General features: G+C 39.4%; 1 non-coding gene across 1 annotated transcript; it reads right to left on the bottom strand.

The window, feature by feature from the left end:
- Window positions 1-43,081: 43,081 nt before the first annotated feature.
- TRNAW-CCA (transfer RNA tryptophan (anticodon CCA)) lies at window positions 43,082-43,153 on the bottom strand. The gene has a single exon. It is a non-coding gene; the product is annotated as a tRNA-Trp (tRNA).
- Window positions 43,154-72,089: the final 28,936 nt, after the last annotated feature.

Below are 72,089 nucleotides of genomic sequence, written 5' to 3'. Positions count from 1 at the left end.
AGGAAGATGGAGGAAAGAGAAGAAAGAAACACATGGAAATACATGTGATGTTTTATGTGTGACTGGGTTATATTTATAAATTGTATTTGTGAATTCTACTAATGCAAAAACTGGACGAAAGTTGCATGTACATATATGTATATGCACATACATATACATACAGTTTGATACATATGAAACAGAAGGGGAGGGGCAGGGCACAACCTTTGAAAGAAAGATGTATCCTGAGGACACAACATAAATTGATTAGAATCAAATAGGTCCAAGATGCCAGACAAGTCAACTTCAATTAGGCCTTGATCCTCAGTATACACTCATTGCAACACATCAGCAAGATAAATGAGACAACCAGAGATGCCAGGACGGTTCCAAGGCTGACTATCAAAGACCAAAATGTGGGTGGTGGCTCAGTTCCTAGAAATCTCTACCCCATCCCCCAAAATAGTTGGAATAATCCTCCTAGTCATTAACCTATGAAATTACCCAGCCCATAAAAGCTAATCACACCATATTTTGAGGCCACACTCACCCTCTGCAATAACCCACACTCTCTATGGAGTTCGTTTCTCCCAAGGCCACCCTCACCTTCTGAGATGGCCCATGCTCTGTCTGCAGAATGTATTTCTCTTTAAATAAATCCACTTCTTACCTATCACTTTGTCTCTCACTGAATGCTTCCTGCAATGAGACATTAAGAACCTGAGCTTCATTAGGTCCTGAAACCAGGTGTGCAATATAAGTTGGCAGACCATGAGTTTTGGCCAGGTTCAAGTCCCAATCTGAGATGAACCGTTTCACACACACACACACACACACACACACTTATACATACACAGTTTATTCTTGCTATTTGCTGTAATTATATTTTATAATATTTCCAGAAATACTGAATTAGCAAATACTAGACCATGGGCAGAGGAGGCTGGTAGGCTGTGGTCCATGGGGTCACAAAGAGTCGGACACGACTGAGCGACTTCACTTTCATTTTTCACTTTCATGCACTGGAGAAGGAAATGGCAACCCACTCCAGTGTTCTTGCCTGGAGAATCCCAGGAATGGGGGAGCCTGGTGGGCTGCCGTCTATGGGGTCGCACAGAGTTGGACACAACTGAAGCAACTTAGCAGCAGCAGCAGCAGCAGACCATTGCTCTTAAGGTAAACAAAAGTTAGGTTCCTGTGAGACTCCTGACACAACATTTCCATCAACTGATTAATACATACCTTGTTGGACATGCATTTCTGTTTTAAAGACAACTTGTTTAATATATGTTGTTGGTTTCTTAACACTGAACACACAACCAAAAGCTCTATAACTCAAGCCTGAATAAAGCCTATCTAACAAGTATATTTTCTCTGAAAGGAACAACCCAAACTTCTTGCCTTTAGGAACACGAGACAGCACTTCAGCACTAAGGCTGGGCCAATCTTAAGTGGTGCCATCAACAACAAAAGGCATAAAATTGTGCAAAATGTAGCACTAAGTAGACCATAGAAAGGACTTGTTTACAGTATGAGAGCTGAAACAAGAAGGCAGAGCTGCTGCCTGGATCCCACCTTAGTGGGGAATGTGCACACTGCGTGACTCAGAGTTGTTTTGCTGCTTGGAGCCTGTGTATGTCCACAAGGGACAAATGAAGCACCTCAAGTGTTGATTTGGGGGTAACAAATATATTTTAACGAGTAGGTACATTCACAAATATAAAATTGTGAATAATGAGAGTCGACAGGAGGCAGGAGGCAGACGCCTCCCCCTACCCTGGGTAAAGTAATTTGAGATTTGTTCCCTGTGGACCAATATTCCAAGATGAAAATAGCAGCACAATTGAGAGGGAAAGCTGGATCCTGCCCAGATAGAAGGTCTGAGACCACATATTTCTCATTCTCAAAGTCAGGAGACCTCCTCTACCACACAGGTGCAGAAAGCCTCCTTAGACATCAAAAGGGGAGTGATGCTAAGTGATGCTAACTACCTGTAGACCTATAGAGATGCGTGTGCATGCATGGGAGGATCCTGAAACATACCAAATGTGGACTCTGAACCAGGCAAATCAAAACGACTGGCCAAAGGAAACGCTCCATGTAAGTGATTTAAACTACCTCAAGGGCACAGCTCTCCCTCTGAATCTGCCCATGTGTCTATACACACGTACTTATACTTTTTCCTCCTAATAAGACACTGTACTTCTTTCACTACATTCCATCTTTGTGGGAATTCCTTTCTGCAAAACCAAAGGGCTAGGGTCTTGTCACTGACCTCTGATCTAAGTGGCTAGGATTTAGTGAATCTCAATGCTATGACCCAATCTCAATCTCTGGCCAGGAACCACAGCCCTGCTTTAAGGCACTGCAGGCTGAGGCCACTTGAAATCAGACGTATTTATATATGCTAATATATAGATCTTCTACATAAATGAAATCTATAGTGTCAATATTCATCTTGAATACTATTTGCTGCACATATAAGGAGCTACTATGTATTAAAATGAAAAATAGAAACAAACATATCTTTCCCAGGTAATCTGTTTAATCATGGTCCTTGAAATGGTAGCTAGAGGCTTTTTTTCAGAAATTAGGTTTTCATTACTCTTGTTTTTAAAATTTGTAATACCGTTGCTTTTTTTAAAGATAAAGATATATAATATCATCAGTAAAATGTGGAAAAATTAAGAAATAAAAAGTACAAATCACCAGTCTTCCTAAGAGATAAAGCTCATTAAAAATTTGATTCACTTCTTCCCAGTGTTTTTTTTTTTAATGCAATGCACATATAGATGTGCAAACATCTTTAAAAATAAAATTGAAAGTATACTGCTTTCTAGCTTGCTTTTATTTTATTAATGCTATATCAGCATCCCCCTCATCACTGTATTTCAGCCTTAGGTTCCTCCCAATCTCTCTTTTCAGAAGGACATACCCATCTGAGATTGCACTAAGCTCAGCAAGCTGCTGTCTTTGCTGAATAAATGCTGATAACGGCCTCTACTGGGGAGACTTAGAAGAAAAAGTATAAAGACTGAACTGCTTGATTTTCCCCTTTAATTTTTGTATTCCTTGAGAGATTCTCACTTAGCTAAAAAAAGGAATCATTTCCAAAGGTGCGAGGAAGCTTACCCTAAAATAGATTGCCTATATCATAATTGACCTTTGCATAAATGAATGCATTTCATAGCACTTCAGCGCAATCAAATTTCCCAGGCAGGCAGAGGTAGTCACACAATTTAAACACCAGAATTAGTTTTAAAATGTACATTTTAGTAACTCTCAAAAGTCAAAAAGTTCAGTCTCTACATTCAATCTCTCATGACATTATTGTTTTCCGATACAATGAGAGTTAATGATGGACTTCTCTGTTGTTGTGCATTACAAAAGGTATTCGGTCCTGGAAGAAAGGAGCGATTCCCTCCCTTTTGTTCTGTTAGATGTTGCATGATTATCTTACAACAGGCAATTACTAAGCAAACTTAATCAACTGTAAAAATATATCAAACTATCATAGCAAAATTCTCAGATAGGTTCAACTGATACTTAAAATTCCCAGTTTTTTCTTTTCTAACATTTTGTTCTTTCCCTTAATGAGAAAAACCTATATAGTCACAAAACCAAAGAAAACTGAGATCATTATGAACAATTAAATGAATCGAGTCCATTACTTAAGATGCCATAATACATACGTAATTTGTTTATTATGTGAAAGGAATTAATTAACTCATAAGAAAGTGTTACAGATGGAAAAATTAATGTGTCATACACTGACATGTTCTAGATTCTTTGAATGCTTTTTAAATAGCCATGTTGTCATTAGGTAATTATTGAAATTAAGCTAATTTTAGGCTGTTATTCCCAAAATAGAGCCAAAAAATTCATTAAAAGTTATTTATATACTAAATAATTAAACTAACATGGGAGTAATTTTTATTAACTGTAAATTAAATTGAATGTTTCTTCTGGTCCCCCCTAAAAGTGAAGGGTGCTAGGGAAAGAGGCCTGCCAGGTGCAGACACGTGCTATAGACTATGTCACTCAAGAGACGCTGGGGCTAGAGGATCTGCCATTCAGTACACATGTGACTTTGTGACTGTTAACTCATCTGTAAAATGGGAATATCAATAGCCTTGAACACACCAGCTGGCTCAGTGGTAAAGAATCTGCCGGCTGATGTAGGAAACACAGGAGATACGGTTGGATCCCTAGGTCTGGATAATGCCCTGGAGGAGGAAATGGCAACCCACTCAAGTATTCTTGCCTGGAGAATCCCATGGACGGAGGAGCTTGGTGGGCTACAATCTATGGGGTCGCAAAGAGTCTGACATGACTAAGGACATATGTTAAAAGTGAAAAACAATACCACTAATGCATTTAACAGCTTCCCTGGTGACTCAATGGTAAAGAACCCACCTGGCAACGCAGGAGACATGGGTTCAGTCCTTCGGTGGGGAAAATCCCTTGGAGAAGGAAATGCAGCCCACTCCAGTATTCTTGCCTGGGAAATCTCATGGACAGAGGACCCTTGCAGCCTACAGTTCATGAGTTGCAAAAGAGTCAGACATGATAAACAACAAAAATGCATTTTAAAGTATTTAAAATCTTCTTGTAAGTGGCATAGCCCTAGGCTTTTTTTTTAACTTTTTAATTGTGTATTGGGGTGTAGCTGATTAACAATGTTGTGACCGTTTCAGGTGAACAGCGAAGGGACTCAGCCATACATATACAAACCTACACTACAGCTCAACAGAACTGGGGTCAAAACCAAACTGGAAACTCCCAGTTCAACAAACACTGATTTTCTTTGTTTCTAGAAGTCTTCTTGATCCTCTCAAGATACTCTTTCATCTTCACTGGCTCTTATAAAGGTTTTTTTACCCACTCAGTGCAAGTATTCGCTCCTTATCATGGGACATCCCTACATAAAGAATGGTTTTGATCCACAATCTTTCCCAAAAAATCAACAAATCAAACTGACACCCCCATGGATGCTAAGTCATTGTCAATGTGCTCCCCCAACTGTTTCTTTACTCCCAGAAGAAGAGGCAGTAGCTGAAGTTGCTCAGTCGTGTCCAGCTCTTTGCAATGCCATAGGCTGTAGCCTACTAGGCTCCTCCATCCACGGAATTTTCAAGGCAAGAGTACTGGAATGGGTTGCCATTTCCTTCTCCAAAGAGGCAAAAAGTGAACCACAAATCATAATATTCAACATTTACTGGGTCCTTATCAAATTTGGAACCTCTCCTAAGCAGTTCTTGGAGAAGGCAATGGCACCCCACTCCAGTACTCTTGCCTGGAAAATCCCATGGACGGAGGAGCCTGGTGGGCTATAGTCCGTGGGGTCGCTAAGAGTCGGACATGACTGAGCAACTTCACTTTCACTTTCATACATTGGAGAAGGAAATGGCATCCCACTCCAGTGTTCTTGCCTGGAGAATCCCAGGGACCAGGGAGCCTGGTGGGCTGCAGTCTATGGGGTCGCACAGAGTCGGACACAACTGAAGCGACTTAGCAGCAGCAGCTAAGCAGTTCTTACACGTTGCCTCACTCCATGCTCACAAAATCCATACAAGATAATTAACAATAGTGCCTCTTTGGGACAGTAACCTAAAATTTATAAACCTTAGTTTTTTCATATGTAAAATGGGAGCTAACTAGTAGCTAGCTGATTAGGTAGTACTAAGTGACAGAGACAGGATTCAAATCCAGGTTTGTAGGTCCTACTCCCGTGCTTGAACTCAATGTCTTTAACACTTTCAAATCATTGGGTTTGGGCAAGGACATAACCAGTCAGTTTTCAAATCTACCAAGAGTTAATGTCACTCACTTTACAGAGATATTGAGAGGATTGAAATCCATACAGTGTGTGGATCACAAACCAGTTCATGCGGTACATCTTTGGAGCTTCACAAATGTTAATTTCCTTACAAGAAGACTTAGGCTCTCAGTATTAAGACCGTTAGCAAACTACCTAGGATACATGCCATAATAAGGATGTATGCCTGGCATGGTAAAAACACAGCCAGATATCTAAGTTCAACAACACCTCTGCACACTAGATTATATGTTCAACACAGTTACTGGCTAAGTGTAAAAGGGTTGAAGTGACGGGAAATGGCTGTATGTCACAGAGGATCCTGTTGACGATAGGCAAGAATTGCACCACAGGCAAGGAAGACTTTAAGGCTATTATAATAAGGGAGAGAAGCCAGAGCTCAAGTGGAGCTCAACTCCACTAAAACAAAGAGCAGGAAGATTTTTAAGTGTTAGGTAAGAGGGAGAACCTAGATCATGTGCATTTGATAACCCAGTTCAGTTCAGTCGCTCAGTCGTGTCCAAATCTTTGTGACCCCATGGACTGCAGCACACCAGGCCTCCCTGTCCATCACCAACTCCCAGAGTTTACTCAAACTCATGTCCATGAAGTCCATGATGCCATCCAACCAGCTCATCCTCTGTCCTCCCTTCTCCTCCTGCCTTCGTTATTTTCCAGCATCAGGGTCTTTTCCAATAAGTCAGTTCTTCACATCAGGTAGCCAAAGTATTGGAGTTTCAGCTTTAGCATCAGTTCTTCCAATGAATATTCAGGACTGATTTCCTTTAGGATTGACTGATTTGATCTCCTTGCAGTCCAAGGGACTCTCAAGAGTCTTCTCCAACACCACAGTTCAAAAGCATCAATTCTTTGGCACTCAGCTTTCTTAATGGTCCAATTCTCACATCCATACATGACTGCTGAAAAACAATAGCTTTAACCAGATGGACCTTTGTCGGCAAAGTAATATCTCTGCTTTTTAATACGCTGTCTAGGTTGATGATAGCCTTTCTTCCAAAGAACAAGCATCTTTTCATTTCATGGCTGCAGTCACCATCTGCAGTGATATTGGAGCCCAAGAAAATAAAGTCTGTCACTGTTTCCATTGTTTCCCCATCTATTTTCCACGAAGTGATGGAACCAGATGCCATGATCTTAGTTTTTTGAATGTTGAGTTTCAAGTCAGCTTTTTCACTCTCCTCTTTCAGTTTCATCAAGATTTGATATAACTAGCTTTCCCCAAAAGAAAAGAATATTCTTCTCTTTGTGACAGAGAGTAGTTTTACAACGTGGAGTAAGGCCTCCACTGAAAGGCTCCTCCTCTCCTGCAGAACCTGGAAGATAGGGATATTATCCTGATGCTTTCAAAGAGATGGCTCACTGGTCCTTGAGAAAGACATTCCCAGGTTGTAAAACCTGGCAAGAGGCTTTTTAAAAGACTTATATGTAGCTCAAAGAAGCAGAGAAAGAACTTAGAAGTTTTCCAAAGTAAATCTTCTAAGAAAAGAGAAGTAGGGCCCAGGGTTAGGAAGAAGACTGTCTAAAATTTAGTCAAGCTCAGTTTTCTGGCCATCTTGGTCAGGATAACACCAGGGAAGGTGGGTGGGGGATGGGCAGCAGTGGCACCTTCTCCCCACATCCTGCAACTTCATGGCACTGCATTTTATGTACCATCTTTTCTACTCATGTTTCCATAGCAAATACTTCTAACAAACAGGCAGAGAGAGACGCTCACAAGCAATTTCAGATGAGGAGAAAAATAAACAATCTGAAGAGCTTGATTTACTTACACAGTCACTGAGGTCCTTAAATCAGTTAATTACACAGCAAATTGGCATCAAATTTAGGTTTAGAATATGCACTTTGGTACTTGTTATTCAATACCACAACGACATCCATGAAAATATTCCAAAAAGGCATCAAGAGATAAATGGAGCATGTATTAAACAAGCAATCGAAATAGATAAGCAGAAGTTTTTATGTTTTCCTTTAAAAAGTCTATATTAAAGGCCTCTCCCACCAGCATGTTAATTTATGGCAATATTTAGTTCGGTGAGTAAGCTTTATCTTATTATATTCCAGTTAAGGAAGAATCTCCTAATTTTCTGAATTGTGTTGACTAGAAGTCTCCTGTGGAGTCAGTCTTGTCAGTTGGTTTATTAGTTAATTAAGTGTCATTTTATACCTTATATTCCAAATTCGAGGCACCCAAAAGAGCTCACTCTAAGATTCTCTTCTCCATCGGGTATCTACATAATTAGTCTCATTTCAAACACCTATTATTCAAGGCACAATAGAACAGAACAATTAATTTGGACCACATGCAATTATGCTGAAAGGTCAGGTGCTACCCATAATAAAACTCTGTTCAAAAGTGTGTTTGGGGAGAACATTATCATGGTTATCCACGAGACTTTAAGAGGCAGAGAATCTCCAAATGCAATTACATGGGCTGTAAAGTAATCACCTGCAATTTTTCATTTTTAAACCAGGAGAATTTTAGAATGTTATGCAAAATGAATACTTCCAAGACCAGTCAAACTTGGGAAAAAGTACATCAAGAGGTGACAAATTCATACCCTAAAGGAGAAAGCACATTAGGCCTGCAACTTCCTGTGTGAGTTTCCTGTTCTAAAGAGCTTTCATGGAGCAGTTGCTACAAACCCCTCAAATACAGTTAATAATGAAAGTGATGGCTTTCTCCATCTTGGGTAATTTGAACTACGCAGCTATAAAACCCACAGTCAGAGTATGGATGTGCAGATTATAAAGTATCCCCAGTACCCAAATGTCCATGAATTTATAATTCTGTGTTCTTCAACAATATTACGTTTGTCTGTTAAATGCAAATTTCTGAAGTAAATCTCACTCTAGAGGAAGTGCCAAAGATACTTCTGTCACTATTAAAGGTATGTGTATGTTTTACAGCCCAAGGTAGGTTTGTAAAATTCTCATTGTTTCCTCCAAGTAGAGGAGACTTTGCTGATCAAAGAGAAAAATGGTGAGGGACAAAAAGGCAGAAAAGCACAGTAAGAGTTGACTACAAAATGCTTTTCTCTTAACCCACCAATTATAGCATACATAATATTTTGGTTTATGAATCAATATGAAGAAATATTTACAACATGAGTGATAGGAATATCGTTATTTATTTCTTAGCCACAAAAATACAGCACATCTGGAACTTTTATAGCTTACACTTCAAGAATTGCACATACATTAAATATGTACATATTATGGAATGTGTTAGTGGCTGTGTAAGATAAAAGCACAATTAAGGCATAGCCATTATCTCCATGATTTTCCTTTAGAATGGAAATACTGAGATGTATTTGCATACCTGGTCAAGATTTATACTCTGAAGTTAGATCTTAATTTCAATGTTGGTACAATTTTTCACTAGCTCTATGACCTTGGGCAAGTTCCTTAAACTCTGTGTGCCTTGATTTTCATATCTGTAAAATGGTAATTTAAATATTACTACCAGGTACTTTCCATTGCCAGGGACAGGATAATTAGCTCAAACTTGCTGAAGCAAAAAGAACATTCACTTGGCTATATAAAGAAAATGCAGAGGGATGAGTAAAATTGTCCTTGAGAAAGACTGGAACCTAGAACTCAAATTCCTGTAATTTTAGAATTCAAAAGTGAGAGTGAAAGTTGCCCAGTCATGTCCGACTCTTTGCAACCCCATGGACTATACAGTCCATGGAATTATCTAGGCCAGAATACTGGAGTGGGTAGCCTTTCCCTTCTCCAGGGAATCTTCCCAATCCAGGGATCCAACCCAGGTCTCCTGCACTGCAGGCGGACTCTTTACCAGCTGAGCCACAGGGAAGCCCAAGAATACTAGAGTGGGTAGCCTATCCCTTCTCCAGGGGATCTTCCCGACCCAGGACTTGAACAGGGGTCTCCTGCATTGCAGGCAGATTCTTTACCAACTGAGCTGTCAGGGAGCCCTTCCCTTTATTTTCATCAGGACAATGTGTTTCTTTCTGTTTCTTAACTCTAGTGGTATTTTTAGAGCTCTTGTTCCACCAAATCAAAGATACTGTTTTAAGAAACAGAATTAGATTTCAGTGTGAATATTATTTAGAAGAGGTCCATGTTTCTTTTTAACCTGTGTAACCAATTTTTTATTTTCTGTGTGTTAGAAGCTCAATCATGTCTGACTTTTTGCGACCCCATGGACTGTAGCCCACCAGGGTCCTCTGCCCATAGAATTCTCCAGGCAAGAACACTGGAGTGAGTCACCATTTCCTTCTCCAGGGGATCTTCCTGACCCAGGGATTGAACCTGGGTCTCCCATGCCACCAAGGAAGCCAGGTTGCTTTTTAACCCATATAAACAACTTTTTATTTTCTAAGCCAGGCCTAAATTAATGCCCTGCATTGTGAGTGAATGTGTGTACGAGTATGTGCACATGCCCACGAGAGAAAGAGAGAAAAGCATTCGGACCATATCAGTCCCCAGAAGAAAACCTCCTGGTCTTTCTATTCCACAGGTTACAAAATCTAATCTCATTAGCACAGCATTCAAGGTCCTTTTCAACCTGCCCTAAAGTCTTCCTTCTCACCCCTACACCTGCTTCACTTACGGTTTACTTCGACTGCATCATATTAACTGACATTTTCAAGAAAGATGGACATGTCTCCATTTCCACGCTTATTCTGAGCAGCTCTTTCTCCTTGCTGTGATTTTTCCCATTTCTGCATTTCAAAAGTCATCCCCATCCACTGGGGCCCAGCTCAGATATAATCTCTATCATCAAGTGTTCTTTGTGATCTGCCTATTCATAAGTTATTTGAACAGACATATTTAGTACCTACATTATCTCAAGTGTTTGAGATAAAATGATGAATAAGATACACGTGTTCCTTTGAGGAACTCACAGTTTAATGGGACAAATTTTTCTATTACAATATGATAGGATCAGATGGAGCTATGTATAAAACACAAAGGAGTCAACCCAATCAGGATTAGGAAAAGCAAGCCCTGGAAAGGCTTCCTGGGGACGTGCTGTCCAGTGTCCAGCCATGGCTTTCCTTTCACTATGTTCGACTTACCTTCCATAAGAGGAAACCAGTGAGGCTCTACAGTCTTGCTAGATGTCCACGTTTGGCTTTTTTATTTAAACCTCAGGAATAACTAAGCAGAACAATAAGAACGAACTTGCTGGTTTTGCCAGCAGCTGTACCAATTGCCTTCTGTAGACTAGCTCATTTCATCTTCGTGGGCGGCATCTCTATGAAGAAACACTAAGGGCCATCACAGCAATTTTACCTGACATGTTGGGATGTAGGCTGGTCTTGGTGAAACCAGTCAAGAAGAGATGGTGATCGGCTCAGGGAAGGTCACATGAACTGATTTGGACCATCAGATTTAATCCCTGCTGTTGCTATGGGCTTCACAACCCCCCAAGACTTTTCTTATGCTGTTTAATCTCCCTGGAAAGCCATCTATCTCTGCTTTATCCACCTGGCAAATTCCTGTTCATTTTTCAAAATGTTGCTCAAGTTTCTTCCCCTGTGATTTATCCTCAGACCTTCCACATACAGTTCATCTCTTCCCTTTTTTGACCGCTATTGTTTCTTAAATCCACCTCCACTATGGCACTTCCCATAATATGTTAGTTGCACAAACACGGTACACTAAAACATGATCTACTTGAAAGTAGGTCCATGGCTTATTTATCTTTTTATGGCCGGTGTTAATTCCAGTGCCGAGCATATATGTATTAAATGAACAAATGAATGGATAGATGAATCAATGAATGAAGTTTATAAGACTGGGTTAGATACATGTTAAAGGACATTTATCTGCAATAACTAGGTTCCCAGCTAAATGCTGTCTCCTATTAATTTCTGAGGATGCCTTGAGTCACTTTTCTCATTCATACCCCACATGCTGATTTCTGTTCACTACCCAACATTCCCACTATTTTTCTGTTTGTCTATGTTACTTATAGGTGGAAGTAGTGACAGATTTCCTTTTCCTGGCCTCCAAAATCACTATGGACAGTGACTGCACCCATGAAATCAGAAGACGATTGCTTCTTGGCAGGAAAGCAATGACAAACCTAGACAATGTGTTGAAAAGCAGAAACAATACTCTGCGGACAAGGGTCCATATAGTCAAGGCTATGGTCTTCCCAGTGGTCATGTACAGTTGTGAGAGCTGGACCGTAAAGAAGGCAGAATGCTAAAGAATTGATGCCTTCGAACTGTGGTGCAAGAGAAGACTCCTGAAAGTCCCTTGGACAGCAAGGGGATCAACCTTGAATATTCACTGGAAGGACTAACGCTGAAGCTGAAGCTGAAGCTCCACTATTTTGGTCATCTGATGCCAACAGATGACTTGTTGGAAAAGCCTCTGACGCTGGGAAAGACTGGGGGCAGAAGGAGCAAAGGGCATCAGAGGACAAGATGGCTGGACAGCATCACCAGTGCAATGAACATGAACTTGGGCAAACTCTGGGAGATGGTGACAGACAGGGAGGCCTAGTGTGCTGCAGTCCATGGGATCGCAGAGTCAGACATTTCTGGGTGACTGAAGAACAGCAACAATGTTACCTTTTACTATATCACAACAGTTACACACAACTACATATAAAATAAAAAACAAGGACCTACTGTATAGTACATGGAATTATATTTATTTTGTACTAATCTATAATGGAAAAGAATATGAACAAGAATGTGAATCACTTTGCTGTACACCTGAAACTAACACAATGTTGCAAATTAACTATACTTCAAATTTTAAAAGGCTAAGACAGAGAGATACCGAAATTTGTGATACCAAAAAAAATCACAATTTTTGGAATATTCTTGCTGAAGTTTGTCATGAATTCTATCCAGTTTGTAAAATAGCTGCATTGAGAGAAGAATAGTGGTCTCATCCTGAGTCCCTCTGCTAAAGTGAAAGTGAAAGTCATTCAGTCATGTCCGACTCTTTGCAACCCCATGGACTATACAGTTCATGGAGTCTCTAGGCCAGAATACTGGAGTGGGTAGCCTTTCTCTTCCCTTGTGGCTCAGCCGGTAAAGAATCTTCCTGCAATGCGGGAGACCTGGGTTCAATCCCTTGATTAGGAAGAATCCCTCTGCTAACTTCCTCAGAAAAATATTAGAGACTGTAGCCAAGTGTCTCATCTAACAGCTAACTTAGGGGATAAGATGTCAGAATCATGGCTGTGCATCATTGTTAGTCTTGCTGAGTGTGGAAGAGAATATTTGGATTATTCTGAATGAAAGACAGTGAAGTAGATGTCTCTGACTTTGAATTCACCATAGCTGAGTTTCTTAGCAATGATAATCCTGTCACAGCTGTTAGAATTTATTCCTTTATCCAAGTGACATTTTAACAGGAGAAAAATCCAAGTTTTTATAAACAGATATAGACCATTCAGTCCAAAATGGCTCATTTAGCAACTTCATCTAGCTGACAAGCCTTGTTTTTGAACATTTGTAAACATTATTCTTGTGCATTTGATTTTTTTTTTCCCTCTACAAAGCTAAACTGGCTTCTGGCTTTTGTCCTATGAAATTTAAAACCAGCAGCTTAAAACGTTTATTTAATTACATCCTAGGATGTGAGAGGTGGAAATGCATAGCCATTTAACTAGCTAAGTGATGGAGAAAAGGTTGGGTGACTGCGATTTTCTTGATTTTAGTGCTCTCTCAGTACCAGTGGCCTTAGTATCAAACAGGAGTGGGAGCTGTGGAAATTGAGGAATAAATTGAAAGGATATTTGGAAAAGGCATTTTAGTGGGAGGAGAGTAAGAGCTTTCAAGTAAATTACTAGTTTGTATGTGTTCCCCAGATGACTCTGAATTCTTCATTTGAACTGACATGGGTTGGATAAATATATCACGATCCTCCTTGTCTGGTACAAAGAAGAAACAGACAGAAAATGTGTGAAATTTAAACAGTATATGAAGAATGGTTGGGCTTCCCTGGTGGCTCAGATGGTAAAGAAGCTGCCTGCAGTGTGGGAGACCTGGGTTCGATCCCTGGGTTGGGAAGATCCCCTGGAGAAGGAAACAGCAACCCACTCCAGTATTCTTGCTGGGAAAATCCCTTGGACAGAGGAGCCTGGTGGGCTATAGTCCATGGGGTCACAAAGAGTCGGACATGACCGAGCGACTTTCACTTCACTTCATATGAGGAATAAACACGTGCTAAAGGACAGCTTGCAGCTCCTAGGTCTCTACTGCTGAAGCTTTCTGCAGATACATATTCCCAACCCTATATTACACCTCCATTATATTCTTAGTTCTCCTCCCCTGGTGGGTAAGTGCTCAGCCAATGGAGCAAAGATGCTTGCTGAATGAATTACAAGGAAGAATTTTTCTCCCCTTCAAATAAGCAGATCTCTTTTTAAACCAAAAGCAGAGGAATAAAAGCTATTGTAAATATAGTACAATAAAATGATGTGTGCTGTACATCACTAAAATGAAGAAATGCCCAGTTTGTTTGGGGAGTTGTCCACAGTAGGCATTTATTTCTGGGTATCACTTAGGCTTCCCAGGCAGGATCTGCTTACACTGAAATACAGTCACTAGAGATTTTCTGACTACATTGAGCAGAAGGATGAGTTGGAGTTAAGGCCAGTGAGAAAGGTGGTACCAGGTCAGTCGGTCAGCAATCTGCTCCCTTCCAGGTCATCCTTTGGAAACAATGGTGCCCACCCTTCCCTGGCTTAGGACTTCAAACATATTGTGTTTTATGCCAGATCATGGACAGAAAGCAGCCAACCATCCATCTTCCCAAGGAAGCGTGTAGTGCCCCTGGGGTCCCAGAGGCCCTGCAAAGCCAGCTTGGTTCAAAGAGAGTGGTGTCCAGATGAGTTGAGTCACCATTTGATTAAACATGATTTTAAAGGTAAACTGAATACATAAAACATATCAGTTGAAGACATGGGTCTGGTTGATTTTGAGAGAAAGAGACCAACAACTCACACTTTTACCCTTTCCTTCCTACCTGAGGAAAGCCATGCAAACCATCAGGTATATTTAAACTCCTTAAATTGTATTGGCTCTTAAAATTTTACTGTGCAACGGGTCCACAATTATAATGAAGACTGAGAGAATGAGAGGACAATTGGACTGATGTGAAAGACTAGGATGTAAGTTCTAGCTCTAACAGGAACCTGACAGCACAAAGGATCCACTATAAGAATCCTAGATAAATACATATAAGGCAGCCGTGCTCACCTTTATTTTCCATTTTTCTCTTTCCCACCATAAAATGTACTTTCTCAAATGTTGAATGACTTAGCCAAAATCACAAACTAGCAAAGTGATCCAAACAAGACAACACTCTGATCTTGCCCATGGAAGCCAGGTGCTTATCACAGAATATCCACCTGTATCATAAAATTCACAAACACTTGTTCAACACTTATCTTGGAAGAGAAGAGGACTTACTTTGATTTGGAAGCTTTATTTCATCAAGGAAAGAAGGGAGGGAGAGAGGGAGAAGGGAGTAAGGAGAAGGAAAGAAAGGAAGGAAGGAGGGAGGGAGTTAAAACAAAAGGCAGCCATCATGGGCTGGAGCAGCTTGTCCCATGCCCAGGTTGACGTGTGCACATATATTGGAAACTGCAGAGGGCCTAACCTACTCACACCCCTGGCTGATGGAACCTGGCTGCACACACAAAGGAGATGCACTAGAAAGCCCAGTAGAAACTTAAGTGAGGCCAGACTTAAAAACCTAATGTCTGAATGTACTCCTGAGCCCACTCACAAACCCAACACCAGAGAATAAAAGTTTGCTCATTCAAATGTTTGAGCACAACCTCTAGCCACCTTCTGATGGCTCACTAAGCTCTGCAGACATAGAGGCAACCCCTAGGAATCAAGCGAAAATAAAAGCAAGAAAAATAAAAACTGAGCAGAGGCATCGGTGGCCACACATTACAGGAAAGATTTCACAGGTTTCGTTCAGGCATGTTACTAAAGAAACAGCAACAATTCTCCAAGGGAAAAAAGAACCCAGAGTTGTTATCTAAAATTTTCAGTATACAGCAAAAGATTATGAAACATGGAAATAAATAAGTCTGATTTATACATAGAAAAAAACAAAGCAGTCAACAGAAGTTGTCACTAAGTATTTTCAGATGCTGGGTTCAGCAAAGACTTCAAAGAAGTTATTAAATATATTCAAACTACAAGATAAGCCATGTTTAAATAATTAAAAGTATGACAGTAACTCAGTACATAAAGAATCTCAAACAAAGAGTTAAAATCAGTTAAAAATAGAAATTCTGGAGTTTAAAACTCAGTAACATTAATCTACAGATCCAAGAAGTTCAAAGTAAGATAAATTTTAAAAGATCTCTATCCAGACATATAATAAGCACACAGAGAAAATCTTGAATAACATTAAAGGAAAAAGACTCATCATGAGTCATATTTATAGATCTAAATACATATGTAAAAAGAGAATCAAGTTATCAAATCTTTTAAGAAACTATAAAAACAAACTCAAATTAAATCTAAAGCAAGTATAAGAAAGAAAATAAGAGATCACAGTGGAAATCAATACTATAAAATGCATAAAAACAATAGAGAAAATGGATGAAAACAAAAACTATATATTTTTTTTTTTTTTCAAAAACTATATTTTAAAAGATCACTTGACTTACACGAATTGACCAAGACAGTAAGGGAGAAGATTCAAATTACCAAATTTGGAATGAATAAAGGAACACCATTAATGAGTCTACAGAAATTAAAAGGTTATAAGGAAATATTATGAACAACTTAGCCCAGACAAAATAAGCAGATTCTTAGAAAGACTCAAATTACCACAACTGACCCAAGAAGAAATAGACAATTTAAATAAGACAAGAACATGTAAAACAACTGATTTAATCGTTTAAAAATCTTCCCACAAAGAAAAGCACAGAAAGCTTCATTGGCAAATGCTATCAAATATTTAAAGAAGAAAATAATTCTTCAAAAATTCTTTTATACAAATAGAAAAGAAGAAAGCACATCTAATTTATTCTATAGAACTAGTGCTATTAATTGGAGAAGGCGATGGCACCCCACTCCCGTACTCTTGCCTGGAGAATCCCAGGGACGGGGGAGCCTGGTAGGCTGCAGTCCATGGGGTCGTGAAGAGTCGGACACAACTGAGCGACTTCACTTTCACTTTTTACTTCCATGCATTGGAGAAGGAAATGGCAACCCACTCCAGTGTTCTTGCCTGGAGAATCCCAGGGATGGGGGAGCCTGGTGGGCTGCCGTCTATGGGGTTGCACAGAGTCAGACACGACTGAAGCAACTGCAGCAACAGTGTTATTAATAGCTTTCGTTAAAGCCAAACAAGTCAAAAGAAAATCTATATTCCTTATGAATATATATATATATAAACACAAAAATCCTTAATAATCCCAAACTGAATTCAGTAACATATAAAAATGATGATATACTATGATGGAGAATTACTCCCAGAAATATGAGGTTGATTTGATATTAAAATTTCAATTAATGTGTTATACCATAGCTCAGTTGCTCAGTTGTGTCTGACTCTTTGTGACCCTTTGGACTGTAGCCCACGAGGCCCCTCTGTCCATGAGATTTCCCAGGCAAGAATATTGGAGTGGGTCGCTACTTCCTCCTCTAGGATCTTCCCCACCCAGGGTTGAACACATGTATCCTGCATTGCAGGCAAATTCTTTGCTGCTGAGCCACTGGGAGAGCCCCATGTTATACCATATTAATAGCATAATGGACAAAAAAGTCTCATGATCATCTCAATAGATACAAGAAAAACATTTGACAAGGTTTCTGGGGAACAATTACCTGTGAGTTTCTGAGATGATACTGGGGATAGAGGATATCATGTTGATTGGCAGATTGACAGATTGGATCTAAAAGGGGTGAAGTGAAAAATGTCCTTACATATGGTGACAATGTGCAGTTTTGAAAAACAGAGGTGAGGTCTACCTCAGAATGTGTGACAGCTGGCGGGGTTGCTCCCATTCCTGGTGTCACAGTGATGGGAGACAGAGTTCCATTAAGCCTAGTCATGGAAGTACTTCCTCATTTCACAAGCCTTCACAGCTCTCTAGACACAAATCCATCCCAGAACTGGTCTCAGATGAAGCTAAACCAGAATCCCAGACATTCGACTAATTATTCTTTCCCCCTATTTCTGTGACTGCTACATTTTTATTTTTGTCCAGTTTTACTGAGGTATATCCCTGGGGAAGGAGATGGCAACCCACTCCAGTATTCTTACTGGAGACTCCTATGGACAGAGGAGCCTGGCAGGCTATGGTCCATAGGGTCACAAAGAGTCAGACACCACTGAGATAACTTACGTGCACGCATGCACGCACTGAGGTATAACTGACAAATAAAAGTTGTACACATTCAGGGTTACTACACATATGTATTATGAAATGATTACCACAATCAAGTTAACACATCCACCACCCCACATAGTTATTTTTCCTTTTTGTGTTGTTTTGTAACTGCCACCACTAATATTAGACTGCAAATGAGTTCTTCTGATTCCATTTCTCCAGTAAGCATATACTAAAGAATGTCTTACTACCAATTCAAATTTTATCATTGACAAAGTATTTAAAGTAGACTGGGACCTTTTATGTAGTATGAGATGACCTGTCAAGTTGTGTTGTATGATCTTGCCTTCTTGGGTATTTCACAGATCTAGACTTGGGGAGATCAAATAATTATGTCATTGTGAATTATGTGTTTTAGAAAAAAAAGATCTCTGGAAAAAGTAATTCTATAGTTTTCATTTCTCCTTGTTAACATGTTAAGTAGAACATAAAGAGACTCACAAAAAGATTTTTGATTCTTTGATGAAAATAAAAGAACTTCAAATTTAAAAATAAATAAATAAAAATTAAAAAAATAAATTAGATACTGAGGTCTGACAATATGAATTTGACTTATTTACCTGGGTGTGATCTTAAACACTTTAAGCTTCAGTCTCTATATATATGAGATGATGTTTATAATAACAGCACCTGTCTGGAAGATCTGTTGGGAAGATTAACTACAATAATGTATATAAATGCAAAACATGTAACATTACATGTTATATGACACTAGTACCAGTTACATTAATTTTAGTTATCTTGTTATTGCTGCTGCTGCTGCTAAGTCGCTTCAGTCGTGTCCGACTCTGTGGGACCCCATAGACGGCAGCCCACCAGGCTCCCACGTCCCTGGGATTCTCCAGGCAAGAACACTGGAGTGGGTTGCTATTTCCTTCTCCAATGCATGAAAGTGAAAAATGAAAGTGAAGTCGCTCAGTTGTGTCTGACTCTTAGCGACCTCATGGACTGCAGCCTACCAGGCTCCTCTGTCCACGGGATTTTCCAGGCAAGAGTACTGGAGTGGGGTGCCATATCTTGTTATTAGGTACCGTATTAGTCCCTGAATGTTAAAACTTTATACATGGTCTTTTTGTTGTTGCTGTTTTTGTTCAGTTGTGTTTAAGCACCTTTATATTCTGGTCTGAACTTTTATTTTCATATCCATCTCTTACTATCTATCTCCATACACCCTGAACTCCAACCTCACTGAACTACTCAGTCTTGCTTAGAGAGTGTGTAACAGAACAGTATGGAAAATACTAGGGCAACAATAAAGTTAAACAAATGGTTTCTTACCTATTACTGTGCATGGAGCAAAATGTAATTATTAAAGTGATTTAAAGATACCGTGGATTTTTGACAGTTGTCTCTTCAGGGGGTTAGCTTGATGCAATATTAAAATATGTTTCATTATATCTAGTGGAAATTCAAGAGGAATGCTCTTTGCAATTCAAAAGGGACAAAAATCTCAGAATAAAAATTCATTTTCAATCCCTGCAGAGTTCATTAGGAACAACAGAGTGCTAGAAATTAAAACATTTAAATATATTTAATAAGGCTCTATAATGGAATGACATTTATGTTTAGATAGATTCTCTAGTCTCTCTCCCTCTTTCTCTTTTATCTTTCCAAACTCTATGCTTAGGGGAAAAGTGAACTGCTGATGTGATTTAATTGGTTAATTATGACTAGATTCCCCAGCAAAGTGGAGAGTTGAAGCAATTATCTAGATTATTAAAGTTTAGAAACCTTTCCCCTCCAATATCTTGATATTCCAGCCAAAGTGGGTTGTGATTTTACATTAATTGAGACCAAACTGTTTGTAGTTGTGGGAATGTGCATGCCTGGAGAATAAAATGGCAGTATTTAGGCCAGAATTAATTGAATAGGAAGAGGAAATTAAGGCAACTTAGAAAGTTGCTTAAGTTTTCAGTATTTTTTCATCCCTTCTCATATATTTTACTTTAACTATTACTGAAAGAAAATACTTTTGTCTACTCATCCACAGAATTAGTTTACGGTCATGACAGCATATTAAAAAGCAGAGACATCACTTTGCTGAAAAAGGTCCACATAGTCAAAGATACAGTTTTTCCAGTAGTCATGTATGGATGTGAGAGTTGGACCATAAAGAAGACTGAGTGCCAAAGAACTGATGTTTTGAATTGTGGTGCTGGAGAAGACTCTTGAGTTCTATGAACTCTCTCAAGGAGATCAAACCACTCAATCTTAAAGAAAACCAACCCTGAATATTCACTGGAAGGACTGAGGCTGAAGTTGAAGCTCCAATACTTTGGCCACGTGATACAAAGAGCCAACTCACTGGAAAAGACCCTGATGCTCGGAAAGATTGAGGGCAGGAGGAGAAGGGGGTAACAGAGGATGAAATGGCTAGATAGCATCACCAACTCAATGGACATGAATTTGAGCAAATTCTAGGAGATAGTGGAGGCCAGAGGAGCCTGGTCTCTGTCCCTGGGGTTGCAGTCAACCATGACTTAGCAACTGAACAACACGCACCAATATGGTTTATGTTATTTGTTTTGAAATGTTAAAAAATGAGGTTTTGAAAATATTTAATATCTCATTATATATTTAATATAACTATTAACAGCAAACATTTACTAGCAAAAAAAAAAAAAAATCCTCAACATTGATCACCGCTCATCCTCAGTGTCTTGGCATAAAGGTACATTGGTCAACTTTGGACACAAAAATCTCTCTATGCTATATTCCACTTCTAAATTATTTACCTTCATGCAACTGGAAAAGTTTAAGCAGAAACGAATCCAATGAATAAAATGTATGTATTTTCATTTCCCTGTCCTACTTTTATTGTATGTTATCTGTAGTAAACTATTTTTAAGCAGAAAAAATAAACTTCAGTAATCAGATTGATTATGATCACCAGAATTTGAAATAATTTACACATTCTATCCTGTTTAGTTATTTTTAGGTCTCCCAAGTTATGGTTTAATTAAAGCTGAACCTAAGAAGGGGCTTTCCTGATAGCTCAGCTGGTAAAGAATCCACCTGCAATGCAAGAGACCCTGGTTCAATTCCTGGGTCGGGAAGACCGCCTTTAGAAGGGATAGGCTACACACTCAAGTATTCTTGGGCTTCCCTGGTGGCTCAGATGGTAAAGAATCTGCCTTCAATGTGGGGGACCTGGGTACGATCCCTGGGTTGGGAAGATCCCCTGGAGAAGGGAAACGCTACCTACTCCAGTATTGTGGCCTGAAGAATTCCATGGGCTGTATAGTCCATGGGGTCACAAAGAGTTTAAAGAAAAAGAGATTATACACATGCCTGGTAGTTATGATTTGACGGTTTGCACCTCTTGTAACCAAACTTTATTACACACACACACACACACACACACACACACACACACACACATTGTACTACTGGTCAGTATTCTTAACTGCTGTGAAAAGTTCAGAGACAGATTTTAGGTCAGACTTTTGAATCATAGTCTTACCCAGAATTATCTTTTTCACTTACCACCTCTTGATTCTACATTCTACTGTGTTAACTGCACATTCAGATAGGCTCCTCCTTCATTGCAGGGTCTGGAAATTCTACATATACAAAATGTTGTTTCCATAATCCCTGAGTAAAAACAGGTGCCTAATCTGAATAGCACCAAAAGGAATTCCAATATTAAATCCCGCTGACCTAACTTAGCTCCCAAATTCTATTACCTAACCAGTCATTTGTGTCCAGAAAGATGAGAGACATGTATGACTTGGATTAGGTTATATGTTCACTCCTAGACCTGGCAGTGCAGTGAATTTCACTCAAAACCCACTGTGTTAGTCAGATTTGGCTTGATTATCCTGCAAAAACAGAGACTCTAAAACCATGCCTTGAGTCAGAGAGGTAAAACATCTTCCTCTACTCTTCTAGGTTCTTCTTGCTGGTCCAAGTATTAAATTGACATGAGACAGATTTATAGGAGAAATCAAACAAAAGCTTAATAACATACATACATGGGAGAGACCATGGAAAACAGAGTAACTCACCCAAATAGCCAAAGACCCCACCTTAAATACCATCTTAAGCTAAAGAAAAAAAAAAAAGGATGCTGGGGTTAGTGGTTTGGGACATCATATCATCATATGGAGTTATTTAGTCTCTGAGTTGTGCCTGACTCTTTGTGACCCCATGGACTGTCCCCTGCCAAGCTCCTCTGTCCATGGGATTTCCCAGGCAAGAATACTAGAGTGGGCTGCCATTTCTTTCTCCAGGACATCTTCCCAACCCAGGCACCAAATCCACATCTCTTGCACTGATAGGCAAATTCTTTACCACTGAGCCAACATTTGAAGATGGAAAAAACAAATGTTGCATAAATACATGTTTGCTGGGCCCTACAGAGACAATGGGACACAGAGTGGATCCTGAGCACTAGGCCCTTCTTAAGAGTCTCCACCACCACCCCTACCCCATGCTCTTTCAGATAGCTCTGGTGATAACAATATTCCAGAAATGCTCTGTCTAAATTCTTTTAGGAAGTTAGGAGGAAGGGCCAAGTTTCTTTCTGAGTCTTTCAGAACTTGAGGGTTTTCAGCTTGAAACAATCCACATGCCAAAGAGACATTTAAGCTATCAAGTTGTGGTACCCTCCACTTGCAGCAACACAGATTTCTTTCTCATTCACACTGGTTAGCAGTCATGGGTAGACTGTGGCTATTTCCACACACATGTCTTTTCCGTTTCAGGATGTACGCTGAAGGAGCGATGACAATTTAGGACATCTCAAGATGACACAGAATATAGAGGGAAAGGCATTTCTTGCTTGTAAATGAGTCTTTAAGCTTCCGCTTGGCACCAGCATGTGTTACTTCTCCTCACATTTAATTGGCCAAAGCAAATTGCAAACAGAGCCTAAGAATGGAACCGTTCTCCCACAGAAAGAAACTACCACAATCTACCACAAGCTTAGTTCAACAGTAGGCAAAGCTTCATTCCCCAGGGAGATTTCTAGCAGGAATATGACAGATTTCCACTACAAACATTCGCTCTCACAGTTTCAAGATCCAACTGAATTTTCTATGCAGAGTTACCTCCCTACCCCAAGAGATCTTACATTAAGGTCACCTATGTGAAAGATTAGTCAGAAGGTTGGGCAGAACTTCCAGACTGGATAGAGTGGTGTGCGGCAGCTTTAAAACATGAGGGGGAAAAATGCACTTTTGTTTTTTTTTTTTTTTTTGACAAAATATATCTTTTATTGATACAGCAGTTTTAACAGATCCTCATATAATCTTAGGAAATTCCAGGGTTTTGCTTGCTTTTTTGTTTTCCATTTGGCCTCTTATTAAGCATTTACCAACACATCACTGACCATAACACAAATATTTCAAGATTTTTTTTCTGCATAACTCAGAAAATTAAACCTGCCTAAAACCTGCCATTAATTCCCTCTACTCGGAAAAATTTTAAGAGAAATGTGGGCAGCTCACAAATATTGTAAGTGACATATTTTGACATAAAATTTTCTAGTGCTTCCTTTTTAAAATTTCTGGATTAGAGTATCTTGAAATAGAAAACCATGCCTCCCCAAAAACCAGTTTTTAAAAAATACTGGCATGATTTTCTGTAAATAGTATACAAAAAAATGCACTTTTGAAATTATTTTCAAGTAATATGGGGAAACCTAGAGTGGAAAATTGGATAGTGAAACTTAAAAGATGGGCAGAGACAGGGCAAAGAGATGGACCTGCATGGCTTGATTTAGCAATGAGGGAATAATAAGTGAAAAACGCTAGATGAGAACAGGAAGAATGACAAATCTAGGACTAAACTCCAACATTTTGTTACGTATTGAAGAATTTTGGCCCACGTTAGCCCTTCTTTAAGGTAAACATTACAAAGCACCATGTCTTCCAGATTCTCTAAAATACTTTCCTTGAATCCAGTGACTACTTTTCCATGTGTTTGATCTCTAACTAATTGATCTTAATCGATTGGTATCCAAGATCTAAATGGTCTATTAGATCTATGTATGGAACTGATTCGGCTCCATTCATCACATGCAGTAGAACCTTTTTTATAAATCAACTGCAACATATATAAATAAGCCTGCTTCAAGACTCTCTAATCTTTTCTGTTTTACTATTTTTTTTAATCCTTGCCACTCTGTCCTGTTTATTACAGCTAGAAAATTTTTATCAAAAATGGCACACTCAGATTAATTTAAGCGTTGGTCCAATTAGTTATTCCCGCAAAGGGAAAATGCTTATAATTAAAGAACCAAACAGTAGCAGGCACACCATCCATGTATCGCCAAACAAGACACTGATACCTAACAGCAAAGCTTTTAGGAAGGCAGGAATTTGACTGTGACGGCTCTCCATTTAGAAGTCATAACAACATGACCACCAAGATCTAGGATTACCATGCTAATTTGGTGATGAAAGAAAGCACTCTTAAGGAGAAAAACAGTCTTTTTGTTCTTGCAACTTGATTGCTGATGGTATGTACATCAGAAAATAAATAAGGCTGGCTAACTTGAAAAGGAAAATTAAAAACAAATTCTTTTCTCAATAGGACCAATAATTACAGAAAACACAATTGGCTCTGCTACTTACATTCTCCATATTTCATGGTCAAAAACTTTGAGGGCTGTTGGCACTTTCAACTGTTTTCCCATTGATCTGATACTTCTAAGGAGTTATATATTCCTGAGATGAATTTTTAATTTGTTTCTGACTGCAAAAAACAATACATTAAAACACCTGAGTTAATTGGAATAGTTTTTTCAGAGCTTCTCAGACTTTAAAGTGCACGTGATTCACCTGAGGACTGTGTCACAATCAGATTCCATGGGACCTATGACTGCATTTCCTGCAAGCTGATTTGATGTCAACGACATCTTTTTCTCTAACTCAAAATAAGGACTCTCTGAATTTTTTTTAACTGAGAGAATGAAATTAAATTTAAAATTAAATTCCTTTAAGATATATAATGTATTTTTACAAGGAGGAGTTGGGATATAGAGATAATTCAAGTCTTTCTTTTCTTCATAAACTACAATTTAGAAGAAACTTGAAAGGTCGTTCTATTTAGACAGCAGAAAGTAAACAAGAATGCATCTAATTGTAGCTAATTAATGCATTAATTGTAGCTAATTGTGATGTTTGCTTAACTGTGTGTTGTTTTGATCATTTGGGCAGATCACTCACGGCAGCTGAGCATATAAGGGACATCTCAATGTGTGATGGTATGCTTATGAAGACCGGAAGCCCTCTGACGTTTTGGGCAGTCTTTGAAAAGGTCCAGCTGGTACAGTCAAGAGCTTCAGCAGCTTGCTATGGCTCTTCATCCTTCTTGCAGGATGGAGATAAAGCCTGGTCTGATAGTCCCACAACAGATGGTCTGCCTCCTGCATCATACTTCCAAGTTGCTGATGCTAGAAAGAACTGGGTTGATTTCTGTAGTCACAGTTAAAAACTATGGACCAGTTCCTCAATCCCAGGGTTTTCTGTTGTTTAAGTAGGTTATAGAGAGAGAGACTGTGAAAAGAGACTGGTAAGCTCAAACCCTGACTCTGCTGCTCTGTGTGAGTAAGCCCACAGGCAAAAAATTTGCTCTTTCTGTGTCTCAGTTTCCATATTTGTAAAATTATGATAATAATAATAACAAATAATTTTTTGAGATGATGTAGATTGAAAGAAGTCATGTATGTCACGTTGGAATATTGTACCTTGCATAAAGGGAAGGGCAGTTATTGGGCTCATTCACAATTAATCGAAGCTGACATACATCGACTGATGGCAGTTTAATACTCTTGTAGATAGCATGGGTTTTTCTCCATGCTGTTTCTTCCACCACCATATCACAGTCTTCCTAACCCACTTCTAACTAACTGCTATTTTCATGGCATGATCTGGTTCAGGTAGGCCTCCTGCAGGAAGCTTTCCTTAAAACCCCTTTTTGCTACTGGCCTGATAGTCAGATGGTCTTGTGCATGATAATACAACCATGCTGCCTAAATCCCTAACTTTAAGCGCCTTAAGGACAGAAACTGATTTATCAGCTAATTTTAATGTCTAAGGAAATGTGTAATGTCATCATACAACAAATGTATAGTTAATGAATGACACTGTCCCATACACAGGGGTAATTTGAAGTCATAAAAAAGAATAATGCTAAAGATATTAACAATAGCAAGTAACATCAACTTGCATATGGCAGACATTGTGCTCATAGCTTCACATTTAATTCCCATAAACTATCCCATGGAATGCCACTATTATCATCCCATTTTTTCAGATGAAGAAAATGAGGTACTGAAATGGTAAGTGATTTTTCCACATTCCCCTAGCTAGAATGATGAAGACTTAACATTAGAATTGCAAAATTCAGAATTAAATTGAAGAAAGTAAGGAAAACCGCTAGACCATTCAGGTATGACATAAATCAAATTCCTTACAATTATACTGTAGAAGTGACAAATAGACTCAGGGGATTAGATTTGATAGAGTACCTGAAGAACTATGGACGGAGGTTTGTGACATTGTACAAGAGGCAGTGATCAAGACCCCCCCAAGAAAAAGAAATGCAAAAAAGCAAAATGGCTGTCTGGGGAGGCCTTACAAATAGCTGTGAAAAGAAGAGAAGCTAAAGTTAAAGGAGAAAAGGCAAGATATACCCATCTGAAAGCAGAGTTCCAAAGAATAGCAACGAGAGATACGAAAGCCTTCCTCAGTGATCAGTGCAAATAGAGGAAAACAATAGAATGGGAAAGACTAGAGATCTCTTCAAGAAAATTAGAGACACCAAGGGAACATAACATGCAAAGATGGGCACAATAAAGGACAGAAATGGTATGGACCTAACATATGCAGAAGATATTAAGAAGAGGTGGAAAGAATACATAAGAGAACTGTACAAAAAAAGATCTTCATGACCCAGATAACCACGATGGTGTGGTCACTCACCTAGAGCCAGACATCCTGGAATGCAAAGTTAAGTGGGCCTTAAGAAGCATCACTACGAACAAAGCTAGTGGAGGTGATGAAATTCCAGTTGAGCTATTTCAAATCCTAAGTGATGATGCTGTGAAAGTGCTGCACTCAATATATCAGCAAATTTGGAAAACTCAGCAGTGGCCAGGGGACTGGAAAGGATCAGTTTTCATTCCAATCCGAAGAAAGGCAGTGTCAAAGAATGTTCAAACTACTCAAAACTGCACTCATCTCACATGCTAGCAAAGTAATGCTCAAAATTCTCCAAGCCAGGCTTCAACAGTATGTGAACTGAGAAATTCCAGATGTTCAAGCCAGATTTAGAAAAGGCAGAGAAACCAGAGATCAAATTGCCAACATCTGCTGAATCATAGAAAAAACAAGAGAGTTCCAAAAAAACATCTACTTCTGCTTTATTGACGATGTCAAAGCCTTTGACTCTGTGGATCACAACAAACTGGAAAATTCTTCAAGAGATAGGAATACCAGACTACCTTACCTGCCTCCTGAGAAATCTGTATGCAGGTCAAGAAGCAACAGTTAGAACTGACACAGAACAATTGACTGGTTCCAAATAGGAAAAGGAGTACATCAAGGCTGTATATTGTCACCCTGCTTATTTAACTTATATGCAGAGTACATCATGTGAAATGCCAGGCTGGATGAAGCACATGCTGGAATCAAGATTGCTAGGAGAAATATTAATAACCTCAGATATGCAGATGACACCACCCTTATGGCAGAAAGCGAAGAAGAACTAAAGAGCATCTTGATGAAAGTGAAAGAAGAGAGTGAAAACACTGGGCTAAAAGTGAACATTCCAAAAACTAAGATCATGGCATCCGGTTCCGTTACTTTATGGCAAATAGATGGGGAAACAATGGAAACAGTGACAGACTTTATTTTCTTGGGGTCCAAAATCACTGCAGATGGTGATTGCAGCCATGAAATTAAAAGACACTTGCTCCTTGGAAGAAAAGCTATGACCAACCTAGAAAGCAAATTAAAGAGCTGAAACATTACTTTGCCGACAAAGGTCCATCTAGTCAAAGCTATGGTTTTTCCAGTAGTCAGATATGGATGTGAGAATTGGACCATAAAGAAAGCTCAGCTCCAAAGAATTGAAGTTTTTGAACTGTGGTGTTGGAGAAGACTCTTGAGAGTCCCTTGGACTGCAAGGAGACCAAAGTAATCAATACTAAAGGAAATCAGTATTGAATATTCATTGGAAGGACTGATGCTGAAGCTAAAGCTCCAATACTTTGGCCACCTGATGTGAAGACCTGACTCTGGGACTCTGGAACAGACCCTGATTCTGGGAAAGATTGAAGGCAGGAGGAGAAGGTAACAATAGAGGATGAGCTGGTTGGATGGCATCAGCGACTCGATGGACATGAGTTTGAGAAAACTCCAGGAATTGGTGATGGACATGGAAGCCTGGCATGCTGCAATCCACAAGGTCAGAAAGAATCGGACACAACTGAGCGACTGAACTGAACTGGGTATTAGCATTAACTGGAAAGATATTACATGTAGGCCTCAAGTGAATAAATTTCCATTTATTGTAATCTCAGCTCTAATAAGCTAGGGAAAGACCAAAACGAAACCTGGTTGGAAAAGACACTGGAATCTAAACAAACAGAACAAGTCTTTCTTGCTAGAGGTGGAGAATGCCACCAATGACTGTACTGACAGTCCCTGGATTTCAGGTTTGGGGAACTGTAACATTTGGCCTTTCATTTGGCTTCATATAATCAGGAACTAAGGAAGGATGGGTTTGCTTAGTCCTGCTATCTTCTTATTCTCCTTCAAACACTGACATGTGATTTTTTATTTCATCTCTGAGCACCTTAGGGCTTCTCTATGTATCAATCAATTTGCAAAAGAAACACTTCCTCATAAGTAATGCTTATCTATTTAAAAAGATACGCTTTCTTCTTTCACCTTGATTCTTACTTTTGTTTCTTTCAAACTCCTTGTGAAATTCAAACCTCTAAGAAGAAACCAATATTCCATCTCACAGCCTCACCAGTGCTGTATTATAGGTAAATTGATCTGTGCCCACAGGTAGCCTCTCTACTTTTGCTTGCAACTGACAACATTTTACAGAAATTAAATCCCAGTCCTTCCTACAGTTTTTCCAAATTATTGGCAAAGTGAACTGCAGCCCACTTGAATGAGACTACAATACTACTACATCATCTCAAAGACCCATGTGTAACTTTCAAGAGACTGATGGCACCTTGAGGCCACCTGAGGCTGGTGTCATAACTGATGCCAAAATAAACCACTGTTTCTTTTGTAAGCGGGAGATGGAGACCAGCAACTTGGTCCTAAGTTCTCTTTCAGACAAAGCAGGTAGGCTGACTATCTTACTTGCTTCCCTGTGTCCTGCACACATGATCACTCATCTCCAACTCTTTGGGACCCCATGGACTGTAGCCAGCCAGGCTCCTCTGTCCATGAGATTTCTCAGGCAAGAATACTGGAGTGGGTTGCCATTTCCTCCTCCAGGGGACCTCCCTTACTCAAGGATCAAACTCATGTCTCTTGAATCTCTTGCATTGGCAAGTGAATTCTTTACCGCTAGCACCACTTGGGAAGCCCTCTTATTTGCTTTTTATGTATTCAATGCTGCAGCCTTAATTTCAAGTCAGATGACTAAAACATAATAATAATAGAATGAGCCTTTCAAAGCCAAAGAAAGAAAACTCCCATGGGACCAACTGGAAAGAGTTTTGTGTGTTTATTTTCTTTACGTTTTTTGTTTGTTTGGCTGGTTTGGTATTTGCTTGCTTACTTTTAAAAAGTGTACACACCTCACCACCTCTCTAGATTTCCTAAACTGCTTAAGTTATGAGACTACATCAGAGGCAAAAAGTCAGCATTTCCCATCCACTCTAGTCCTGGTTCTCTCGTCACCTCAACCTGTTCAGCTCCATAGATGACGGGATTCAGAATGGTACAAACCTCCAGTTATATGATAAATAAGTCAGACAAATGCTTACTAGATTTATCCTTGGGATCATTTTTAACATATTTTAACTAACATAATGTACATCTACTATATTTTAATAAAAAGCATGAAAAGTAAAAATAATAATAAAGAAAGATCCATACATGCACTCAGGAGAACACACACACACATACTTCCTCTCTCTTAATCCCCCATCACAGCTTCCTGGTAAGAATCATGGCATCTCAAGATGTCTCATGTTATAAACATATCTGTGCTAGATGCTAACATGTTCCATGGCATGAATTCTAGCGCCTGACTTTCTTACAGGAAAAGTACAGCTTAGCTATACAATATTGTAGATCTTTTTCTTAAACCAACTGCTGAATCCCCCAATTCCGTAGGGGAAAAGACCTATTTAACAGTCAACAAGAAGAAAAGGTGATTCAACATTTTTACCTTTCCATATTTGCCAGAACATTTTCTCATCTCTTTTTTCTTTTCGTGTGTGTGTGTGTTTTGTCACCAACTTTGGTTTATAAATAAACACCATATATTCATTGCTGCTAACTTTATATTATTACAGTGAATACAGTATTCATAATTTAAGCTTGCATGGTTTTGAATGTTTCTCATTCTCCACAGTATTATTGTTTTTTCCTTAAGACATGCTTCTGCTTGCTCTCATCTGGTGCTGAAACAACCCAATACCAGAGTTGGGAAAGCAGGCAGTGTTTCAATACATTCGAGCTAGAGCAGGGCTTCTCAGTCTCGGCACTGTTGACATTTGTACTGGATAATTATTTGTTGTGGGAACTGTCCTATGCATGTAGGCTGTTTAGCAGTATCCTTGGCCTCTATCCAAGGTGTGTTATTTATACACCAACTTGACAGACATGAGTTTGAGCAAGCTCCAGGAGTCGATGATGGACAGGGAAGCCTAGCGTGCTGCAGTCCATGGGGTTGCAGAGTCGGACACGATTTGAGCGACTGAACTGAACTGGCCTCTATCCACTAAATACCAACAGCATTTCCCCAAGTTGTAATAACCAAAAATGTCTCCTGATGTTACCAGATGCCCCTGGGAGGAGCAAAAATCGCACCTGGTTGAGAATCACTGCTGTGGAGGGCAAAAATAGGGAACCAATGTCTGATGAGGACTAGCATGTTCCAAGTATTGTACTTATCTCTATTTTCTAGTTCTACTCTTTCCAACAACACTCTAAGGCAGGATAATGTCCCTGCTTTACAGGTAGAGAAACTGATATTCCAACTAATGCAATAATATGCCTATGGGCTCACCATTCAAAACCAGTAGAGACAACTGAGTCTGACTCTGAATACTCAACTCTCTCCTCTACTTTCTGCTACCTGAAAAATCTGCCTACCATCTCAGTGATTCTAAAATCATTTCTCCTGCCAAGATGTACTTGGCAAAAAATACTCCCATCATCACCAGTAAATTTTGCTGTAATTATACACCTTTCTCTTTAAGTCAAAAGGATATCTCAGACATGTAATGTCAGAGCAAATTTTTTAAAATATGACTATAATAACAAAGTTTCAAATACAAAATGTAAATTAATCTTAAACTAAATTTTAATAAACTTTTAGTTCAAAGAGGGTGTGCGCCCCATCTTAATCTTCTTTTCCAGAATTCTTGTTGATGAAGGATTCATATTTGATACTAAACCAAATGGAAATCAATGAAGAAATTTCATCAATGAAAGTTTTCCTAGAAAACTCTATTGAAGGGTGTTTTGAAAATCTGAGGCAGTGGCTTCCTACCATCTATACACCTCAGACAGAGACTTTCTCAGTCTAAGCACCTCACAAAGTGCCTTTGACAGAACTCTAGATTGATCCATGGGATATCAATCAGTGCGACTTCAAAAAAAATCTTAGATGAGTGTTTTGGATGATGAGTAAAAACAGCCGTAGTAAACATAGTTCATCTTTTTGTGTTATATATACATTTAAGAGGAGTATTCTTCCCAGGTGGCTCAATGGTAAAGAGTGCGCCTGCCAATGAAGAAGATGCAAGAAATGCAGGTTTGATCCCAGGGTTAGGAGATCCCCTGGAGGAGAAAATGGCAACCCACTCCGGTATTCTTGCCTGGAAAATCCCATGGACACAGGAGCTTGGCAGGCTACAGTTTATGGGGTCACAAAGAGTCGGACACGACTGAACAACTGAGCACAAGAGGAGTATTCACTGCACTGAGTATTTACAGCACTATGTGTCCCAAACTGGTTTCATAATGGATTTCCCTTCATCCATACTCTGAAGAAGTAGTGCTTTGAAGAATACATTTTGGGAAAGATTGCATTGTATTTTCTCTTCTAAAGAGTTTATATTTTGTTCTGAATGCAATCCTCTAGAGTTCTCTTTCCCTAATTTTTCTAGCTAATTTTATGACAACTTTCTGCACTTTGTTTTATCAAGTATTTTAAATAATAGAATATAAGTCTCTTTTGGCATATCCATAATCTGTGGAATCTTTGAAAAACCAAATATAAAGCACAGTTTATCCTTTACAGACAAACAGGGTACATAATGTTCAAATTCCAGTGCCAAGCAGGAAAGCTTACTGTCATTTATCCCATTTTTAAATGACAGTTTTTCCAGCAGAAACCCCACCTCCATATACCTACAAGATGTAGGGAGATAAAGTATCAGTCAAAACTCATCTTAGCCAGAGCAGATAAGCTATCAAATATACACATATTGCCTAGTGAAAAGATACAGAGATTAATTTTGTAAAAATATTCAAATTGTTTAATACCCATCACCGTTTACATTTCACCTTCACTGATACCAATGATAAGAGCATGTGAAAGCATGAACATAGAATTTACACCTCAACACAGGCATTTCTACTTAAAAAAGGGTGCTAGGAGAATAAGTATGTTTTAGCTGCCCAAGCAGGTGTATTAACCAGCATGAACAATAGCCACATCAGATCAGCAAATCTTAAGTCTCCGTGAACACAGAGCTTCATGTTTAGAGAGGCATGAACATTGTGGTGAGCCCTGAGTCACTGACCTAGGCCTATGGATTCCTCTGCCCTGGTTGAGGCAAGGTACAGAAGGTGACAAATATCATTGCCCAATTTCAGAGAAAGACTTTTCTAACATAATAATAATAGAAATGCAGTTTTGTTTACCTAGATCTCCATGTCTTTCCCACTGCATCTTACAGCTATGGTTAGCTGGATGTTCACTGTTTGAAAGGGGTTGTCTGCTTAGAATACGAACTATGTGGTTATCAAGGGATTATTTATTTAATAAGATTGAATATTTACTTGAGTAAAATCACTTGAATTACTACTCTAGTCAATAGTAGCACTATGACTAGTACACTTTCAATGTTACCACAAAGGAAAGCACTAATGAATATCAGATGATTTTTCCTTTAGTCAAGTGTGTTATAATACTGTGTTCATCCCATACATTTAGTGTTTGTTATGATTTCATATGCTGATCCTACTATTCAGATGATGAAACTGAGATCCTACTATTCAGATGATGAAACTAAGTATTGCCCAAAGTTATATAATCATTAAGTGTCTGAAACAGGATTTCAGCCCATACAGCATGACTTTAGAGCCTGTTCTCTGAACCATGACTTGATCCCAATAATAAGTAGTTAGACATTGTTCATGTATTTAGTGGTCATGTATTTAGTCATGTGGTTCATGTATTTAGTAGAATGGCTTCATATTTCTAATGAGCAATTTGTAAAAGGAAATAAAAGAGAACTTAGAAACTTCCCTGGTGGTTCAGTGGTTAAGAATCTACCTTCCAATGCAGGTGAGTTCCATCCCTGGTCAGGGAACTAAGATTTCACATGCCATGGGGCAACAAAGCCCAGGCACCACAACTCCTGAGACCGCACACCCTGGAGCCCACGAGCCACAACTCCTGAACCCAGCGTTCTGCAACAAAGATCCCATGTGCTGCAACTAAGACCCGACGCAGCCAAAAAAATAAATGTTTTTTTAAAGAAATAAAATTTAAAAGCCTGTTTACAAGAAGAGTAAAATACTAATGCTAGAAAGAGGGAGAGAAATGATTTGACTAGTAAAACCTAAGCTGATTTTGAAATAAAGGTTAAGGACTGGAAGGATTGTGGTGAGCACATTTAGAAATGGTAGTGGTCAGTTCTAGACCTTGCCTGCCTCTAACTGTCTACGCTATCCCGGACGAGTTACTTCCATACTCTGGCCGCCTACCAGCAATAATAATAATAATAATAATAATAATAAATTGCTTTTTCTAGAAATATGTCTCATTGCTTTCCACAATGTTTTTGGACTTATACTCCTAGAGAAAGAATAGGAGAAAAAAATCTCATTATTCAGGAATGATATATATGGCAATCCCCAAATTCAATTTACAAAAAAAAAACATAGAAATCTCAATTGCCATTTCAATTTTAAATTATGCATAACTTTGATAAGTCAATCCTTAATTAAGTTCTTCATCTAGTAGATGCTTTCCAGTGTTGTTCCTCTTCATCAGTGATAAACAGTTCTCCTTCCCTAATCTGTCGATCTTTTCCTTGATTTTGAATCTTCCTTTACCAACACATATTTTCTCTCCTCTCCCACTTATCCAAACTTCCCATTAGAGTTGTCTACACTCACTGTCTGTATGTCCTAAGCCCTCTTGCATCCCTCAAACCTCCATTATTATGTATTTCCCTGTTTCAATGAAGTGCTTTTTCCAAAGACCATCAATGGCTTTCTATTATTAATAACTGATATACCCTACAGGATTTTTACCATTCTCACCCTTCTCATCCTCCTAGTATAGGGAGACCATTTTTCCTTTCTGTTTCTCAAGGTCCTCTTATACTCCACCATCTCCACATGGCTGAAGAGCCTAGGAATGTGCACCGTGAACAGAGCCCCTAGTGAGGGCCTCTGAAAAATATATCCCAACTCAAATCTCTACCAATGTGCCAGCCTTGTTCTACTTGAGTATTTGCTACAGATATGCAAATAGACATTGGTAAAACCTCCCATTTTTTCTCTAAATTTTCATATAATTTTTGTGAGCTCCATCCATCTTGCGAATAAAACCATACATCCAGTAGTTACCTCCAGTTGCCTGCGTATTACTTTCCCATACTTCAGCTAATAAGTCCTGATGATTTTATTTCCATCATATTTCTCAAAACTTTATCTTCCTCACCATCTTAATTTCCATTGCCTTAGTTCAGGGAGTCATCATTTTTCTCCTAAACCACAAATTGTTCTGCTTGCCTCCAGGCAAGCTCCTCTTTCTCCTCATCAGGGCTGCTAGAACCATCTGTAAGTCTGGACAAGCAAAGGGAGGTAGAAGCAACGAGGTTTCCATGACACATTACAAGTGTTTTTGAGAAGGTGATGAAATCCATGGAAAGGTTTCAAGCATTAAGAGTCATATAATCACAGTTATCTTTTATTCTCACCATACTGTGCCTCACACTTCATATTCCAGCAACAGAAAATGGACAGTGTTGTTTTCCATCTTCATTACTATGCTGGTTATTTTATTTTTGCATCTCCAGTTTCATTCTCCACTTTTCTCTTGCTTCAGAAGAATTGGGTTCCAATATCCTTTGGATTTTGCTACACTTTTTCCCATTGAAAACTTCAGAGAGCTGGAGGAGAGGGAAGTCAGGGTATTTATTTCCTTGGCTTTTTCCCAATCAGGATATGGTTTGGCAATGACTGTGCTTCTCTGAAGAAGGGCAATATTCCTCTTTGGAGGCATAGCTATATATCTTGCTCATTTTTAGATAATGGCACTTTCCTTTTTTCCTTTCAAACATAACAGTGGTAAGAGCTTCCAGTTTTACTTGACCTGAGAATTCATCATCATTCCTTATTGATTTTCCTTAACCTAGTATTTAGATTAATAAATAATTCCTTCATTAAAGTGTTTCTGATCATCGTTTCTGAGTGTGCTGCCTGCTGAGACCCTGACCTATACACTGTCTTTATATGGCTATCTCAGATCCATCCTCTGACACTCATCTTAACTCAAGAAACCACAAAGGTCATCTGGAAAGAAAAATCTTTGAAATATATGTCAAGTGCCTTCTGGTATCTCTACAGCTGTAGTTATCACTCATTAATTTAAGACCTATTTCCTCTATTGGAAGGTGAAATTCTTTAAACTAAAATTACAAATAGGTGATTTTTTTTGTATACTTTCTTTCTAACTCACTGTCTCATGCATAGCAAATTCTGGTTTATAAATAAATGAGTTATTGACAAACGTTTGGATCAGATTCTCAGGTGTTAATGACCTCAATTGATATTGTCCTCCTGCCATATAATACTTCGTGTTGCTTTATCTCAAGTCTCCTTAATCGTATCTCTGGGAAATCCTCTGTGATAACGGGCATTCATCTTTAAGACTGAAACTATTGCTGGACCATTAAGAAGATATTAATCATTTATATATTAGCATGAATTAATTTAATAAAAATCGCTCTCTTAAATATTAACCTATATCTGCTCTAATGTTAGGATAAAAAATTCAGTTGGGGATAGGAAATAATTATGTGGTGCCATTGAACACTTGGAAGTCTAGGTAAAGCACAGTAGAGTATTTTAGTGATGGTTCAACAGTCAGTAATGAGTCCATATTTTTGAGCACTGGAATTGAAGATCACAGGAAATTGAGCAAGGGGACTAAACTTTGGGAGCTCTGACGGATAATTTAATTTTCATCTATTATGAAATATTGCATATTTGATTTAGGAGAAAGGAGACCACGTACCTTTTCCTCCTCCTCAACTTGAACTCTTTTTTTTTTTTTTTTTTGCCTTTATGGCTTTTTGCTTTATTTGTTAGTAGTTAATAAAGTGTGAAGTCTTTTTCTTTCTATTATACAGACAGCTTTAAAAAAAACCTAATCTACTTATAAATTGAACTGCTTGCAGTTTTACTTGTTAGAGGAGGACAGATGGGAACTATAATATCTTTCCGTCCACTTACATGGTGAGCTTTCTTATTTTAACCCAAGTATGCCCTTTGGCTTCATATACTGAATGGTCCATCTTTGGGCCTGGGTAGTGAGATGCTGGGTACTAAACCGCACAGTTTAATAAACATTCATCGAGCACATTACATGGTAAGTAATGTGAATACAAAGAAGGAGCTCCGCCCCTTGATCTTCTATTGATAACTAATGCCTGGATCATAGTGTACACAAAACAAAGGTTCAGTGTGTTTCATTGACTTTACCAGAGGAGAAAGTAAAGTATCCAGAATCATCTAGGATCCTCAGGAGAGGCAGCCCACTTGTTAGAGAAAGAAATCTTCTCACAATCCTTGGGATCCAAAGCCGCCTTCTTAAGTACACAGGAAGTTGTATGGAGATTTGGGGGATGCAAACCAGAATTGGATAATTTCCCAGCTTTAGGTAACTGCAGCTTCCTTTATGGCTCAGATGGTAAAGAACCTGCCTGCAGGAGACTTGGGTTCAACCCATGTCCTGGAGAAGGGAATGGGTACCCACTCCAGTATTATTACCTGGAGAATTCTATGACAGAGGAGCCTGGCTGGCTACAGTCCATGGGGTCACAAAAAGCTGGACACAATTAAGTGACTAACATACACAGGTAACAGTATTACACTCTACCAGCCATTTTGTGGAACTTCTATGAAATCTATTTTGTCTTGGCATAGAGTGTGTGCAGTTTTACAAAATGGATTTTTTTTTCATATAGTATTTGGAATTCATGCCTAGACTATGATAAAGAATATAATGATTCAAGTCAGCTGGACTTTGTTATTGTGGTATTTGAGTTTGGTCACAGAAAGCTTTGAGAATCTCCATCAGTTAGAAGTCTTTCTTTTATGGAGGGAGGTGGCCAATGGAAGGAATGGGCAGACTATTGCCTACTGGACAATAAAGGCAGAAGAGTCATGTCTTCTTATAGAACCACCAAAACAGCTTTTAGAAAAGAGAGTGTATTTTCCCCCTGTCGTGCAGACTTTTGAACTTGCTGAGGAGCCCAACTGTTTAGCCTGTGTAGAGGCTGAAATATCAGCAGCTTCGAATGACAATGAAGTTACAATTGGAAAGGGCATTAAAATGGGAACCACTTGAAGCAAGTGGCAAAGGGAAATCAATCAGCGTTGTTATTTTTTGCTTCTCCTGGAGAGCTAGCAAGGCCATGCATGAAGACAGTGGCAAAAATTTGCCTTTGAAAAATCTCACTGTAATTATCTGTCTAATGGCATAGTGTAACTCCCATTCACGGAAAGGGCAAAATCACCTCTGGGTGTCAGGTCCTACATTTCATGATGACTATTAATCATTATAATGGCTCTAATACCACTGAGCATCTGTCTTGTGCTTTGGCTTTTATACTGCGTTTTTAGACATTACATCATGGAGAAGCTGTGTGGCAGAGTGGAAGAGGCCAGAGACAGTGGATGGTAGACTAATTTCAATTCAACTCTGCTATGCAAGCCTAGGAGCCTTAAGCAAATTTCCTAATGTCCCTATGATTCCTTGGCTGGAAAGTGAGCATGAAAATCATATGATACAGTATGAGTTGTAGATAATGTCTAAGTTGTTGTTGCTGTTGTTCAGTTCCTCAGTTGTGTCCAACTCTTTGTGACACCATGGACTGTAGCCCACCAGGCTCCTCTGTCCATGGGATTGTCCAGGCAAGAATACCGGAGTGGGTTGCCACTTCCTTCACCAGGGGATCTTCCCAACCCAAGGATCAAACTTGTGTCTCTTGCATTGACAGGTGGATTCTTTAGCACTGAGCCACCAGGGAAGCCCACATAATGTCTATAAGGTACCTGCAACATATTAGGTGCTCAATAAAGAAGGACCATTACTATTACTAGTATTGTCAGAGTTCACTCTGAAGTTAGACAGGGTATATATAAAATATTCAAAAATAAACATGAAGAAACTGGTTTCTGTAGTATAAGTAGTATTTGCCTCAGATAACATAGATCGCTAGTAAAACTATCAGAATTCCAATATAGGACTCTCATGTCCTAGTCCTGAGTCCTTAGAAAATCAACATCCTGAATGCCCTTTCCCATTAGAAGTATATTGACAGTAAGAACAGTTGTTGTAAGAGAAGGAGGACATAGTTCTTCATCCACCTTTCATATATGAATATGTATTTTTATGTTTTAGGGTAAATAAGCATACTACATACTCCAAAACAGGTCCAATTTCCATGTATTAGTACACCATTTATCCCAACACTGACCTTAAATTTGCTATATCTGTATAAACCACTCTGACCGAGAAACACACACAAAAATAATGGGGGTGGCGGGGAGGAGAGTGCATTGGGTTTAAGCCCTTTGGTTCACCTGGGAGAAATTTTGTTTAGAAGAAAAGTTATCTATCAAATTACACCCTTTGTTTTCCACGGAGTGTTGGGCCAAATTAAGCCTTATAGTATAGTATGCTCTAGAAATGAGTGCTATCCTGCGAAGCTAAATGCCATACATTGCATTTTCCCTCAGCTAAATAACATTTCTTTGGTTTCTAATGATATCAGTAAATTGAATAACCGAAATTGCAAACACAGGCGATAGGGTGGAGTGAGGGGTCGGGAAGAAGCTACTAAGGATCTTGTTAAATTATTGATTCACAAAGTCCACAGATAGCAAATCATTATTTTGTTACCTGATGGATCTACTGGTCTTGCACAACAAAAGATCTGTTAAGCAGCAGGATTGATGCTTTAAATTGGGAAACAGTATATCAATAAAGGTCACTGTGACAGTATGACTTATTCAAATACAGTGCTACTGCAAGCAGTCAGTTTTCACATCCCTGGATAAATGGCAGGTATTTTTATATGTGTTTAGCTTCCTCACAGAAACCTTGTTTGAAATGTTTCATTATTTACTGCTGCTTTTTAGAAATGAAAGGAACCAATTTATTTATCTGTCATGATCATTTCTAACTATAGGGACCTATAGCAATAATCAATTGGCTAATAAAATACTTAATTGACGAAGTGCTTGTTGTGATGGGCCAAAAGCACAGACAGTGCAGAAGCAGAGAACGGGAGCTTAATTAAAATGGGGCTGGCCATCCCTAATGAAATTCTGCCGTGTAGATAGAAATTAATGTTAGAAAGACATCTGCATTTATTCTTATATTGCAGAATGGAAGCAAATTAGAGTAGCCCAATTAGTAGGTCTTTGTCTTAATGTTGTCTACATAGGGGCGCTTGTGGTTAGCACAGCAGTTATAAGAAATTCCAAAAATCACTTTCTCAAACTATGAGAATCCATACATCTCACATTCTAATTTGATATGTGAAATATAAACTGGGACAGATTAGCTAATATTCTAATTTTTTATAATGATTTTTTTATTAGATAGATGGAGACGATGTGTTAAGGCCTGGTGTGGCAAAACTTGTGTGCATGAAACATTTTTCAAATTTACTCTTTTCAGTAAAACGGGAGTGCAAGTCACTCAGTCATGTCACACTCTTTGCGACCCCATGCCAGAATACTGGGGTGGGTTCGGTTCAGCTCAGTTCAGTTCAGTTGCTCAGTTGTGTCCGACTTGTTGTGACCCCATGAATCACAGCATGCCAAGCCTCCCTGTCCATCACCAACTCCCAGAGTCCACCCAAACCAATGTCCATTGAGTCAGTGATGCCATCCAACCATCTCATCCTCTGTCGTCCCCTTCTCCTCCTGCCCTCAATCTTTCCCAGAATCAGGGTCTTATCCAATGAGTCAGCTCTTTGCATCAGGTGGCCAAAGTATTGGTGTTTCAGCTGATCTCCTTTAGGATGGACTGGATGGATCTCCTTGCAGTCCAAGGGACTTTTAAGAGTCTTCTCCAACACCACAGTTCAAAAGCATCAATTCTTCGATGCTCAGCTTTCTTTATAGTCCAACTCTCACATCCATACATGACCACTGGAAAATCCATTACTTGACTAGACGGACCTTTGTTGGCAAAGTAATATCTCTGCTTTTGAATATGCTATCTAGGTTGGTCATAACTTTCCTTCCAAGGAGTAAGTATCTTTTAATTTCATGGCTGCAATCACCATCTGCAGTGATTCTGGAGCCCAGAAAAATAAAGTCACCCACTTTTTCCACTGTTTCCCTATCTATTTGCCATGAAGTGATGGGACCAGATGCCATGATGTTGGTTTTCTGAATATTGAGCTTTAAGCCAAACTTTTCACTTTCCTCTTTCACTTTCATTAAGAGGCTCTTTAGTTCTTCTTCACTTTCTGCCATAACGGAGGTGTCATCTGCATATCTGAGGTTACTGATATTTCTCCCGGCAATCTTGATTCCAGTTTGTGCTTCTTCCAGCCCAGCATCTCATGATGTACTCTACATATAAGTTAAATAAGCAGGGTGACAATATACAGCCTTGATGTACTCCTTTTCCTATTTGGAACCAGTCTGTTGTTCCATGTCCAGTTCTAACTGTTGCCTTCTGACCTGCATACAGGTTTCTCAAGAGGCAGGTCAGGTGGTCTAGTATTCCCATCTCTTTCAGAATTTTCCAGTTTATTGTGCTCCACACAAACGCTTTGGCATAGTCAATAAAGCAGAAATAGATGTTTTTCTGGAACTCTCTTGCTTTTTCGATGATCCAGCGGATGTTGGCAACTTGATCTCTGGTTCCTCTGCCTTTTCTAAATCCAGCTTGAACATTAGGAAGTTCGCGTTTCACGTATTGCTGAAGCCTGGCTTGGAGAATTTTAAGCATCACTTTACTAGCGTGTGAGATGAGTGCAATTGTGCAGCAGTTTAAGCATTCTTTGGCATTGCCTTTCTTTGGGATTGGAATGAAAACTGACCTTTTCCAGTCCTGTGGCCACTGCTGAGTTTTCCAAACTTGCTGGCATATTAAGTGCAGCCCTTTCACAGCATCATCTTTCAGGATTTGAAATAGCTCAACTGGAATTCCATCACCTCCACCAGCTTTGTTCATAGTGATGCTTTCTAAGGCCCACTTGACTTCACATTCCAGGATGTCTGGCTCTAGGTGAGTGATCACAGCATCATGGTTATCTGGGTTGTGAAGATCTTTTTTGTATAGTTCTTCTGTGTATTTTTGCCACCTCTTCTTAATATCTTTTGCTTCTGTTAGATGCCTACCATTTCTGTCCTTTACTGAGCCCATCTTTGCATAAAATGTTCCTTTGGTATCTCTAATTTTCTTGAAGAGATCCCTAGTCTTTTCCATTCTATTGTTTTCCTCTATTTCTTTGCATTGATCACTGAGGAAGGCTTTCTTATCTCTCCTTGCTATTCTTTAGAACTCTGCATTCAAATGGGTATATCTTTCCTTTTCGCTTCTCTTCTTTTCACAGCTATTTGTAAGGCCTCCTCAGACAGCCATTTTGCTTTTTTTGCATTTCTTTTTCTTGGGGATGGTCTTGATTCCTGTTTCCTGTACAATGTCATGAACCTCCATCCATAGTTCATCAGGCACTCTATCTATCAGATCTAGTCCCTTAAATCTATTTCTCACTTCCCACTGTATAGTCATAAGCGATTTGATTTAGGTCATACCTGAATGGTCTAGTGGTTTTCTCCACTTTCTTCAGTTTCAGTCTGAATTTTGCTGCTCCCCGCCACTGCTCCTGACCTTGGGCATAGGGTAGCTCCTCCCGGCTTCTGCCCCTGACGTCGGACGTGGGGCAGCTCCTCTAGGCCGCGCTCGTGCGCCGTCGCAGCCGCCCGCGCTCCTGTGACTGGGGTGGGGATCCTTTCCCTTCTCCAGGGCATCTTCCCAACCCCGGTATTGAATTCAGATCTGCTGCATTGCAGACAGATTCTTTACCAGCTGAGCCACAAGGGAAGCCCAAATATACTGGAGTGGGTGAAAGTGAAAGTGAAGTCGTGTCCGACTCTTTGCGACCCCGTGGACTGTAGCCTACCAGGCTCCTCTATCCATGAGATTCTCCAGGCAAGAATACTAGAGTGGGTTGCCATTTCCTTCTCCAGGGTATCTTCCCGACCCAGGGATCGAACCTGGGTCTCCTGCATTGGAGGCAGACGCTTTAACCTCTGAGCCACTAGGGAAGCCTGAGAACTGGAGTGGGTAGCCTACCCCTTCTGCAGTGGATCTTCCTGACCTAGGAATCGAGCCAGGGTCTCCTGAGAGGAATTGCAGGCAGATTCTTTACTAACTGAGCAATCAGAGAAGCCAAATAAAAATGGGAGAACATCCACAAATGACAGCTAAACTTGGCTCTTCATACATTATCAGCCATATTATGGCAATATAAGTGATTTTTTTCCCTATAAATGTAAAAACTCTAATTTATTAGAGGAAAAAGGAATTCTTTCTGGTTTTGTTTTTTTTTTTTTAACCATGTCTGTAACTTTTGAATTTTTAAAATCAGTTTTGCTACGGTAAAATTGACATACGATAAGTCTCACCAATTATGGTGTAAAACTTGAGGGTTTTTTACCAGCACTATTGAGGTATCATTGACATACAATTAGCTGCAAATATTTAAAATGTACATTTGGATAAGTACACTCCTCTGAAACCATCACCACAATCAAGATAAATAGAGCAACCACAAAAAAACTTGCTTATCCCTTTTGTAATCACACTTACAAGCCCCCAGTCCACTCCACCACATGCTTAGTCAACTATCAATCTACTGCAGATTGGTTTGTTGAGGCACATCTTGGAGAAATTGTAGGTTTAGTTCCACATCACTGCCATCATGTGAATATCTCACTAAAGCAATTCAGTTCAGTTCAGTTCGGCCCCTAGTCATGTCAGACTCTGCAACCCCATGGACTGCAGCACACCAGGCCTCCCTGTCCATCACCAACTCCCAGAGTTTACTCAAACTCATGTCCATTGAGTCAGTGATGCCATCCAACCATCTCATCCTCTGTCATACCCTTCTTCTCCTCCCGCCTTCCATCTCTCCCAGCATCAGGGTCTTTTCAAATGAGTCAGTTCTTCGCATCAGGTGGCCAAAGTATTAGAGCTTCAGCATCAGTCCTTTCAATGAATATTCCAGAATAAAGCAAATCACATGAATTTGGGGGATTTCCCAGTGCGTATAGGGGTTTCCCTGGTACCTCAAATGGTAAAGAATCTGCCTGCAATGCTGGAGACCTGGGTTCGATCCCTGGGTTGGGAAGATCCCCTGGAAAAGGGAATGGCTACCCAAGTATTCTTGCCTGGAGAATCCCATGGACTGTAGCCTGCCAGGCTCCTCTGTCCATAGGATCGCAAGAGTCAGACACGACCTAGCAACTAAACCACCACCACCACCAGTATTCTTGTCTGCAGAATTCCAAGGCCAAAGGAGCCTGGTGGGCTACAGTCCATGGGGTCACAAAGAGTCGGAAACAACTGAGCGACTAACACTTTCTTTCACTTTCAGTGCATATAAGTTATGTTTACACTATACTCTAGTCTATTAAGTGTGCAATACCATTACATCTTTAAAAATTTACATACTTTAAATTGAAAATAACCAAAAACTGCTATTATCTGACAACAGACGGTTGCCATAAATCTTCTATTTATAAAAACTGCAATAAAGCAGTTATTGCAAAATGCAATAAAGCAAAACACAATAAAACAAGATATGCTTGTATTTCTAGAATCTGAAATGACTAAAATCATATGGTATGTAATCTTAGGCTCCTTTCACAACATGCGGTGGTTTATTCGCTAAGTCATGTCTGACAACATAATTTATTTTTAGATTCACCTATGTTGCAAGGAGATCCAACCAGTGCATCCTAAAGGAGATCAGTCCTGGGTGTTCATTGGAAGGAATGATGTTGAAGCTGAAACTCCAATACTTTGGCCACCTGATGCAAAGAGTTGAGTCATTTGAAAAGACCCTGATGCTGGGAAAGATTGAGGGCAGGAGGAGAAGGAGACGACAGAGGATGAGATGGTTGGATGGCATCACCGACTCCATGGACATGGGTTTGGGTGGACCCTGGGAGTTGGTGATGGACAGGGAGGCCTGCCGTGCTGTGATTCATGGGGTCGCAAAGAGTCGAACACGACTGAGTGACTGAACTGCACCGATGTTGTTGCATGCGTTAGTACTTCATGCACTCATTTCTTTTCATTGTTGCATAGTTTCTCATTTTATGGACCACATTTTTCATCCACCTGAATGGGATTTTGGTTTGCTTTGAAGATTTTGACTATTACAGGTAAAACTGCTATAACATTTGAGAGTAAGTCTTTCAATGGATCCATACTTTGATTTCTCCTGAGAAAATATGTAGGAATGAAATGTCTGAGTAATGTAGAAGGTACGTGTTTAATAATGTTAAAAGCTGTCAAACTGTTTTCCAATGTGGTTGTACCACTGTAATTTTACATTCCCACCACACACTACAGGAGATCCATTGCCTACCTTTTTATCAACATTTGTGGTGTAGCATCTTATAGTGGTTCTAGTTCTCTAATAATTAATATTTAACATCTTTTTTTTTAATTTTATTTAATTTTTAAACTTTACATAATTGTATTAGTTTTGCCAAATATCAAAATGAATCCACCACAGGTATACATGTGTTCCCCATCCTGAACCCTCCTCCCTCCTCCCTCCCCATACCATCCCTCTGGGTCATCCCAGTGCACTAGCCCCAAGCGTCCAGTATCGTGCATCGAACCTGGACTGGCATCTCGTTTTATACATGATATTTTACATGTTTCAATGCCATTCTCCCAAATCTTCCCACCCTCTCCCTCTCCCACAGAGTCCATAAGACTGTTCTATACATCACTGTCTCTTTTGCTGTCTCGTTCACAGGGTTATTGTTACCATCTTTCTAAATTCTATATATATGCATTAGTATACTGTATTGGTGTTTTTCCTTCTGGCTTACTTCACTCTGCATAATAGGCTCCAGTTTCGTCCACCTCATTAGAACTGATTCAAATGTATTCTTTTTAATGGCTGAGTAATACTCCATTGTGTATATGTACCACAGCTTTCTTATCCATTCATCTGCTGATGGTCATCTAGGTTGCTTCCATGTCCTGGCTATTATAAACAGTGCTGCAATGAACACTGGGGTACACGTATTGAACATCTTTTCATGTAATTATTTGATATATGTATATCTACTTTGGTGAAGAGTCTGTTTAATTTTTCCCATTTTTATTGAGTTGTTTTGGTATTACTTAGTTCTTGAGAATTCTTTGTATATCCTGGATACAAGTCCTTTTTTATCTCTTCATTATCTTCATGATATCTTCAAAGAGAAAAAGCTTTTAATATTAATAAAGTCAAAATTATAATTTTTTTTAATTTTATGGAACATAATTTTCATGGTGCACTAGCCAATCTTTTCCTGACCTAAGGTCACAAGATTTCCTCCTATCTTTTTTTCTAGAAATTCTATCATTTTCAATTTTTCACTTAAATATATGATCTATTTGTTATTAGCTTTTGTACTTGGTCGAATGTGTGTGGACCACTGTCAAAAATAAATTGACCATATGTGTATGGGTCTATTTCTAGATTATATTCTCCTCAGGTAATCTATTATCTATTAAAATGGCAGCATCATACTGTCTTCATTATTGTATTTTATAATAAATGTTAAAGCCAGGAAGTAAAAAGTCTCCAAACATCATTTATCTTCAAAATTCCTTCAAATAATTTTTGACATTTTTATTTAAATTTGAGAATATGTATATCAATTTCTTGGAGAAGGCAATGGCACCCCACTCCAGTACTCTTGCCTGGAAAATCCCATGGATGGAGGAGCCTGGTAGGCTGTAGTCCATGGGGTCGCTAAGAGTCGGACACGACTGAGCGACTTCCCTTTCACTTTTCACTTTCATGCACTGGAGAAGGAAATGGCAACCCACTCCAGTGTTCTTGCCTGGAGAATCCCAGGGACGGGGGAGCCTGGCGGGCCACCGTCTATGGGGTCACACAGAGTCGGACACGACTGAAGTGACTTAGCAGCAGCAGCAGCATATCAATTTCTACCAAAAAAAAGACTCTGGGATTTTTATTAAGATTTCAATGAAGCTAGATCAATTTGGGAAAATTATCACCAAATAAAGTTTTCTAATCCACATACTTAGTTCATCTTTAATTTATCTCAGCAATGTTTTGTTGTTTTCAATGTACAGATCTCTAATACCTTGTCAGACTTACTCTATTTAATATTTCTGATACTATTATAAATGGTTTTGGATTTTTATCTCAGTTTCTATTTCATTGCCAACACATAAAAATACAACTAACTTTTGCATATTGATCCTTTATCCTGAATTTTTGTTCAATTCAATTGTTTGTTCTATAGGTTTTGGGGGGCTTCCCAGGTGGCACTAGTAAAGAACCCACCTGCCATTGCAAGAGACATAAGAGACGCAGGTTCAATCCCTAGGTCAGGAAGATCTCCTGGAGAGGGGAATGGCAACCTAATCCAGTATTCTTACCTGGAGAATTCCATGGACAGAGTAGCCTGGTGGGTTATGGTCCATCTGGCAGGTTATGGTCCATAGGATCACAAAGAGTCCAACATAACTAAAGCAACTTAGCACACATAGGTTTTTTACATATTTGATTTAATTTTCTACATAGATTAAAATATTTTCTGCAATAACAGACAGTTTTACTTTTTTTTTTTTTCCCAGTGTGGATGGCTTTTCAAATTTCTTGCCTTATTGCTCTGGCTAGATTGTCCATATACTGTTGAATGGAAATGGTAAAAGGAAATATTCTTGCTTTGTTCTTGATTTAAGAAGAAAGTATTCAGTCTTTCACCATTAAGTATTTTAGAACTGCAGGGTTTTGGTAGAGGCCCTTTATCAAGCTGAGGATATTCCAACTGATTTCAGGTTTATTTAAGAGTTTTTATCAGGAATTTATGTTGGCTAATTTCAATTTTTTTTTTGCATATATTGAGATGATCATGTTCTTTTCTTTCTTCATTTTTTAAAAAGGTAATTATCTTGATTGGTTTTTAAATATTAATGGAAGCATGCACTCTTGGAATAAACTCCACTGTGGTAATAATGTATTACACTTTTATATACTGTTGGATTCAATTTGCTAAAATTTTAAGAATTTTTAATTCTATATTCATGATGTAGACTGCTTTGTAGCTTCCTTTTCTTGCAACAGTTTTTCCTGGGTTTGTTATGAGGGTAATGCTGACCTTATAGAATGTGTTGGAATATTTTCCTTTTTCAAATTTCTAGAACAGCTTGTATAGAATCTGTATTAATTCTTCCTTAACTGTTTGAATTCTCCAATGAATGCATGTGGACCTCGAAGTGATCTTTGTAAAAAAAGTTTATTTTATAAATTCAGTATCTTTATAGATATAAGCTTATTCATGTTATTTATTTCTTCTTCAAGTAATTTTGGTAGGTTGTGTCTTTTAAGGGATTTAACTATTTCATTTAAGTTGTCAAACTCATAGTTATAAAGGTGGTCAAAATATTCCCTTATTATCCTTTCAACATTTGTAGTGAGATCTGTAGCCATTCTATTGTCTTATCTTCACCTTTGGTAATTTTCCTTGTCTGGTTCTCTATAAGAAATTCACTTCCACCATTATTTTCATTTCTATATACATATAATTTTTCCTTTAAGATTTTTCTCTTTGTCACTGGTTTTAAGCAAGTTGATTATCATGTGCACTGGTGTAATATTCTTCATGTTTCTTGTGCTTCAGGTCCATTGAGCTTCTTGGTATCATGGCTTTAGAATTTGCATTAATATATTAGGAGTCCCAGACAATGAAGAGGTATTTTACCTTATCTGATGAAAGAGTGGCAACAATTTTCTTTCTAGTTTGATAAAAATTCTAAATGTGAAATTAAATTCTAAGTATAAAACTTTTGTATACATACATATACATACATACACACCAACACACATATGTCTTTGAAATTTTCCCAGAGCTTAGTGAGGCATTGTGGGGTTTTTAGCTATATTTTCTACATTTCATTTTAAATAGTTTGCATTTTTATATCTTTGAGTACACTAATATTTTCTTTCACAATTTCTAAACTGCTATTACTCCCATCTATTTATTTCAGTAGTAGTAATTTTTATGTGTTTTATTTCAATTTTTGTACCTTCCACAAATTTGAGCAACCTTTCCTCTAGTTGTGTGAATGTCTGGAATTCAGTTATATGGTTTTAATATCTTTGTCTATTAATTATGTCTTGTCTTCCAATAATTATGGATAGAATTTTTTTGCATTCCTGAAAAATTTTAATTGTATATAAACAATGTGCATTTTACCTTTTAGTGCCGAATTTTTTTGTATTTCTATAAACATATTAATATTTGTTCTGATACATAGATAAATTACTCGGAAACAGTCTCATACTTTTGGATCTTATTCCATTACATAAATTATCAAGTTAGTAAAAAGAGTTGAATAAGAGGGTCTATCAAGTTAGAAGCCTTGGCAAGTACTACGTGCTCTTGAGGGGAAAGACAAACCAAACAAAGTTTCAAAGCTCTGCCACTTGAGCAAAATGTTTAGGAATCCAGTGCTTAGGAGTATTCTGGGATAACCCCTCCAAAGGATTAAATATTATATTTGGTATCTCACTCCATAGACAAGGAAGCATCACACAGTGCATTTCTTTGGTTCTAGAGACAACATGTTCATTATCTGGGACTGTGACTCTTATCCGTATGCCAAGTGTCACAAAAGGCTGCCACCTGTGAATAGGGACCAGAGCATGAAAGGACTGTCCAGCAAGCCAAGACTGCAGTGCAAAAGCTTTGCCTCAGGGGATATTTGAGCCAGGAGAACATATAGTTTTAGACATACCAGTGGTGATCAAGACGCTGTGAGGGATTATAACAAGCCACAAAGTGAAAAATCACAATGAAAACTCCTGTTTCTGGAGTGGAGTCAACCTAACTGAAGAAAAGAATCACATACACTTTTGGAGAAGAAAAAAATAAACCCTAGCATGCTTCTAGGCTCTGGTAGAGAGAAAAAGTGCCTGGTGATGGTATAACACTGTCCAGACAATCAGAATGTCCATCATGAGCTAGGTCCTGCCAGACTCGCAAAGTATTAAGATAAGACAGGCTAAGTAAAAATACACTGTGACATAGAAGATACAGCAAGACTGAGCACAAACTAAAGCAGAGGGCATAAACAAGCTACCCATCTGTCAACCCAGATCTCCTAGGATTGCACCAGAGCTTAAGTTCCTGACCAAGAGCCATACAGGAGTTTCCATTAATGAGATAAAATCAAAGACCTCCAATGGCAATCAAGTTATAGACAATTTTTAAAAGATGTATACCAAGTGTGATTGTGATTATCTGCAAATAGAATTCTATGGAAATAACTGAATCAATAGTCACAGTAAGTTAATTTAAGCTTTTTGACAAAGATTTCAGTGGACAGGGAGAGGTTCTAACATTCTAGACTCATAATGAAGCAGCAATTATGTGCCAGAATTGATGCTAGAAATCTGGTATCTCTTATCTCACTGAATGCACATAACTAGTTGGCTTAAAGCTCAACATTCATAAAACAAAGATCATGGCATCCAGTCCTATCACTTCATGGGAAATAGATGGGGAAACAGTGGAAACAGTGTCAGACTTTATTTTGGGGGGCTCCAAAATCACTGCAGATGGTGACTGCAGCCATGAAATTAAAAGACGCTTACTCCTTGGAAGGAAAGTTATGACCAACCTAGATAGCATATTCAAAAGCTTATTCAAAAGACATTACTTTGCCAACAAAGGTCCATCTAGTCAAGGCTATGGTTTTTTCCTGTGGTCATGTATGGATGTGAGAGTTGGACTGTGAAGAAGGCTGAGCACCGAAGAATTGATGCTTTTGAACTGTGGTGTTGGAGAAGATTCTTGAGAGTCCCTTGGACTGCAAGGAGATCCAACCAGTCCATTCTGAAGGAGATCAGCCCTGGGATTTCTCTGGAGGGAATGATGCTGAAGCTGAAACTCCAGTACTTTGGCCACCTCATGCGAAGAGTTGACTCATTGGAAAAGACTCTGATGCTGGGAGGGATTGGGGGCAGGAGGAGAAGGGGACGCCAGAGGATGAGATGGCTGGATGGCATCACTGACTCGATGGACGTGAGTCTGAGTGAACTCCGGGAGTTGGTGATAGACAGGGAGGCCTGGAGTGCTATGATTCATGGGGTCACGAAGAGTCGGACACGACTGAGTGGCTGAACTGAACTGAAGAGACATGTATCATTACCAACTCATTTGAAGATAAGTTGATTTTCAAAAAAAACAAGAAACCCATCTAAATATACATAGAGCATTGTTAAATTAGGGGCTTCCCTTGTAGCTTAGTCGGTAAAGAGTCTCCTGCAATGCAGGAGATGTGGGTTCAATCCCTGGGTCAGGTAGATCCCCTGAAGGATGGCATAGCAACCCAGTCCAGTATTCTTGCCTGAAGAATCCCATGGACAGAGGAGCCTGGCAGGCTACAATCTATGCGGTCACAAGAGTCAGACACAACTTAGCAACTAAACCTCCACCATTGTTAAATTGAGAGGAAAACTTTATCTGCCTTCAAATAAAATTTTCCTGTACACCATTCAAGTTAGCAATTCAAGAATAGTTAACATATATTATGGTATGCAGAGAATGCTCTACTACATCTAGTAGAGAAATTTGTTGCCAGGATTCAGAGACAAGGATTTCCTTAGACCAAGATTTCAGAGCAAGGTGCCCTAAGACTGAGTCTCCAACTCACGAGTGACCATTGACTCAGGCACTGAACTGGATACCAACAGAAAGGAACCATGCAGTCATCCAACAATAGGGCCAGACATCCCTAGATTCTTGATCACATAACCAAGGTGGTGACTACATCGTGGTTCTTGAGAATTCTTCTGGCTCTAAATGCATATGCCTTCTGGTCATTATAACATAGCCCTCTGCCCATTTTTCATGGTCTAGTCTCAATATGTAAGCCATATCTCTGCCTCAGGAGAAACTGGATGAGAATTAGGAAGTTCACCTGGAGGAGAAAAGTTTATAGCAGCAGAAGATAAACAAAACAACAGGAAAAAGGTGAGGGAGGTTATCTGCATATATACAATACATATAATATTTACTAGTTGACCTTGAGACAATAAATTATATATATAATAAACAATATAAATAAATCATATGCATGCAATTATAAAATTTAATTGGGAATGAGATATTTCATTGCATTCTAAAGCTTTCCTGTTGTTATCCCAGCCTCCATTCTTCCCCCATCATCCCAACAACTGCTAAAGATTAATCTTTGATAGATTATTAATTATCTTAGGACAAACATCATGACTTCTCTGTTTGTATATTTCCCATGGAACATAGAGCTCTGTCATGTGTGATCTCTTTAATGAATGTTTTTAGAGTGAAAATTAAAGGTTCTAGAAAATGAAATCATATCCACATTATTGTGGAATTTTAAAGTTGAAACTTCCTTACAGACTTTTTAGTACAAATTTTCATACTGTGTGATAGTGGAGAATTGGAATTCAACTGATTTGCACAAGATCACAGAACCAAGCATCAGTAGAACTAATTCTGTTAACAAATATTACAAGTACCTACTATGCAATAAGGCCTGGGATTATAATGAAGGTCTTCCATTACCTAATTTAGTACTCTTTCCAAAATACCCAGGAACTAGTTTTCAATTATTCTTAATATAATATAATATAAGATCCATGAGAGAAGGGATTTTGTTCTATTCACTTCTATATCACCAGCAAATTGAGCACTACTTGGCCTCTGAATATTTAATGAATATTTGAAGAATAAGTTGATGAACCATCAATTTTCAGACTATGCAAATATCATTTGATGATCTATGAGTTATTTAAGAATCTTATCAGTTCACATTTGGAAATGTCAGTGATTACTGTACAAATCAAAGATTGTAGAATTCTGATCAAGTGTTTTTCCCTTTCTCATAAAAAAAATAGTCATATGTATTAGAGGAAAGGATTCAGTTATATGTGCTTTGTGATTGCATTCAATATAAGCAAGAGTTTATTTCTTCCTTTTCAAAAAACGTTCATGTTTCTGTTGGATTTTTTGTGTTTCCTTCCCTTGTTTGGGCACAGAGCAAACACAGCCAGAATCTATAATTGGCCATACTATGGCTGAGCCCTCACTTGCCCAATGGAACATCAGCTTTATGAAAGCAGGCTTGCTTTTCATGTTCACAGTAGTATGTTGAGTTTTCTAAAATGAGACTCTGGTAAGCCATTATCAACGAGAAATAACAAAAGGCTAGTGGGGACCAGGTTTGCATTACTTCTTTTTAAGGTGTTTTACAAAGGTATTCTTGGGAATGCTGTTTTTCAAAATCCTGTCCTGACAAGTTAAGTACTAGCAGTTCTTTGTTGAAAGAAATATCTTTCATCTTTTTTTTTTCTATTTAGGAAAGTTTCCTTCCTCTGAGATAGCCTCCTTTACTCTGTAATATGCCAATTGTATGACAGGCAGAATTCACATATTCACTCCCCACCACCCTCTTTTATTCTGAACATAGGAAAATTGCTAGCTATACATACTGCTTGAGTCTGAAGAATGCCACATTCTTCCTGTTTCAGTAATATTGATTTATCATTCACAAACATCTCCTGAGTGTCTAACATGTGCAAAGGGTACATAGGTACCTACAAAGAGGAATCAACCCTTACAATCATGGTATATGTAGAGTAGAAATAATTTGTACTGCCTGCCTTCTATATTCCAAACACTGAGTGAACCCATGACATTATATAATTTAATATTTTTAAAAAAACACCAAATTAGGCACTAAGGTATGTATGCATGTGCACATGTTCAGTCGTGTCCAAATCTTTGTGAGCCCAGGGACTGTAGCCCGCCAGGCTTCTCTGTCCATGGGATTTTTCAGGGAGGAATACTGGAGTGGGTTGCCATTTCCTCCTCCAGGGGATCTTCCGGATCCAGGGATCAAAACTGCGTTTCCTGCATTGTAGATGCTTTACTGCTGAGCCACCGAGAAAGCCCCATCGACACTAAGGTACTAAGATGGTTATTCTTAAAAAGAGATAAGTGAGACTCGATAAGATTAAACAGCTTTCCAGGGAATTCTCTGGCAGTCCAGTGGTTAGGACTCCATACTTCCTCTGCAGGGAACATGGGTTCAGTCCTTGGTCTGGGAATAAAGATCTCACAAGCCAAGCAGCATGGCCAAAAAAAAATAAAATTAGCTTTCAAGGTCACACATAGATAGAAGACCTTATACTCTGATTTCAAACTGTGCTTCTTGCCCCTAATCATCATGCTCTTCCTACTCTAAAAAATATTTTAAAACTTTACAAATCAAATTTAGAAAATAAATCATAAAATTTTAATTAAATCATTTAAATAATAAATTTCATTTATAAATCACATTTATGAATTATTAATATGATGGGAATTATTTAATTGATCCTGATCGTTAAAACTCCATGGCTTTGGGGGCTTATAAAGCTACTTATAAAGGTTTGACTAGGCAATTCTGGACATACTGATGAAAAAGAGAACACTGCCTGGGAATTACATCCAAGCTACCTCCAGGCCCCAGTCTTCTCTATAAAGTGAAGAAGTATATTCCACCGGTGGTTTTCAAACTGGGTGCCTCCTAATCCTACTGTCTACAGAGGTGCCTCGGGGGCCAAGGAAGAAACCAAATGATATAATATTTTGAGCCATCCCATTCCTGTCCATCCACCCCCACAACACACCTTCAAACAGAACAGCTGCACATTTATTGGTATGATACACTGGATCTCCATTCAAGATTATCTTTTTTTTTTTTTATCTTTAAAGAAAATATCCATAACAAAAAAATTTTTTAATCAAATTTGACAGCAACTTGACTCTAAGTTTTAGCATCTAAGGCCTCTTTGATTTTGTGATTCTAAGGCCAATACAAGTAGCAATGAAGCATCTGGAGCAGAAACAACAAATTCATATTTCATCAGGGGTCAGATGGGACAGATAAACTTGGGGAAAAAAAACTTGAAAACCTGGTTAGAAATTATACAGGTAATGCTGTTCCACAGAAACATGAGAGTATATGCCCTACTTTAAAATGTGTGAACTTTTATATTTTTTTGGTCTTTAACACTGTGCTGATCTGTATCTCTATACCTCTATATATCTAAATATGTGACTATATATCTCTAAACATGTGACTCCCAGTATAGAATGAGAAACTCTGTCCAAAAAGAACTCTGAATTATAGAAACTGAGAAAAGAAGGATTATGTTCATATTGACGATCTGGGTTTGAATGAGCACCACTATTATTTCACTCAGGAAGAACTCAATGAAGATGCAAAATGCAGTCATGGCTTGTGAAACTGCTACCCAAATGTCCACAGCGTACAAAACTGAGAAAACAGATCAAAAACAAACAAATGTAAAACTCGGACCCTTTATTTACTCTCAATTTCCTCATGTGTAAAATGGACTCTAAGGATACTGCTACTGCTGCTAAGTCACTTCAGTCGTGTCCGACTCTGTGTGACCCCATAGACGGCAGCCCACCAGGCTCCCCCATCCCTGGGATTCTCCAGGCAAGAACATGGAGTGGGTTGCCATTTCCTTCTCCAATGCATGAAAGTGAAAAGTGAAAGTGAAGTCGCTCAGTCGTGCTATACCATTTATCAATGGTATATGGGATCTGACTTGTGGGATCTCTTTCCCTCACTGTGATCCTGGGTGGATTATTTCCAAATAATAGGTCATAGACTTTCCACATTGTCTTTTGCTAGAGTGCACATGTCACACACACACACACACACACACACACACACATACACACAGAGAAAGCATGAGGTGGATATGGTGAGACTTTATCCCTGCTGTTCATTGTTCACTGCATCAAAAGGGAGCCTGCCAGCCACTTCTCTGTGAATGCGCTAGTCTCTGAGCAGGGTCAAGAAGAGCCTTCTTCCTTTGGCTCCTAGCCTTAGCTGTCTTATGTTTGACACTACGTGCTGAGAGGCCTTACTTGGCTGGAAGCTCTGCACTAACTCAGCTCAGTCTGATGAGCCACTTGGAAGAACCAACTTGAAGCTGTCTTAAAACTGCAAAAAGAGCCAGAGGGTCAGTGTAGTTAGTTTGTAAAGAATCAACCTGGCTAATGAAGGGGCCAGGAAAGTCCAACTCGCTCACGTAAGGCTGTCTTTTGATCCTGCAGGAGAAGGGAATTAAAACTTTTATTTTACAGCAAATGTGCTTAGTGAGTCTGAATCTAATTCTTTGTCTGTTCCATTTTATTTCACCTTGGAACAGGAGAAGTTGCACAGAGCCGCCCCCAAATGGGTAGGATTATCCTGAGATAATAAAGCAGAATGGTGTTAGAAGAACAGGGGAACTTTGGGCAAAACTGTAGGTACAGGAGTCAAGAGCATGTTTAGGAACTGTTTATGTGGGAAGTATCAGAAGATACATCACTTACCATTGCTTATTCCTAGAGCATAATAATACTCACAGCATAGTTATCATTGATTAAATTAGATATGTCAATGAAAGGGTTTCACGGTATTCTTGGTTTATATAAATATAAATATTAAGTGTTTAATAAATACTGGTTGTGTTATCAATATTACTTTTATTCGAAAAAAAGCTTTAACAACACACTAACAAAATAAATGTGTTGTAAAACTTATTAAGAGTGTTTTACATACATTAACTTATTTAATCTATATAGAACCCTGTAAGATATATAGATACAATTAATATTATTATGTCAAATGAGGAAACTAAGACAGAGAGAGGTGAAACAATATATCCAACATTATCCAGCTGGTAAGTGGGTAGTCAGAATTCAAATTTAGGCAATGTGCTTGTGAATCAATGTTTTGATCACCAGTCCACACTGTCTCTCCACATCTTGGATGGCCAGGAATGCTATGTTAGGAATATCAATTTCTTTCTTTCTTCAGTGAGAAGTTATGTTTTTTAAGGAAATTGAAATGGCCAAACCATGCCAAAGTAGGAATCACTGGAAAGCAGAAAGACTATAGATATCACAATCTTTTAGGAGGTTACTGAAAGGCAAGAGAAGGTACAGATGAGAGGCAGGGGTGAGATGAAAGGAAGAACAGAGACACAACAGAACCAGTGTAACTAATGTGAGGTGTGAGAGACAGAGGAGAATCTCAGAGCTCTGAAGCTCTGAGTTAGGCAAAGAGGAGGTGGCCCTGTCACCCCTTCTTCTCCCCCCAAAAGAAGAACTGGGGAAGTAAGCAGGGAGAATAAATTTAAAGACGTAGAAGTCCTAAAAAGGCATCATGTAGTGAAAGAAAAACACTGAATAAAAAGTGTCACCTAAAAAAAAACTATTGGAGTATCAACACATATGCTCACTGTACTGAAAGTTGTAGCTAATCCAGTATGACAAAGCAAAAGGCACAGCACTGGGGCTTCCCTGGTGGCTCAGCAGTAGAGTCCGCCTGCCAACACAGGAGATATGGGTTTGACCCCTGGTCTGGCTAGATCCCACATGCCATGGGGCAACTAAGCCCTTGCACCACAACCTGGGCTCTAGACCTGTGCTCTAGAGCCCAGGAACTGCAACTGCTGAGCCTACCTGCCAAACTACTGAAGCCTGCATGCCCTAGAGCCCGTGCTCCACAGAGAAGCCACCGCAGTGAGAAGCCCGTGCACTGCAATGAAGAGTGGGTCTGCTCACGGCGAACAGAGAAAAGCCAGTGCAGCAACAAAGACCCAGCATGGCCAAAAATAAATAAATAAAATTATTTTTAAAAAGGCACAGGATTGGGAATGATGAAATAAAACTCTCAGTTTTCATGATGACATGACTGTAATCTATAAGCAAGCTATCAAAATAAGTGAATGTAAAACGTATAAGTGAATATAGCAAAGTGACTGGATATAAGGTCACTGTATTAAAATTATACAGCAATGAAAACATAAAAGTGAATTTGTATAATATATGCAGGTCAGGAAGCAACAGTTAGAACTGGACATGGAACAACAGACTGGTTCCAAATAGGAAAAGGAGCACGTCAAGGCTGTATATTGTCACCCTGCTTATTTAACTTATATGCAGAGTACATCATGAGAAACGCTGGGCTGGAAGAAGCACAAGCTGGAATCAAGATTTCGGGGAGAAATATCAATAACCTCAGATATGCAGATGACACCACCTTTATGGCAGAAAGTGAAAAGGAACTAAAAAGCCTCTTGATGAAGGTGAAAGAGGAGAGTGAAAAAGTTGGCTTAAAGCTCAACATTCAGAAAACAAAGATCATGGCATCCAGTCCCATCACTTCATGGGAAATAGATGGAGAAACAGTGGAAACAGTGGCAGACTTTATTTTTCTGGGCTCCAAAATCACTGCAGATGGTAATTGCAGCCATGAAATTAAAAGACTCTTGCTCCTTGGAAGGAAAGTTATGATCAACCTAGATAGCATATTGAAAAGCAGAGACATTATTTTGCCAACAAAGGTCCATCTAGTCAAGGCTATGGTTTTGCCTGTGGTCATGTATGGATGTGAGAGTTGGACTGTGAAGAAGGCTGAGCGCCGAAGAATTCATGCTTTTGAGTTGTGGTGTTGAAGAAGACTCTTGAGAGTCCCTTGGACTGCAAGGAGATCCAACCAGTCCATCCTGAAGGAGATCAGCCCTGAGATTTCTTTGGAAGGAATGATGCTAAAGCTGAAACTCCAGTGCTTTGGCCACCTCATGCGAAGAGTTGACTCATTGGAAAAGACTCTGATGCTGGGAGGGATTGGGGGCAGGAGGAGAAGGTGACGCCAGAGGATGAGATGGCTGGATGGCATCACTGACTCGATGGACTTGAGTTGGAGTGAACTCCAGGAGTTGGTGATGGACAGGGAGGCCTGGCGTGCTGCGATTCATGGGGTCGGAAAGAGTCGGACACGACTGAGTGACTGAACTGAACTGATAATTGCTTCACAAGTATTAACTATCTAAAGACAAATCTAATGAAAAATGTGGAATACACTGAAAATAGTAAGTGTTATTGAAAGAAATTAAAGAAAACAAAGAAATTGTAGATAGACAATATTCAGGGACTAGGAAATTCACTATTATTAAGATGTTAGTTCTCCTCACAATAAGTCTATTGGATCTATAGATTTATAAATAAATATACCTGGATTCTATACATTGAATCCAGTCTCAATCAAAATCCTTGCAGGGGTGTGTGGGTGGGTGTGTGTGTCGACACATATGTGTGTGTGTCAACATGTGTGGGTGTGTGGGTTTATGTGCATGAGGGAAAGAGAGCAAATGTGTGTGTGTGGAAACTGACAAGCTAACACTAAAATTTACACAGACATTTGAAAAGATCAAACGTATTTGAGACAATCTTCAAAAGGACAGACTGCAGAATTTACATTTCCACATATCGAAACTTATGATACAGTATTTAAGATAGTGCCATATTGATGCAAAGTGATACAAACTGATCACTGGAACAGAATATCAAATACAGATGCACACAATGGCATCTGTTTTCTCAGCACGTTTATGCAGTACAGTGGGGGGAAATGTTCTTTCAACAATTAGTACTAGTTCACTTAGAGTCATAAAGGAAAAAAAGAAACTTAATCTTAACCTCTACCTCACAGCATACACAAAAGTTGATTCCAAATGGATTGTAGGCCTAAATATACAGGGGAAAAATTAATAAACTTTTAGTAAAATACATATGAGAAAAACTCATTATTTGGGTATAGGCAAATACTTCTTAAGCAAGACCTCAAAACTTCTAACCATAAAGGGGGAAAAAAAAGATTAAACTCTACCCTATTAAAATTAAGAAATTTGGTGCATCAAAAGTGAGAGTGACTCATTCGTGTCCGACTCTTTGGGACCCCATGGTCTATAGAGTCCATGGAATTCTCCAGGCCAGAATACCTGAAAATAACCATTAAAACTGTGAAAAGGCAAACAGACTAAAGGACATAGTTTTAATACATATGTACTAGATTGAACAGTATCTCCCCAAAAAAATATGTCCAAATCCTAACTCTCGATATGTGTGAATATGATCTTACTTGGAAATAGGGCCTTTGAGGTTATAATTAATTTAAAAATCTTGAGATAAATTCACCCTGGATGTAGGATCCAAGATTCAGAGCCCCATATTGTATCTAGTGACTGGTGTCCATAGAAGAGAAAGGAGAGGGGGATTTGAGACACAGAGTGATGGAGGAAAGGTCTTACGACAATTCACATAATGATGGAGGCAGAGATTGGTGTCCTATAGCCCCAAGCAAAGGAATGCCTCTAGCCTCAAGAAACTAGAGGAAACCAGAAAGGAAACTCTCCCTAGAGCCTCCAGGGGGACTCTTCGATTACTGCCGACACTTTAATCACAGATGTCTGGCCCCACAACTGTGAGAGAATAGAATTCTGCTGTTTTAAGCCATCAAGTCTGGGTGACTTGTTACGGCAGCAGTAGGAGTCCAATATAACACATGATCTACAAAGGACTTGCATTCAAAGTACACTCTTCTCTTTTAGAGAATCCCCTGGTAATCCAGTGGTTCGAACTCTGAACTTCCAATGCTGGGGGCCTGGGTTTGACCTTGGTCGGGGAACTAGCATCCTGCAAGCTGTGAGGCATGGTCAAAATTTTTAAAAATAAAATCTCTTTAACAAAAAAATTGTAAGCATTAATAAATGCTCTTTTAGCTATATCATTGAGACAATCAATAGAAACACTGGCAGAATACTTGAAAAGAAATCCACAGAACATGGTACACAAGTGACTTGCAGATATATGAAAAGATGCCCAACTTCTCCTGTTATCAGGAAAATTAAAATTAAAATCAAATGTGATGAAACTATACTATACCAGAATGGCACAAATTAAGAAAGAAGGCAGCCAACTCTAACGCTGAATACACACTCTATCACTAGGCAATTCCATTCTCATAAGCATTTTATATTAGTCCTCACAGTAATCCTCTGAGGCATACATAACCATTCTATAGGCGAGGAAAAAGTGAGTTCAGAGAAGGCAGAACAATTTTCCCAAAGTCCAGGATCCATCTTGCTCTAATATCCCTGTACTATGCACAAGAGTATTTCTCAAAAAAAAATCATGAGACTTTTGGGACTTCTGTAGAAAGTTTTGTTTTCTGGAGAAAACAAAATGTCCTAGAGAAAGAAGGGGCAAAGCCAGAAAAATGCAGTGTATGAAGTGAGAATAAAAAGTATAAATTCTTTTTACTGGAGAAACTCTCTGGAATCAAGTTGCCCCATACCTTCCCTGCCCCTTCACAAAACAAAATTTTTAAAAATCCACCACGTGGCCAACTAGCAGAAGAGCGAGGTTAAATTCCAGATCCTCTGGTTCCCAGCTCCATTCATTTGCCTTTGTCCTATGCAATCTTCCAATCCCAGTTCTCTCAACACACATACCCTGATTAACACCTAGTCACATAGAATTGTCACAGAAGTTTCTCCATGCATTTGTCAGGACAGACAAAGCAAGCAAACTGACAGAAAACTAGTGTAGTATTCCAATTCCATCAGCCACTCTAAAGATCAAATTTGATAGAGAGGTGATTGCTTGTTAACCAGTTTTTTGAGTGTATTAAAATAATTCAATCCGACCAAAGGGCCTTATTCTTCCTTACCCTGGATGTCTCTATCTCTTTGCACCTGTCTCCTTATAACAAGTTATATCTCTGGATCTCAGAGAGCTTTTAAAAACATCACACGTCTACTCTGAGGCATTTTCATTGCATTTCTGCGGACTATTTAAATCTCTTCTGTTTGTCGTAAATTGAGGTGATCCAACAGCTCCAACTAGAAGGATAAAGTCTAGCCCAGTGGGGGAGGCATTAAACCTCCTTGCAAGTCAGCAAAAGCAAAAGTGACAGCCTGGCAGCAATTTAAAATTACTCTGAGACCAAAACTGCCAATTAAAATAGACTTTCACGGTAACAGATGAACATCTGCTATCTTCCATTTGGAAAGAAAAATTAAGAAGAGTTTACATTTCTTAGTAATGAAAAACTTAGATATAAGCCTGCAATGTTTTAGTTTGGGCTTTGCTTAAATTATATATTCTTGCATTATGCCTTCCAACAGTACATTTCCTTTTTTGTTGTTTTCTTTTTAATAGCCACAAAATGTTCATAACGAAACAAACTAGGCAAAAGTCAGAATCTATGATTCATTCATAGTCTTTCCAAAAGCTGCACATTATCCTCTTCTCATCTCCTGCAAAAATAGATTTGGAGGAGATTACCTTAAAGATGCTATTTTGATGAAATGCATGTGATCTGAATTCTGCAAAAGCATTCCTGGAAAAGGACTCTCAGATCTCAGATGGAAAGAGCTGGGAAGGAAGGGATGGAGGACGGAAGGAATAGATATTACACATGTGCACACATATAGGTACATACAATCTAGACTCCTAAAGATTGAAGCTTGATTCTAACTTGACTTTTTACTCATACCCTTCCATATAGTCAGTTTTTTGAAAATGTGGATTCTCTAATAAGTTATGCTTGATTAGTGGAAATCACACCAAGTATTATCTTTTAAGATAGGATTCTAGGATAACTAATAATCCATTTAGAGAGATATATCTTACATTCAAATCTTACACCTTTTGAGAAATCTGATCTTACTACTCAACTCATCCTTTCCATCTTCCTGTAATACAAACCTCCATTATAATAATTAGCATTGAATCATATTGTTTACTGTCATGTCTTATCATCATGAGTTCCTAATGAATCATATTTTTTACTGTCGTGTCTTATCATCATGTGCTCCTAAACTTTGACATGCTTCTGTCTACTTATATAGTGAGTGAAGTCTCTCTGTCGTGTCCGACTCTTTATGACCCCATGGACTGTAGCCTACCAGCCTCCTCTGTCCATGGGATTTTCCAGGCAATAGTCCTGGAGTGGACTGCCATTTCCTTCTCCAGGGGATCTTCCCAACCCAGGATCGAACCTGGGTCTCCCACATTGTAGATAGAGGCTTTACCGTCTGAGCCACCAGGGAAGTTCTACTTCTTATCCAAGACCCAAACCTAACACAGGAATGACATTAAATAAAACTGATGACTAAATGAATAAACACTGTCATAGGAATGTGGTAAAAAAAAAAAAAAAAATTATCCTGAAGTGAACTTCAGTCATTTCTGCCAGTCAATTACTAGTCAATCTCTTTAATTTTACAGAGACCAGACCTCAAGTTCTCCTCATACTCAAAACCTATCTTCTATTTTTCCATTTCTTTAATAATGTGTGACTTACATAAGTTCCCTAGTACTAATAGGAAGTATTTTCCACACTTACTTGTTACACGCTGACATGCACAATGTGCTCCTCTAGAAAAGCTAGACTTTAACCGCTTGACGTAGCATCCATTCTCCCCACATCTTTTGCTCACCATCTGGTCAAAAACAGTTTCTGATGTCATTTCCCTCTTAGACATACAATGCATTGGTCTTTATTTATTAAATAAATTCAGCCTTTCTTCACACTGCTTCTCAAGCCTGTATTGAGACGAGGCGGCATGGTCTATGAACCAGACAAAGGAGAAGCACCAAAGAGAAAAGCAAAACCCTTGTGTGATGTGTGATTCCTTGTCACTTGCACTGTGTGTCTAGTCTAGGAGGTAAATTGTATCACCCCTACCTCTGCACATGGTGATATTATAATATGGAGAGAGTAGGTAATTTTTCTACACATGAAAGTCTTAAATATTTGTTCAGAGAAAGTAAGTATGAGAACTTATTTTCCTCTATTAGACCTTAAGCTCCTTGAATACAAGGGTTATATCTTTCTTTTAATGATCTTGCTGCTGCTGCTGCTGCTGCTGCTAAGTCCTTCAGTCGTGTCCGAGTCTGTGCAACCCCATAGACGGCAGCCCACCAGGCTTCCCCGTCCCTGGGATTCTCCAGGCAAGAACACTGGAGTGGGTTGCCATTTCCTTCTCCAATACATGAAAATAAAAAGTGAAAGTGAAGTCACTCAGTCGTGTCCGACTCTTAGCCACCCCACAAACTGCAGCCTACCTGGCTCCTCTGTCCATAGATTTTCCAGGCAAGAGTACTGGAGTGGGGTGCCACTGACTTCTCCATTTAATGATCTTACTTATTGTTATTGGAGTAGAGTTAATTTACAATGTTGTGTTAGTTTCTGTGGTACTATCTTGGTACTAAATCACATTAGTTAATCCATTTAGGATTGTTAAATGAATGAGTAAAATGGATCTATCATAGGACTTTCCTAGGATGTCCTATGTAAACACTTTATCCTCCCATCACCTCCTTCAAGAAAAATGAAGAATTATGGTGCCTAAATTATATGACCTAATTTATGGAATATGAAGTCAAGTGGGCCTTAGAAAGCATCACTATGAACAAAGCTAGTGGAGGTGATGGAATTCCAGTTGAGCTATTTCAAATCCTGAAAGATGATGCTGTGAAAGTGCTGCACTCAATATGCCAGCAAATTTGGAAAACTCACCAGTGGCCACAGGACTGGAAAATGTCAGTTTTCATTCTGATCCCAAAGAAAGGCAATGCCAAAGAATGCTCAAACTACCACACAATTGCACTCATCTTACATGCTAGTAAAGTAATGCTTGAAACTCTCCAAGCTAGGCACCAGCAACACATGAACCGTGAACTTCCAGATGTTCAAGCTGGTTTTAGAAAAGGCAGAGGAACCAGAGATCAAATTGCCAACATCTGCTGAATCATCAAAAAAGCAAGAGAGTTCCAGAAAAACATCTATTTCTGCTTTATTGACTATGCCAAAGCCTTTGATTATGTGGATCACAATAAACTCTGGAAAATTCTTCAAGAGATGGGAATACCAGACCACCTATATGCAGGTCAGGAAGCAACAGTTAGAACTGGACATGGAACAACAGACTGGTTCCAAATAGGAAAAGGAGTACATCAAGGCTGTATATCCCTGCTTATTTAACTTATATGCAGAGTACATCATGAGAAGCACTGGGCTGGAAGAAGCACAAGCTGGAATCAAGATTTCGGGGAGAAATATCAATAACCTCAGATATGCAGATGACACCACCCTTATGGCAGAAAGTGAAGAGGATCTAAAAAGCCTCTTGAAGAAAGTGAAAGAGGAGAGTGAAAAAGTTGGCTTAAAGCTCAACATTCAGAAAACGAAGATCATGGCATCTGGTCCCATCACTTCATGGGAAATACATGGGGAAACAGTGGAAACAGTGGCAGACTTTATTTTTCTGGGCTCCAAAATCACTGCAGATGGTGACTGCAGCCATGAAATTAAAAGACGCTTACTCCTTGGAAGGAAAGTTATGACCAACCTAGACAGCATATTGAAAAGCAGAGACATTACTTTGCCAACAAAGGTCCGTCTAGTCAAGGCTATGGTTTTTCCAGTGGTCATGTATGGATGTAAGAGTTGGACTGTGAAGAAAGCTGAGTGCTGAAGAGTTGATGTTTTTGAACTGTGGTGTTGGAGAAGACTCTTGAGAGTCCCTTGGACTGCAAGGAGATCCAACCAGTCCATTCTGAAGGAGATCAGCCCTGGGATTTCTTTGGAAGGACTGATGCTAAAGCTGAAGCTCCAGTACTTTGGCCAACTCATGCGAAGAATTGATTCATTGGAAAAGACTCTGATGCTGGGAGGGATTGGGGGCAGGAGGAGAAGAGGACGACAGAGGATGAGATGGCTGGATGGCATCAGGGACTCGATGGACGTGAGTCTGAGTGAACTCCGGGAGTTGGTGATGGACAGGGAGGCCTGGCGTGCTGCGATTCATGGGGTCACAAAGAATCAGACATGACTGAGTGACTGAACTGAACTGAACTGAATATATGGTTATATATTATTAATGTCTCCATTTTTAGGCAAAAAAAAAAAAAAAAGCCAAAGACCAGAGACTTTTTTAAGCAACTTGCCAAGTATCACACAATGAAACACAAAGACAAGAGTCAAATACCAGTTCTAAGTTCCATGATCTATCCTTCAATCACTATGTATTTTTCTGTTTATTTTCTGACTACTCATTGCAAGACAATGTATTACCTAAAATTGCAAAGCAAAACACTGGTGGACCCAAACCTTAGAGGCATATCTTACTGATCCATGTAAAAATACACACAGTTAAAAGTTGACTCATTACATCCTGCTCACTGGTGGGCAGCCAACAGAACACTGGAGAAAAATTCATTAAATCTCTTCAGTTTACCCAGACTGAAATAAGGTTCCTGGGAAAATAAATGATTTCCTTAAGACTCCCCAGCAAGTGATGCTAAGGGAAGAAGCAGATAGATCCTACTGTCTGTCCACAAATCTGGTCCTCAGGCTGCCACACTACTCTGCCTGACTTAATTAATAGCTGCTTCTGTTATTATCGAGATACTCTCAGAATGACCTTGATGGAATAATTCAACAGAGCTTTCAGAGCAGCTTATGTGCCCAACATTGGGACTGCTTTTTGGGGGAAGCTGAGATAAGACATGTTTCCATTTCATACTGAACAAGCCCCCTGAAATGGAAAAAAGGACAGCCTTTGTGTGTCAGACAACACACACACACTCCTTGATATTTAATGGAAATTCCATTATCCTTATGTTTCTTGCCCAAGCCCATTGCTTTCCTCTTTATTTTCTTTGGCCAGAGTGATTAGGTTATGAAGCTGAGCTAATCCTGTTAGAGCCCAGATGACTTTTCTCACACTTATATGTCCCGTAGCTCTTAGAAAGTCAGAAGGAATTACTGGACATTGAATTCACCTTGCCAGAAAGATGACAAACAGGGGAGGGAGTGTGGATGCCCAGCCGACCTGTTCTTTAACCTTTCCCTCTGGAAGCCATGCTTCCCTCTGTGGGTGTCGGTGCAGGCCAGAGGCATGGATAACTCTGCCCTTGAGATACAAAGAGAGCAAAGTTGACGTCAGCTGTTTCTTCCTGAGCAAACATTCCACTAATTCCACAGCCAGACAGCTTGCAAAATTGCCTTTGTAAGACTGCTGAGGTCTCCTTTCCCGTCAAGTTCACTTTGTATCTATTCAGCAAAGATGCACCTACCGCAGGGTGCACCCAGAGACACGGCGTCAGAGTCGTGGCGAGCCCACTTCATGGGTGATTAGCATTTTCTGACCCAGTCACCATTTTCGATCGCTTGCACCTGTAGACCTCTGGCTGTGGCAATTACTTCTATCCTTCAAAACGCTTTCCTTCTCAACAACATCAGAGTAAGTTTGTTAAAGCTCTCTGCTTCAAATGGCACCTTGCTTGTATACCAGCAGCACTCTGATACCAAGTCAGTATCAAAATACACATATTCTGAACACTGCTGCTGCTGCTAAGTCGCTTCAGTCGTGTCCGACTCTGTGCGGCCCCATAGACGGCAGCCCACCAGGCTCCCCCGTCCCTGGGTTTCTCCAGGCAAGAATACTGGAGTGGGTTGCCATTTCCTTCTCCAATGCATGAAAAGTGAAAGTGAAGTCACTCAGTCGTGTCCAACTCCTAGCGACCCCATGGACTGCAGCCTACCAGGCTCCTCCATCCATGGGATTTTCCAGGCAAGAGTACTGGAGTGGGTTCCCATAGCCTTCTCTGATTCTAAACGCACTCCCCAGCAATTTGAATTCTGTAAATCCCATGCATAGCCCCCATTAAGAATCACTGCGTGAGATGAATGACCATGTGTCTATTTGATTCTCAACCTAAAGTAGAGTTCCTAAAATTAACTGAGTTGATTTTCACTGAGCATCTTCCGTGAGGCTTCCCTGGTGGCTCAACAGTAAAGAATCTGCCTGCAATGCTGGAGATACAGGAAACGCAGGTTCGTTCCCTAGGTCAGGAAGATCCCCTGGAGGAGGGCATGGCAACCCACTCCAGTGTTCTTGCCTGGAGAATCCCACAGACAGAGAAGCCTGGTGGGCTACAGCCCACAGGGTCGCAAAGAGTTGGACACGACTGAGCACACATGCATGAGCACCCCCCGTGTCCTTTGCATTGTGCTAGACCCAAGGCTCCTGAAAGTGTGAACTGTAGACCGGCAATTACAGCAGTACCTCAGACTTGCTAGAAATGCAAATTCTTGGGCACCACTCCAAACCTACTGACCTAGAGTCTCCAGTGGCAAGGATCTCCCAGCGAATCATATAAAGTTTGAGAAGCCTATAGGTTGTGGCAAACTATATGTGGCTCCAGCATCAGTGGCAAGGCAATGTGTCTCCTGAAATTAAAACAGAATTGTTGGAACCTGGATTCCATGGCTTGGGTGTATTACTGTACCAGAGCTGCTATAACAGAGCACCTCAGACTAGGTGGCTTCAATGATTCAGGAATTTGCCTCACGGTTCTGGAGGTTTGGAGTCCAAGATCAGGGTGTTGGCAGAGCCGATTCCTTCTGAGGATGGTGAGAGAAGGATCTGTTCCCCTCTCTTTGACATATATATTTCTATCTTCTCCCTGCATTTATTTAAATCATCTTCTCTACATGTGTATCATTATCCAAAAATCTCCTTTCCATAAGAACACCAGTCATGTAGTATTAGGACCCATCCACCCAGTGACGCCACCTTTCCTTGACTACCGCTGTAAAGAACTATCTCCAAATATGGTCACGTTCTGAAGTAGTGGAGGTATAGGACTTCAGCATATTTCTTTGGGAGTGGGGAGACACAATTCAATACCAAGCTCTGGTGATTTCCTAAGTTGAAGTATGACTTTACAAATATTAATCACTGAACTAACACTATGGCTTTTGCTATCACACTTAACCCTGGTATCACCCTGATGGTATCATATGATGCTAATCACTTTCTTTGGTTCCAAGTGAACTCTTATAATGCCAAGTTTTTGGTGAATTTTGGTAGATTTTACTGTATCTTCAAGGTGAGTGTCATGGGGAGAGGAGTGTTGCATATGGTTCAGTCGCTGCCCCCCCTCCTTCCATTCTTTACTTTTGTTTAACTGTCAGCAGTTGCGCCAACTACCCATGATTCAAAGACAGAAGAGATGCCACCATGAATCCTCTCGTGTACATTAAGAGGCTGTTCTTTTAAACAATCAGCCCTGATTTATGATAACATGTTTTAAAATGGATGGCCAGGTAACATTTGCTTCCAAATTGCTTTGAAATTCTTGGTGCAGACACGGTTCGTTATTGCCACTCATTTCAAAGATCACATTCTTCCTGGTGCAAATGCTTTGCGAGCTTCTGACTTGCAGATGCTCGAATGTTGGCAATGGTCAGGAATTTCTTTCTGAAGAGGCTGAAATGTAAGCCACATATTCTGTCATAGCTCTGCAAATCTTTATTGTTAGGGTGCTGACTTTCTATCTCCCCCTACAGACACTGATATTTTATTACTAGTTCAATATATGCCTTGTCAATGTTAATAGCAATGAAAACTTTTGGGGAGGCAGGGACAATAGTCTAAATAAATCCCACAGGGGCATACTAAACACTCACTTAAGAATCAGGCAGCATCCCCTAGCAAATATAAAACCTGAAAGTCAAAATGCCCCCAACAGAATCCATGCTGTCACCCCTTCAAACCGCCCGCCTCCTTACATTTCCCAATAAATGGCCCCATTATCCTCCAGGCATTAGCACCAACTTCTTATCTTTTCTTCACTTTCCACATCCAATCCATCAACAAATACGACCAAAATTACTTCAAAAGTGAAAGTCACTCAGTCATGTCTGACTTTGTGACCCCATGGAATTCTCCAGGCCACAATACTAGAGTGGGTAGGCTTTCCCTTCTCCAGAGGATCTTCCAATCCCAGGGATCGAATCCAGGTCTCCCACATTGCAGGTGAATTCTTTACCAGCTGAGCCACAATGGAAGCCCATTACCTCAAAAATAGATCCTAAATCAAGTTGCTTCTCCTAGCCACCATCTTTACCAAAGTCCTGGCCATCACAATTATTGAGTGGATGCCTGAAATAGCCTCCTGGCTGTTCATTGCACCTCACCACCCCAACATCTCCATTAACTCACTGCTGCCAAAGTGACCTTTTAAAAACTTAAAACATAATCATATCACTTCTCCACTTACAACCCTCTAAGGTTTCTCTATGCCTATAAAGTAAAATACAAACGCTGTACTCTGATTTACAAAACCAAGTACAGCATTTCTCTATCGGACTTGAACTCACGTAACATGCATTAGGTCAGAAAAGGTGCTAAATACCCAACAAGGAATATCTTCATTAATCATCAAGACAAAGCTTCATTTCAGTAGAGTAGCCGGCAGAGGGAATGCTAGAGATGAGGATTTAATAAAGTGAAAGAACTTGCCCAGATGCACACAGCTAGTAATTTCTACAACTGAGATTCACACCTAGTGTTGAACAACAACTCGTTAGTGCATGTTATGTGCCAGACACTAGGCTAAGCCCTTTATACATATTTACTCATTTAATACTTGTATCATGGAATTTTATTCAGCCATCAAAAGGAACAAAATTGGGTCATCTGTAGTGATATGGATGGAGCTAAAGACTCACAGGCAATGACACCCCACTCCAGTACTGTTGCCTGGAAAATCCCATGGATGGAGGAGCCTGGTAGGCTGCAGTCCATGGGGTCGCTAAGAGTCAGACACGACTGAGCGACTTCACTTTCACTTTCCACTTTCATGCATTGAAGAAGGAAATGGCAACCCACTCCAGCGTTCTTGCCTGGAGAATCCCATGGACAGAGAAGCCTGGTAGGCTGCAGTCCATGGGGTCGCACAGAGTCGGACACGACTGAAGCGACTTAGCAAAGACTCATAGAGTGAAGTAAGTCAGAAAGAGACACACAAATACGCTATCAGTTCAGTTCAGTTCAGTTCAGTCGCTCAGTCGTGTCCGACTCTTTGCGACCCCATGAATCGCAGCACGCCAGGCCTCCCTGTCCATCACCAACTCCCGGAATTCACTTAGACTCATGTCCATCGAGTCAGTGATGCCATCCAGCCATGTCATCCTCTGTCATACCCTTCTCCTCCTGCCCCCAATCCCTCCCAGCCTCAGAGTCTTTTCCAGTGAGTCAACTCTTCGCATGAGGTGGCCAAAGTACTGGAGTTTCAGCTTTAGCATCATTCCTTCCAAAGAACACCCAAGGCTGATCTCCTTCAGAATGGACTGGTTGGATCTCCTTGCAGTCCAAGGGACTCTCAAGAGTCTTCTCCAACACCACAGTTGGAGCATCAATTCTTCGGCACTCAGCTTTCTTCACAGTCCAACTCTCACATCCATACATGACCACTGGAAAAACCATAGCCTTGACTAGACTGACCTTTGTTGGCAAAGTAATGTCTTTTGAATAAGCTTTTGAATATGCTACCTAGGTTGGTCATAACTTTCCTTCCAAGGAGTAAACGTCTTTTAATTTCATGGCTGCAGTCACCATCTGCAGTGATTTTGGAGCCCAAAAAGATAAAGTCTGACACTGTTTCCCCATGTATTTCCCATGAAGTGATGGGACCAGATGCCATGATCTTCATTTTCTGAATGTTGAGCTTTAAGCCAACTTATTAGCGCATATTTATGGAATCTAGGAAAATGCACAGACGGACCTATATTCAGGGCAGGAATAGAGACACAGACATAGAGAACAGACTTGTGGGCACAGTGGGTAAGGAGAAGGTGAGATGAATTAAGAGGGAAGCATTGACATATATACACCACCATGTGTAAAATAGATAGCTAGTGGGAAGTTGATCTTTAACGGAGGGGGCCCAGCTGAGTGCTCTGTGATGACCTAGAGGAGTGGGTTTGGTGGGGGGAGGAGTGAGGGGATATATGTATACAGACAGCTGATTCACTTCACTGTACAGCAGAAACTAACACAACATTGTAAAGCAAGTATACTCTAATTTTTAAAAATAAAATAAGCATATAATATGTCATTATTTTTGTAATAAATATATTTGAATACAGCTAATATTTGAATAACTATAAATGGAGAACAACCTCTAAAAATTGTGACTCACTATAGTGTACACCCATAACTTATATAATATTGTACATCAA

This window comes from Bos taurus, chromosome 18, assembly GCF_002263795.3.
Source record: "Bos taurus isolate L1 Dominette 01449 registration number 42190680 breed Hereford chromosome 18, ARS-UCD2.0, whole genome shotgun sequence".
NCBI lineage: Eukaryota > Metazoa > Chordata > Mammalia > Artiodactyla > Bovidae > Bos > Bos taurus.
The sequence above is the reverse complement of the archived record's forward strand: the minus strand, read 5'-3'. Positions and strand labels throughout refer to the sequence as shown.